At 42.0% G+C, this 67,891-nt stretch overlaps 1 protein-coding gene across 1 annotated transcript; it reads right to left on the minus strand.

The window, feature by feature from the left end:
- Positions 1–11,954: 11,954 nt before the first annotated feature.
- Positions 11,955–59,391, minus strand: PTN (pleiotrophin). Its single transcript, XM_075855856.1, has 5 exons — positions 59,084–59,391; positions 32,724–32,821; positions 32,115–32,288; positions 31,609–31,770; positions 11,955–13,250 (listed from the first exon to the last, which is right to left on the minus strand). Exons 2-5 carry the CDS (start codon positions 32,818–32,820, stop codon positions 13,198–13,200), a joined length of 486 nt encoding a protein of 161 aa, XP_075711971.1. The 5' UTR covers position 32,821; positions 59,084–59,391; the 3' UTR covers positions 11,955–13,197.
- Between the last annotated feature and the right edge of the window lie 8,500 nt (positions 59,392–67,891).

The following is a 67,891-nucleotide window of genomic DNA, read 5'->3' on the forward strand; positions in this document are numbered from 1 at the left end:
CACCAGCAGAATAGTGAGTGCAGCTCTGGAGTATAATACAGGATGTAACTCAGGATCAGTACAGGATAAGTAATGTAATGTATGTACACAGTGACTCCACCAGCAGAATAGTGAGTGCAGCTCTGGAGTATAATACAGGATGTAACTCAGGATCAGTACAGGATAAGTAATGTAATGTATGTATATAGTGACTCCATCAGCAGAATAGTGAGTACAGCTCTGGAGTATAATACAGGATGTAACTCAGGATCAGTACAGGATAAGTAATGTAATGTATGTACACAGTGACTCAACTCTCTATGCAAATTAATTCTATATATAAATCTTAAACATGGGGTTCATACGTTTTACATTGCTCTCTTTGCCAGTCATGCAGGAATAGCATCTGAAAATAATTAACGGTAGCAAGGCACAATTTTTGTATACATTACATTAACACGTGACCTATGTATAGTTTGTATCACAGTTATCTAGAGTGCACCTATGGATTTGATAATAGCCCTAATGCAGTGAAGAATCTAAAAAGCAATATGATGGTGAACTGGCAGCATCTGTAAAGTAGCTGAACTCAATCAATACCGTATTGATCAATTCAGCGAGATAAGAGCGCTGATCAATTAGAATTAAATAAGAGAATACTGAGCTGCCGCTTACATGGGGAAAGAAAGACATCTACGCAAGTCGGCATCTTATTACCATTCACTTTTAAGGCCCTATAGCCTCTGAAGTTTTCTTAGCATGGCAGAAGAGTCATTAGTTGCTTGCACTATAGGCTATTTGCGTGTTTTTCGGGTGTAATACATCAATATAACCTGCAGAGGGTGCTGCGTATGTGATGAAAACTCCCCTATGAAGTTCATCATGTTGTATAGCAAGTTAGCTTTTCCATTCAGGACTCTAGGAAAGCTGGGTGATAAAAAGAATCTCCATATCCGCCCTATACTCTTTTGTAAGGATTTATCATCTGCAAATCCGGGGTTGTTTGGAAGTCAGATTGCCCAAGCAAAGCGCAATCTCCAATTAAAATTACAAGCTGAGCTCCACAACACACCGCGGCCTGAGAAAGCGTTAGTGAAATCCCCTCGTCTTTATCCTCAGACAGCCCTGGCAGCAGGAGATCGTGTGAGATGGAAAGAGAAAATCCGCAGAGCAATAAAAAAAAAATGATGCACAGCCGCATTGACACCTCTCTTGGAGAGTACAGAATACATAAAAATAAGAAATGCGCAAAAATCCGACATAGCAATACCATACCATGCCAAAAAAACAGTGCTACGTAGTTCCAAAATAATAGCACCAATACAATGTCCAATGTGAACAATACAGTGCCCAAAAACAGAGCCATAAGGTACACAATAATAACAATACAATACAGTGCCCAAATAACAGTGCCATAAGGTGAACAATAATAATAATACGGTGCCCAATAACAGTGCCATAAGGTGCACAATAATAACAATACGATACAGTGCCCAAATAACAGAGCCATAAAATGGCCAATGCTAACAATACAATACAGTGCCCAAATAACAGAGCCATAAAATGCCCAATGCTAACAATACAATACAGTGCCCAAATAACAGAGCCATAAGGTACACAATAATAACAATACGATACAGTGCCCAAATAACAGTGTCATAAGGTGAACAATAATAACAATACGGTGCCCAATAACAGAGCCATAAGGTGCACAATAATAACAATACGATACAGTGCCCAAATAACAGAGCCATAAAATGGCCAATGCTAACAATACAATACAGTGCCCAAATAACAGAGCCATAAAATGCCCAATGCTAACAATACAATACAGTGCCCAAATAACAGAGCCATAAAATGCCCAATGCTAACAATACAATACAGTGCCCAAATAACAGAGCCATAAGGTACACAATAATAACAATACGATACAGTGCCCAAATAACAGTGCCATAAGGTGAACAATAATAACAATACGGTGCCCAATAACAGAGCCATAAGGTGAACAATAATAACAATACGATACAGTGCCCAAATAACAGAGCCATAAAATGGCCAATGCTAACAATACAATACAGTGCCCAAATAACAGAGCCATAAAATGCCCAATGCTAACAATACAATACAGTGCCCAAATAACAGAGCCATAAGGTACACAATAATAACAATACGATACAGTGCCCAAATAACAGTGCCATAAGGTGAACAATAATAATAATACGGTGCCCAATAACAGTGCCATAAGGTGGACAATAATAACAATACGATACAGTGCCCAAATAAGAGCCATAAAATGGCCAATGCTAACAATACAATACAGTGCCAAATAACAGAGCCATAAAATGCCCAAATGCTAACAATACAATACAGTGCCCAAATAACAGAGCCATAAGGTACACAATAATAACAATACGATACAGTGCCCAAATAACAGTGCCATAAGGTGAACAATAATAATAATACGGTGCCCAATAACAGTGCCATAAGGTGGACAATAATAACAATACGATACAGTGCCCAAATAACAGAGCCATAAAATGGCCAATGCTAACAATACAATACAGTGCCCAAATAACAGAGCCATAAAATGCCCAATGCTAACAATACAATACAGTGCCCAAATAACAGAGCCATAAGGTACACAATAATAACAATACGATACAGTGCCCAAATAACAGTGCCATAAGGTGAACAATAATAACAATACGGTGCCCAATAACAGTGCCATAAGGTGGACAATAATAACAATACGATACAGTGCCCAAATAACAGAGCCATAAGGTGAACAATAATGACAATACGGTGCCCAATAACCGTGCCATAAGGTGCACAATAATTACAATACAATACAGTGCCCAAATAACAGTGCCATAAGGTGCACAATAATTACAATACAATACAGTGCCCAAATAACAATGCCATATGGTGAAGAATAATAACAATACGGTGCCCAAATAACAGTGCCATAGGGTGGACAATAATAACAATATAGTACAGTGCCCAAATAACAGTGCCATATGGTGAAGAATAATAACAATACAATACAGTGCCCAAATAACAGTGCCATAGGGTGGACAATAATAACAATACAATACAGTGCCCAAATAACAGTGCCATATGGTGAAGAATAATAACAATACAGTGCCCAAATAACAATGCCATAAGGTGGACAATAATAACAATACAATACAGTGCCCAAATAACAACACCATAAAGTGTCCATTAATAACAATATAGTACAGTGCCCAAATAACAATGCCATAAGGTGGACAATAATAACAATACAATACAGTGCCCAAATAACAACACCATAAAGTGTCCATTAATAACAATGCTATACAGTGCCCAAACAACTATGCTATGAAATGCCTAATAACATAAGAATAATACAATGCTCAAATAACAGTGTCATAAAGTGGCCAAATAATAGTGTCATAAGGTGCGCAGTAACAACGTCATAATATAGTACCAAATAACAATTTAAAAAAATGACCAATGATAATACTACAATACAGTGCCCAAGTTACAGTGCCATAAAGTGCCAAATAATAACAGTACAGTACAGTCCCCAAATAACAATGCCATGAAGTGCCCAATAACAACAGTGAAAAATAAAAATGCCATAAAGTGCCCAAATAACAGTGTAAAAAAGTGCCCAGTAAAATACAGTGCCCAAATAACAGCGCCATACAGTTCTAAACAATAACAGTCCAATACAGTGCCCAAATGACAAATGCCATAAAGTGCCAATGTATAACAGTCCAATACAGTGCCCAAATAATAATGCCAAAAATGTGCCAAATATTAACAGTACAATATCGTGCCCAAATTAATTAATGAGGGGGAAGGGGGCAAAAAGGCTCCAAGAAAGTGAAGTCTCTAAGTCCCCCTCTCCAAGGGCCCCATAGCAATCTCATGCCCTGCCTCCTTAGTATGTATGCTCTTGGGTGGAGACCACTGAACTGCACCAACTCTAAATCCATGACCTATAATCTGGCCCTGACCTGGAGGACTAGAACAGCAGCAACATTTTGAGTGCAGCTTTGGATGTGAGTGGAGTATGCAGACTGGAGTCGTGATTCTTCATTGCAGTTGGAGCTTCTGTGTCTTTTGTGACCATATTATTTATGTTGTTCTATGGCATTTCTGCCAAGTATTTGATTGCCGTGCAGCATATTGCAGGCCCATCTGGTGCTATAGGGGTCACTGTGCACGGTATATGGGCAGCGTCGCGTAAGATACGGATTCGCTAGATTCTGCTGTTAGTGATACAGAAACGTATGTTGAAATGTTTCTTATTCTCGGCAGATAAAAACAAAAGGGGATATTTTGATTCTATTTTGAAGCCTGACATATTGTGTTGAAATTTGTAGATTCGACAGCACAGACTGTAAAATAAGAGAATTAAATCCACATGAGCCGCGTAGTAGTATTAAGAAAATCTTGCGCACTATGTTAAGTATAATAACTTAATTCTATAGGGTCCGCCGGTTCAGGTTGCCTAGCAGCCACATCACTTCCTGTCCGGGTGACCACCATTTGAGTGCTTGCAGCAACAGTACGGCCTAATCCACAAGACCGAGTGTGCCACACGAGTCCCGTCCGTGATCCGTGGAAAGATAGGACATGTTCTATCTTTCCACGGATCGGAGAGTCGGGTCCGTGAAAACAATCAGGTGCCTCTCTAATGACGTGAAAAACGGCCCGAGTTGCACTCGGACGTGCGCAACCGGCCTACAAGTGTGGAAGTGGTACTTGCTGTACAATACACTGCCTTTGAATTTTGCACAGACTTGTTAGTACAGATCTCAATAGTGAACCCTGTGGCATAGACGGATTGGCACAAGCTAGACAGAAGAGCAGAGCTTCCCATACACTTTAGATTTCGGCTACCTTACTCCAGGGTCAGACTGGCCCATCAGAATACCAGAGGATCTTTCAGTAGGCCCAGGCTCTGGGACAATAATAGACCCCAAATGTCCAGCAGAAGACAACCGCCCCATTCAGAGCTGACTTTAGGGCCAATCATGAAGGCATGAATCGACTGAGTGTGAATGTTTATAGGGAGAAGAGAGTAAGCGGCTCTCAGTCACCTCTGGCTCCACTTATCTTCTCAGGGATCTTCTCAAGATGTTTAAATCCATTATACCCGATCCTTGTTTTCCTTCATAGGACTACCACATATACATTAGATGGAGGTATGGATATTTTTTCAGAATATTCCCTCATAGGAGATGACTACCAGAACTCAGGAGCAGCAGAACCGAAAGTGTTGTGTTGAGGATGTTGCAAGGAACCAAAGTGGCAAGAACTTGGGAAGAACTAGACTTGAAACCAAGGCATGGGGGGGGGGGGACCCATTGAGATACCTAGAAGTAGACTGGAACATTGGGACGCATGTAGGGAATGTAGAGAAGACACGTCATTGACGAGCCACCTAATGACTTCAGGGGGCAACATCAGCTTCGAAGGACTCAACCTTGCCCACAAGGTGGTACCGACCAGAGCAGGTTTGGGGAAAGGTGAATGTGTTTTAGGCTCTTACCTCCTTAGGCAACAGGGAGAATAAGAAGATGACTCAAAAAACCCCAACATTTCAGTATGAAAACCAGCAAGACGAGAAGGGAAAGGGGCATTTTATACCAAGCTTTGACCTAAATGTGTATTATATTGCTAGTTTTATAGCTCATGCCAATTTATCTATTGGCAAATGGGATACTGGGCAACAGGGGCCGACTGAGGGTAATCTGGGCCCCCATGATCCACCATAGCCATCACACACTTCATCTAATAAAATGCATTTTAAGAGCACTGTGGTTGCGGGTCACCTCTGGCCATGGGACGAAAGGTCAGTCTGCCCATAAAAATGGGAAAAATGACTTTCCATTGGTGAGAGGTTACATCTATGGAGCGTTTTAAAGGGGTACTCCAAACTAGTCTTTAACCCCTTAAGGACACGGCCAACTTGAGTTTCTTCCTTTTTTTCCTCCCCGCATTCCAAAAGCCATAACTTTTTTATTTCTTCGTCGACATAGCCACACGAGGGCTTGTTTTTTGCGGGACAAGTTGTAGTTTTTCATGCCACCATTTATTGTACCGCATAATGTACTGCAAAGCTGAAAAAAAATTGTTTGTGGGGTGGTATGGGCAAAAAACAGCGATTACGCAATTTTTGGGGGGTTTTGTTTTTGCGGCGTCCATCAGGCGGTAAAAACTACATATTCACCTTATTCTACAGGTTGATACGATTACGGCGATACCAAAATTATACGTTTTGTTTTATGTTTTACCACTTTAAAAAAAACAAAAAAAAAAACGTTTGTGCCGCCATGTTCTGAGAGCCGTAACTTTTTTCTTTTTCCATCAATTTAGCAGTGTGAGGGCTTAAATTTTGTGGGGCGAGCTGTAGTTTTCATTGATACCATTTTGGGGTACATTTGACTTTTTGATCACTTTTTATTCCATTTTTTTGGAGCGCTAAGGTGACCAAGTTTTATAAATATTTTTTTACGGCCTTCACCGAGCGGGTTAAACAGCGCTATATGGTGATAGATCTGACTTTTACGGACGTGGCGATACCAGTTATGTTAACTTTTATTTTTTTTAACATTGTTTTAGGGGAAAAATAGGAAATGGTTTTTTTTTTTAACTTTTAATACTTCTTTTTTTTTTTGTAACATAAATTTTTTTTTATTTAACTGTTTTTTACTTTTTTTATTAGTCCCCACAGGGGACTTGAAGCAGCGATCGTTGGATAGTTTGCATGATATACTGCAATACTAACATCGGGATTCTGACAGTCTCCTGCCAGAGGCAGGGCTTCAAAGGAGTACAAAGATGGCAGATCTGGGGGGCCTTCATTCGGCCCCCAGGCATGCAATGACAACCATTTTCACCGGCAGATTGCATCAGGGGGGGGGGGCGCGATGGCGTGTTTGAGGGGGCGCCCCCCTGTTTCTAACAATTTAAATGATGCGGACGTGATTGACCGTGGCATTTAAGGTGTTAAACGGGCAGAATCAAAGTGATCTTTGATTCCGCCCATTGCAGAGAGGTGTTGGCTGTATAACATAGCCGTTCACCTCCAAGTCACCAGTACGTGACATGTCATTAAGGGGTTAAACAGTACCGGTCACCTCTCCTGACATGTCTATTTTAGTAAACACTTGTATTCCCCATGAAATAACAATTCTGAAACAAATTTTCTAAAAACTCTGCATTGTGCCATTCCTCTGTTATTCCTCCTGGAATTGTATGAATAAATTGTCAACTGGGTGTTACTATTCCCCTTGCCAAAGGGGCGCGTCCCTACACAGTCTCACTCTGTTAGCACTGATTGGACAATGTCAGTCTGTGTAGAGACACTCCCCTAACTGGTCACACCCAGTTGTTAATTTATTAAAAAATTTCTAAGAGGAATAACAGAGGGACGGCACAGCGTAGAGTTATAAGAAAAGATGTTCCAGAATTCTTATTTCATGGGGAATATAATTATTTACTAAAACAGACACGTCAGGGAGGAGACATGTCCTCCTTAATAATCTTTCAAACACATCATTAAAGTTACATTGGTGGGGGTCCTGGGGTCCTAAGACCCTCCACCAATGTTGAGAACTAATGGGATCCATATGTCAGTGTGGCCACCTCTTCATTGAGTAATGGTAGGTCTGATCTCAATGGAGGAATGGTCACATATGTAGAGTTATGGCTCTATTACGTTGGGCGCCCATAGGGTCTCAGCTTTCGCACCCCCATTAATGAGGCCCAATGCCATATCTGACTGAGAAGCCCCTTTAAATAGGTTTACTGCTGATGGTAACTTTGGCCTTTACTCTATAAATTCACCTTTAGCTGCAGTAACTCGGATAATTCTGCCAGTCTTCTCTTTCTGAGGTTGTCGACGCGCCGGCGCCGGATTATATTTACTTTGTAATTAATGACTCACTTGTGATACTGTTTAGGTTCAAGACTCATATTGAAAAGTACAAAAATAAATATAAATAATCAGGTGTCACCATGGAAACTGTGGTTGCTATGGTAATTGCTTGACTTCTTTTTTTTACAGCATTTTATTCCTGTCTTCTTTAAGGACAGGTTGAAGGCAGGTTGACATTTTCCGTGCCAACTTTATATGTAGGGTGTTTATGGTCGGCAATTTTTTGGGATTGTTTATACATTTGTAATGTTTTTTTTTATTTATTTAGTATATATTTTACCTGCTGTGTAAGTTCTGTATTCATGTGCTCTTTCCGGTCCAAGAGGTAGACTGTGAGACCACTTTAAGGCCCATGACCAAAGTGGCATGGTGGGGACCATCTTAATTTGGATCTATCTGGCTTCTATTTTCCTGTGGACTTTGGGGAGCGGGTGTATGTGGTATAGAGGTAGACACCGAGGTTATTTTATGGTCCACAAACATGGCGGCATGGTGGGCACCAGCTTAAGTTGGATCTATCTAGGTTCTATATTACTGTGGGCTTTGGGGCCCAGGTGTATGTGGTATAGAGGTCAACTCTGAGGCTACTATATGGGCCATGAACATGGCGGGCACTGTGAGCTTAGGGGTCCAGGTGTGTGTGGCATAGAGGTAGACTCAGGCTAATTTATCGTCCATGATCATGGTGGCATAGTGGCCACCAGCTCAAGTTGTGTCTAATCTAGGCTCGATATTCCTGTGGGCTTTGGGGTCCAGGTGTATGTGGTATAGAGGTAGACTCTGAGGCTACTATACGTACCAGGAACATGGCGGGCACTGTGAGCTTAGGGGTCCAGGTGCATGTGGTATAGAGGTAGAATCTAAAGCTACTTTATGGTTCATGATCATGTGGCATAGTGGGCACCAGCTGTAGTTGTATCTATCTCGGTTTGATATTACTGTGGGCTTTGGGGCCCAGGTGTATGTGGTATAGAGGTCAACTCTGAGGCTACTATATGGGCCATGAACATGGCGGGCACTGTGAGCTTAGGGGTCCAGGTGTGTGTGGCATAGAGGTAGACTCAGGCTAATTTATCGTCCATGATCATGGTGGCATAGTGGCCACCAGCTCAAGTTGTGTCTAATCTAGGCTCGATATTCCTGTGGGCTTTGGGGTCCAGGTGTATGTGGTATAGAGGTAGACTCTGAGGCTACTATACGTACCAGGAACATGGCGGGCACTGTGAGCTTAGGGGTCCAGGTGCATGTGGTATAGAGGTAGACTCTAAAGCTACTTTATGGTTCATGATCATGTGGCATAGTGGGCACCAGCTGTAGTTGTATCTATCTCGGTTTGATATTACTGTGGGCTTTGGGGCCCAGGTGTATTTGGTATAGAGGTAGACTCTGAGGCTACTATATGGACCATGAACATGATGGGCACCAGTTCAAGTTGGATCTATCTCGGTTTGATATTAATGTGGGCTTTGGGGCCCAGGTGTATGGGGTATAGAGGTCGACTCCGAGGCTACTATATGGATCATGAACATGGTGGGAACTGTGAGCTTATGGGTCTAGGTGTATGTGGTACAGAGGTAGACTCTGAGGCTACTATACAGCCCATGAACATGATGGGCATCAACTCAAGTTGGATCTATCTATGTTCTACATTTCGCGGGCTTTGGTGCCTATGTGTATGTGGTGTAGATGTAGATGTAGATGAGGTTACGTTATGGCCCATGAACATGATGGGCACCAGTTTACATTGGATCTGTCTCTATTCCTCATGGGAAAAGTGACCCTGCTGCAGCCTACCCTCACCAGTCCTTGTTGGCCTCCTAGTTCTGGTCACAACACTCTTCTGCCCCAGGTCACCCTAATACTCATCCTATGCTAGCAATGGCATATAGAGTGTCCCTATCCAAATGCATCCCTGACTTTGTCCCCAAAGATGTCCCATGTCTTTGGCAACAAGTCCAACACCCATTGTGGCATGAGATTATAGACTCGTTATTGATGGACCTTTCTTGGATGCCCCTACAAGACTCTGCCCGCTGTCTTGAGGATACGACACACATAGAGATCCCTTCTAACCTCCTCAAACATGGCCGAAACATTAATATGCATATGAATGGTCACCCATGTAATTCAGGGACGCCCGGGGATGTAGGATGCAACTACATTCCTTAGTTTATCATTTGGGCACTGTATGATTGTATTATTGGGGCACTATATGGCACTCCATGAAGGGGAAGTCAATGGGGGTAGTGCACAGGTCATCACCCAAGTTAAGGCTAGTCCTGATGTCAACCAAACTGTTCTTCGTGCTAAGCAGCCATGTTGTCTTTCGGATCCCATTCTAGGCTTTTCTCTATCTTGCAATAGAAAATGTTAAAATTGGGTAAATATTCCTGATTCTGCTATAATTAGAGCTTTACACATTGTAGGAAACCTCACCTGTACTCAAACTAGACCCCCGGTATGGCTACCAGTGCCCTGCAATGCACCATGGGAGTTGTAGTTGAACAAGCCGCTGGCAGGTCACAGGTTGCATACCCCTGATATAAATGGGAACTCTACATATTCATTGGATGGTGTATTGTGGGCTCCCCCTAGTGGAAAAGAGTCTGAACTACCAGATAAGAAATATCAGGATTCCTAGAATCTGATGCTACTCTACGTTGGAGATATAATTTTGGGTAAATCCTGTATACGTGCCAACTCTCACAGAATGTTCAGGAGGCTTCCAAAGGGCAGCAAATTTCCCAGGCGCCACGTCCTGAGTAAATACTCACCCCTGCCCCCACAACGTCCGTAAAGAGGATTACAGGCTGCAAGAACGAGAAGAGGTGAGTGTCTGCAGAATATTTTCTGGGGTCTGTATTAGTTTAGGAGGTCTCGTCTGGAGTCTGTATTGTTTTTAGGGGGTCTGGACTGGGGTCTGTATTTATTTTTATGGGGTCTTGTCTGGGGTCTGTATTAGTTTAGGGGGTCTGGTCTTCGGTTTGTGTTAGTTTAGCGGGTCTGGTCTGGGGTCTGTTAGTTTAGGGGGTCTGGTCTGGGTCTGTATTTTTTTAGGGGGTCGGGACTGGGTCTGTATTTATTTTTAGGGAGTCTGGTCTGGGGTCTATATTAGTTTAGAGGGTCTGGTCTGGCATCTGTATTTCTTTAAGGTTTCCAGACTAGGGTCTGTATTCATTTTGAGGTGCGATGATGCGTGCCATAGGCGCTACATGTGAATTAAATTTCAGGGTACCTGTACGTGTCCTATATAAATGGGCAGGGCAAAAGGTAAATAAAACTTTGACGGGGTTGTCCAGTCATAAGAAATTGATGGACTATTGATGGTCTATCCTGAGGATAGTCGGGAGTCTGACCCCGACCGATTGATGGTCTATCCTGAGAATAGCCGGGAGTCTGACCCGACCTATTGATGGTCTATCCTGAGGATAGTCGGGAGTCAGACTCCCGACCGATTGATGGTCTATCCTGAGGATAGTCGGGAGTCTGACCCCGACCGATTGATGGTCTATCCTGAGGATAGTCGGGAGTCTGACCCCGACCTATTGATGGTCTATCCTGAGGATAGTCGGGAGTCTGACCCCGACCGATTGATGGTCTATCCTGAGAATAGCCGGGAGTCTGACCCCGACCGATTGATGGTCTATCCTGAGAATAGCCGGGAGTCTGACCCCGACCTATTGGTGGTCTATCCTGAGGATAGTCGGGAGTCTGACCCCGACCTATCGATGGTCTATCCTGAGGATAGTCGGGAGTCTGACCCCGACCAATTGATGGTCTATCCTGAGGATAGTCGGGAGTCTGACCCCGACCTATCGATGGTCTATCCTGAGGATAGTCGGGAGTCTGACCCCGACCGATTGATGGTCTATCCTGAGGATAGTCGGGAGTCTGACCCCGAACGATTGATGGTCTATCCTGAGGATCGGTCATCAATTTCTTAGGACTGGACAACCCCTTTAAGCAGCAAGCCACCTAGTACGTCTCTTTTCAGAGAATATATATATATATTTTTTTTACATTAAGAAAGTTTCTTAAATGTAGTTTAAAACAGTTTATTTCCTTTCAAATTTCCCACTTGTAATAAAACACACATACATAGTGATTAGTTGATTAAATGCAGTCATGGCTCTAAACCATTGGATTATACATTGACCATTCGGACCCTTCATCGCTACAATGCTGCAGTTCATTGGCGTCTCATTATTTTCTGATTTTCATGATTTCATTATCTGCAAATATTCATTTCTCTTGTGTGTGGATGGGGAATACACAGAATGCATAGGACCCCATAGCAAAACTCAGAATGGGCCCATCCCCCAAAAATATGAGTGTGTAGGTATGTTTATATAAAAATTTTAATAGACCAGAATTGGCCAGGATAGGCCCAAGGATGCCGAATTAGATACAGTGAACTTTTAAGTACTGCTCCTTTCTTAAAAGTGAATGTCCACATTTAAAATAAATCCAAAATGTGGAACTCTATAGCGGTCGGAGCTCTGTTTTTCTGACACACTGCTCTAAATCCTTTGTTTCCCTGCAGCTACCACTAGGTGGAGCTCATTGTATATAGATTCATATTTATTACACTGATTGGGAAGTGTATCAATCTGCATGTGGTGAGCTCCCCCTAGTGGTAGCAGCAGATCACCAGAATTTTAAAAGCCTCCTCTCACAATGGGTGCCAAAGTAGTGGCATGGTCTGCCTGCCTCTGTGTATGTGAAATAAGTGGTAAAACTGAACAAAATGCTAGAAAAATAATCGATAGGGTGAGTCGTGGGAATTATAGGCCCACTAAGCAATATTCTAGACCCCAGGAACGTGCACCCATAGGGAATGCATTAGGTGTGACCCAATATGACAGCCAGTTGACTACTGTGAAAAAAGTTCTGGAGAACCCCAAGTTCTGGTGAACCCCCATTGGCCTGTCTGGTCTACAGTACATACGATGATAACAATATAGACATGATATAAACACCCCAAGTCTCAGTTATACGCCCCTAAGCCCGAGAAATATCACTACAAAATGCTAAGGCTCCTTTTTCTCCCGCTATGTACACGTCTAAGTAAAGGTAAAAACGTTATTCTTCAATGTCACCTAACACCGTGTTATGCTTTAAAAGAAATCTCGCCCCCCTCCACCAAAAACAAGACTACGTTCCCCCCTTCCCTTCCGCTACTACAGGTAGAAAGGTAGATCATTTGTTATGCCATCTTGAGTCCGGCACCGGTGCCCCCAGATGTCGTCTTCTTGATGGGCCTCCATATTTGTTGTCGTTTTTCAGTCCACCATTTTGTCCTGCTTCTTCCCTTCCTTTTTCTTCTTTTTGGACTCTGTGAGACAGAATAAAATCAGCGTATTATTATAAAATAATGTAAAGGAAAACAGGGGAGGGGGGTGCCTGAAATCTGGTGGAAAGGAAAAGTGTGGCATGGAGGCACCAAATGGCGGCACACGGCGTATCTAGTATGAAAGGGCTCTGATGTGGGCATAAGGCCTCAGACCCAAAAACATATGAGGGTCTTCAAGACATTGGGGGAGATGTATGGAAACTGGTGTGCAGGAAAAGTGGCGCAGTTGCCCATAGCAACCAATCAGATTTCAGCTCTCATTTTCCAGAGACCCTTTTGTAAAATGAAAGCAGCAACCTGATTGGCTGCTATAGGCATCTGCTCCACTTTTCCTTTACACCAGTTTTCATACATCTCCCGCAATGGCTTGAAGACACTAATTTGTTTGGGGGGTTTAGGCCTCATGACCATGGTGTAGGCCTTGCGAATTCGGACCTGTGGGCACGTATTATGGAGATATACGCGGCACCGTATCATGTAGATATTCTCCTTCTAGGTGAAATCAGCTCTGTATTATGGCATTTGATAGAACATTTTTTTCTGTTGTGTTCATACTTCTGTATGAATTCAGAAATCGGAGTAGGGCCCGATTTCTATGGGTGTCGAATGACGGTTCCACGCCGTAAAACCTAAAAACGACTCAAGAAGTGACATGCTACTTCTTTTTACGGAGCGTCTTTTTACGCTCCGTTTTTTAAAACAGCGGTGTAAAAAGACGCCCCGTATGAACTAAATGCTGTTTTTTCCATTGATTTCAATGGGCAGATGTTTGTAGGTGTTCAGCTTCCCTTTTTTCAGGCGTTTTTCGAGGCGTAAATGCCCCAAAATATGCCTGAAAACGCTGCGTGTGAACATACCCTTAAGAATGCAACCAAATGCGTATAAAAATAAGATTTCCACTGCCTGTGGCGGTAATCTGTGAGGCCTCCTGGAATAAATCTTTCTATAGGACACATAGAGAATTGCGTCTAGAGCCGTAAAATTCCATATCAGAAATTTCGCCTGTATAATGAAGGATTTCCAGCTGGGAGCCTCTGCCGCAGGTAAAAGCGTGGATTATACAGCCCAGTAACATCATTAATGCAGTTGGACATCTTTAGTCACGTTCTTTACCGTTGTGAGGAGAACATAATAAATATGTATTTCCTGACTTGCTGTGTGGCCCCCATAGTGTTAGATGACAGGTGGGCAATGGAGGGGACGCCATTAATTCCGCCTTTTTTCAGCGAGTCATCGACTGTGACCGAGTGAAGTGTACGAGAGCCCGGAGAGAGCGGGGGAGTCAGACCGCAAAGAGAAATCCAAGGTCTTTAACAGGATGGATCCACTTTGAATTCAGGATGTTGTGTCACTCATCATTGCCATGCTACGCGAGGAAGAAAGCAGCAGGCGGCCGCTGGAGGAAGCAGGTCACGGCTCAGGATGCCGGAGGAGGCTCCGCTCTGTTCTGCGCTTCCTTCCTTCACTGGTTTTATTTTATGCTCTTTTTTGGGGTTTTATTGGTTTTTATCTTTCTATAATTCTGCCCATGCTACAAGTACAATATACTCTGCACCGATCAGTAAGGGCAGGGCATGGAGAGAAGAGCCATAAACAACCAATGAAGTATGAGGAGGAAGAGTGGGAGGAAAGGGAGGAGAGGAAAGGGAAAGTAGAGAAGTGGAGAGGATGGGAAGGAAGGTACAGAAGTGAAGGGAATGGGAGGAAAGAAGAGTGGATGAGGGAAGAGGGAGGATCGGGATTAAGGATAGAGAAGTGTATGGAAGGAAAGGGTAAGGAAGGGGATGGAAGTAAATGCAGAGAAGAGTAGGGAAGGGGATAGAAAGTGAAGGGAACGGGAGGAAAGAGAAGTGGAGAAAGGAAGGGGATTAAGGATAGGGAAGCGTATGGATGGAAAGGGTAAGGAAGTAGATAAGAGTAAAGGTAGAGAAAAGTAGGGGATGGGAAGTGAAGGGAATGGGAGAAAGGAGGCATGGATGGGGGAGGAGGAGAGGATGGAGATTAAGGATAGAGAAGAGTATGGAAACAAAGGGTAAGGAAGTAGATAAGAGTAAAGGTAGAGAAGAGTAGGGAAGGAAATAGCAATGAATGGTACGGAAGAGGAGGTGAGTGTAGTGAAGGGAAGCAGATGGGGGGAGGTAACAGGAGTGGATGGAAGGGATGAGGAGGGATTGTAATTTAGGATAGAGAAGTGTATAAGAGGGAAGGTTACGGAAGGGGATAGGAGTAAAGGCAGAGAAGAGTAGGGAAGCGAAAGAGTGCAAGTGGATTGGAAGGAAAGGTAGGGAAGAGGAGGAAAGTGTAGTCAAGGGAAGTGGATGGGGAAGATAGAGGCGTGATGGAAGGGAAGAGGAGGGGTGGTAATTTAGTATAGAGTAGTGTACGGAAGGGGATGGGAGTAAAGGTGGAGAAGAGTAGGGAAGCGAAAGAGTGGAAGGGGATGTGAAGGAAAGCAAAGAAGTGTAGGGAAAGGAAGTGAAGGGAATGGGAGGAAAGAAGAGTGGATGAAGGAGGATGAAGGATGGGGAGGAGGAGGGGATGGGAATTAAGGATAGAGAAGAGTATTGAAGGAAAGGGTAAGGAAGGGGATGGGAGTAAAAGTAAAGAAGAGTAGGAAAGGGGGTGAGAAGTGAAGGGAATGGGAGGAAAGAGGAGTGGATGACGGAAGAGGAAGGAAGGGGATTAAGGATAGAGAAGCGTATGGAAGGAAAGGGTAAGGACGGGGATGGGAGTAAAGGTTGAGAAAAGTAGGGCGAGGGATGGGAAGTGAAGGGAATGGGAGGAAAGAGGAGTGGAAGGGGGAGGAGGAGGGGATGGGGATTAAGGATAGAGAAGTGTATGGAAGAGAAGTGTATGAGAGGGGATTGGAGTAAAGGGGGAGAAGAGTAGGGAAGAGGAGGAGAGTGTAGTGGAGGGAAGAAAAGTACATGGGATTGAATGTTAGGGAAGAGGAGGAGAGTGTAGTGGAGGGAAACAGATGGGGAAGAAAGAGGAGTTGATGGAAAGGGAGGGAAGGGGAGGGCAGAGAAGTTGCGGGAAGTATAAGAGAGGGGAGGAAAGGTAGAGAAGAGAAAGCAAACAAATTGTTGAGAAGGAAGGAAAGGTAATGGGAATATGCCATAAATGTCTAAGGTGGGAATACAGCTTTAAGGATAGAGAAGTGTATTGTAGACAAAGGTAACAGAGGAGATGGTAGCAGGGCTGTGGAGTCGGAGTCGTGGAGTCAGTTTTGGGTGGAGAAGGAGAGTGGAAAAATAGAATTGCAGTCGGAAATTTGGCTTACGCAGCCCTGGATGGGAGTAAAGATAGAGAAGAGCAGGGAAGCGGAGTGGATGGGAGGGAGGAAAAGGGGATGGAAATGAATGGTAAGAAAGAGGAGGCAAGTGTAGTGAAGAGAAGCAGATGGAGGGATGGAAAGAGAAGTGGACGAAAAAGGAAATAAGGGAAGGGAAGTGTAGGAGAAGGGATGGCAGGAAAGGTAGAGAAGAGGTGCGGAACGAATCGTAGATATGGGAAGCGGAAACGGGAGGAAAGAGGAGTGGGTGGGAAGATCTGAGGAGGGAGGTAAGGGACAGGTAGAAAAACCTAGGGGAAGGGACAGAAAGGAAAGGGCAATCGGAGGGAAGAATTATCCAATAGCCTAGCTACTTTTCAGTAATACTAGGCAACTGCTTAAACAGCAATTCCTCAATGTACCGTTCTTATCCACATCACTCACTTTAGTTGGTGGAGCGCTCTGACAAATTGCTGATGGTTTCCCTAACAATCCTTAACCTGCAAATGGGGGTTCGTTAGGAAACAGACAGTCTGAAGCCTGCTGACAATGAACCCACAACAAATCTGAACCCCCTACTTCCCCTTTCAACCACCCCTCCCCCGCATTGCACCCATGTTGTAGTCTCCTTTTATTTAGTATATTAGGGATTGCTTTTTAAGTTTCCTTTTTATGCTCTCAATGAAAACGTAAATCTATTGCTCCCCGCTCCTCACCCAACGCCATTTGTCAGGTTTTCTATTACAAAATGTACTTTAATTTGGTGAAATGTTGTGATAGCGTGCAGCAGTGCCTCCAGATCGGTGCCTAAAATAATCTCTTGTCATTATCAGGTGCATAGCTGAGCAGCAGAGATTTTTCACATTACAGCCGAGCGGCTGCCAACCTCGATTCAGCGACTTCTCCATCTTCTTCTCCCAACAATAAGCCATTGTTTTATTCCTGGACATATTACAGGGCATCCACACAAAACTTACCCCCCCCCCTCCGCTCCGCTTCTTGTCGTACCAGGGCACGAATAATGCATCTCATTTCCTGCTCACATCAAAGGTGACCCCCGTGGGGGTCCATGAATTCTTTACAGTCTCTAGCTTCATGTGGAAACAAGAAACCAGAATGGTTCTGGGTCAATGGCACCATATAACAGGTGGGCTCTGGGATAAGATGGGGGGGGGGGGAGTGCCAACGCTCCAATGCAAAAAAAATACATCAATATATATGACAAAAGGACTTTTCTCCACCATTGGGTGGAAGCCAAGTGTAGAATTTCATTATAGAAATGATTCAGGCCGCACATGAGCAGCGCAGATCTCTGGTAATTGTACACACTGTGCAGTATTGTTCACACTCTTCTATAGCAAATTTCCAGACTGGACCTTTGCTCTGGCCACAAGCACGGAGTCAAAACATGACAGTACTAGAACACCTTACCAGCTCGCGGCAGGGGAGTAGCTACAGGAGGTGCAGAGGTACATGATGCTTCCGACATGATGGAAATGTATGGGAATGAACGATGGTAGAAACGATGGTTTGTCCCCAAACATTACCGATCATTGCTCCTTGTGGAAGGAGCAAACGAGCGCTGATCAACGAGCTGTCTCGTCAATCGGCGCTCGTTTTCACAGCCCAAATTGGGCCCTGGTGCCCAAAGGCCCCTCCGCCATGACTGTGTTGGGGCTGTTTATAAGGCGGTACTCTGTTGGCACTATTGTTTATGTGGGCCACTTTACTGGCACTATTGGCACTCTACTGGCACTGTTTATTTTAGGTCACTCTGCTGGTAGTTTTTATGTGGGGCACTTTGCTGGCATAACTGTTTTTGGGGGCAGTTTTCTGGCACTGTTTATTGGGGGCAGTTTGTAGACATTGTATGTGATAGGCCAGGCAGCCTGCTGGCGCTGTTTATAAGAGGGCAGTGTGCTGGTGCTGTTTATTTAGGCAGTTGGCTGGCGCTGTTCATTGAGGCAATCTTCTGGCACTGTTTATTGGGGAAGTGGGTCTGGCACTGTATATAAGGGGACAGTCTGCCAACACTGACACAACCCTCTTAATAAGAGGGCAGTCTGCTGGCGCTGTTTATAAGAGGGCAGTCTGCTGGCACGGTATATAAGAGGGCAGTCTGCTGGCGCTGTTTATAAGAGGGCAGTCTGCTGGCACGGTATATAAGAGGGCAGTCTGCTGGGACATTTATACTAGGGCAGTCTGCTGGCACTGTTTCTGATGGGCAGTCTGCTGGAACTTTTTTTGGGGGGAAGTCGGCACTGTTTATAAGTGGGTGTAAAATGTGCCCGGGTAGAGACTGACCAGAATGTCCGCCATATTGGACATGTCGCATTATGTTGTGTAAACTGTTTTCTTTCAGGAGAGAAGAAGGGAACTTACCAACCTCATGTGCCATGTTACGCTGATAGAGGTAGGGCACTAGATCAGGAAACCCGGTAGTTCTTCAGACAGGAAACCTTTGGCTGCCACGTGAGGAGGAGGAGCTTGTGAGCCACTAAAATCAGGCAGGTTTGCCTCCCAGAATTGTTAATCTCTAGCGTGGCAGGATTGATGTCAGAGGTGCAGGTGAAAGCTGCCCTAGTTGGCATTCTAGACAGGCCATGACCGCAAGTAGGGCCCAACATGTTCCCACGGCAAGAGGGACTAGCCCAGAGGTCTGAGACTGCAAGTTAGGCAGTGACTGGAGTGCTGAGAGTGAGATTACCGCCGGACAAGAGGAGCGCAGAGGATGAGACAGAGACTGGGAAGTCTAGTGCGCTGACAGAGACCGCAACCGCCAGGATAACCCTGTCACTAAGCACTGTTACTAGTCAGTAGCACACCTCCCGGTATAAATAGGGAGATGTGCTTCCGACATGATGGAAATGTATGGGGATGAACAATCGTAGAAACAATGGTTCATCCCCAAGCATTACCAATCATTGCTCCTTGTGGAAGGAGCAAACGAGCGCCGATCAACGAGCTGTCTCGTCAATCGGCGCTCGTTTTCACAGCCCAAATTCGGCCGTGTAATGGGACCTGGCAAAGGGTCCGTGTCCCTTGTCCCCATGCTCCGTCCACTTCTTACAAGGGCACGTTGCTGGTAGTGTCTGTGAAGGGGCAATCCGCTGGCACTGTTGGTATGGGGCACTTTGCTGGCACTATTGTTTATGGAGTCACTGTGGTAGCGGCAATATTAGAGGTGGTTTGGCTGTTGTTATAGGGCGTGGCTTATGTGCATGGGCGGGGCTTACACCGAAAATGTATTTCCAAAATCTCAAGTCTGCCTGTAAATCATTCGTTTATGTAGATAATATGAATAGGAGGGAAATATTTTCTTATAAGATGGGATGTACAGTAGATATGAGATTTTGGTTGTATAATGACCACAGAACAAACCCTCTAAAAATAACTAAACATACAATAAGGCCACGTATAAGATTTCATCGACCCAATTCTTTTCCCGCCCTCCCCCCATGAAGAAGCCATCTGGCCTGACCGACGGAATAATAGCAGCCATTGTAGACAGCCTATGAAATGAACATTATGGAAATGCTGTCTGCTCCGCTCCCCTGGGCCTCCGTTGCTGCATCGGCTCTGCTGATCCGATCTGTACGCTAGGCCTCTGAGATAGGACAGTCGTCACACAGAGTCTTATCTCTTCGTCCATTCACGATTTACTTCCTACCCAAACAGTAGAAAAAGCAATGCAAGCAGAGATACTGACACTGGTGCTGGTTCAAGAACTGAAGGGGGGCCTTTTAATTTTGCTTGAATATACAGACGGATGTTGTGAAGCAAATATAAAATCTAGTGTCTCTGTGCTATATCTTTATTACCTTTTATGTGGTTTCATATATTTTAGTTCATTAGTGTGGCAAATTCCCTCTTACTACATGGAAACTGTCAACAAGTTGATGTTGATGGATTTGATACTCTTCTGATTGGCTCATGTACAGCTAATGTCCCTTGCAACCTGACACATGTGTTAGTCAGACCAGACATTTTACAAGGTACTCATGTGTAAGGGTGTCCGTGCGCGAAAAGACCGTGCAGCGATAGCGCGGACAAAACTCACATTGGAAAACCACGATAATCTGCCGTAAAACCATTCCAATGCATGTATTATTGAGCCGGGAAGCAGTGCTTATTCGGGTGATGAGCCAATGAGACCCGCAGGCCCACATACACCCATATGGGCAATAAAACTGAATTGAAACATATAAACCAAGTATCAGATCAGTCAACAGCCCCATGTTGATGGTTTCCAGGCAGCAAAAGGAGATTTCTTTGCTAGATTACACTAAAAGCAAGATATTTCTTAGGTTAGAGAAGCTTCAGGAAGAAAGTCCAACTTAGAAAGCTAATATCACTCCCTAAGGATGAAGCATTTTTTTTATTTTTGACTCATTTTCATTTGTTTTTTACCTTTTTGTTGACGTATTTTATTTATTGTGCAGGTTAAGATTTTAAATGTATCTGATTATTTTGCTTTTGCAACTTTTTTTTTTTTTAACGTTATCTTTATTAAGCTTTATTTAATTTCGTGGTTTTTGTTTTGTTTTATGTCCCCAAAAGACGACCTTTACTTTTGATTATAGCTTTTTCCTTAAAACGCATTGAAATAATACAATGCGTTATTGCCTGTGCATGTAAAGCTCTGTTCACACTACCGCCATGGCTTCTTTTCTTAATACAGCCATGGCCAGCATGACGGATCCATTTTCAAATGCTGACGGATCCTATTGACTATTTCTATAATGGTATTAATAATAAGAAAAGTTCTGCAGTCTATGCTATTCTTGTGGTCAAAAACATCTGAACGCAAGTGTGAACAGAGCCTAAAATGCACATGCATCTAAGAGACATTGTCATGGAACGTACTCCGCTTTATCGGGTCTCCTCAGTTTATATATATTTGGTGAGGATCATTTTAAAAAAATGGCGTGCCCTTGAGGGGTTAAGTTAGCATTGCATGCTGGGCTTTCTTCCTGGAGGTTGGAAATCATCATTATGGTGCTGTTGACTGATCTATTACTTGTTTTTTTGTGTATATTCAGTTTAATCGCACATGAGGTGTACGGCAGTAAATAGGGTATGTCTCCTTTTGGCTTATCACTCTAATAACCACTAAGCCCCGGCTTATTAACACATGCAGGTAACAGGTAGATTTTCTTCTACACTGCACTTCTCCTGGTACTACCTGCATTCTATCTGCTGTTGACTGATCTTATTATTTTGATTCTAATTATGGGAGTTAAAAGCCGGAACAGTAAGCACAGCGCAAACATATTCCACTCCTCTATGGGGTCTCCTCAGCTTATGTGCATTATTAATGGCCTCTGCTCCCCCACCCCGAAATTGGGGAGATGAACTGAGACACTGCACCGGCTCTCACGGTCTATTCCATATTCAGCCAGGGAAGACTGAAAACTGCGGCAGATTTCTCCATTTGACACAATGACAGGCGGGTGGCGGGTGACTGTGAAAACGGAGCAATTATCCGGAGCTTCTGCATTAAACATTGTGATTTGCTAATACGGCGCTAAGCCCCAGATAAGCTCCTCTCTCTCTCTCAAAATTTTTTTTCTAATTTTAAGGCGCAGGCTGTGCATTCCCCATCTCCAGATACATTTAAAATAAGGGGGTCTGAATTTTCAAGTTTTTTTTTTTCGGTTTCCATTTATAGGATGAAAATCTGTCCCGGTCATGTGATACCTGATTTGTGTATTAATTGATTTGTGTATTAATTCTTGCTAAATGAGAACCATTATTGATTACTTTTAGATCCTGATCACGTGATCATCGCATCAGATCTCGCCAGTTGTGTGAGCATCACATGATTAAGACCCGTTTTTAGCCTCAATCAATGAAGGTTCCCATTCAGTGACTACAAGCAGAGATCTTGAAATCTGTGAAAAACTGATATACAAAGTATATGATAAAATTGCAGAACTTTCATGGTTTAAGGATTGAGATTTATTTCTATAGTATATGGTTTGTACAGTATATAATGCTGGGGGCATCGTATAGCTTTGTTATTAAGGCAACTGTATGGATGTGTTATTTGGCCCATATACTAGTATAGCCCTGTTATTTGGGCACCATATGTAATATTTAGGCACTGTATGGTATGGTTCTCTCTACACTGTATGACAGTATGCCATAAGGGGCACCAACAGAAGGTACCGCAAGGGGCACCAACGTAAGGTCTGCCCTGACTCTACTATCTACAATATTGTATGTAATGGATTGAGCTATTGCTTCTCACTACTACTGGGGCATTGCTATCTACCCGAGAAAATGCGAGGTTGAGGGATTTGAAAGAGATCCATGAAGGAGGGGGTCTGCGATGGGTACCTCTCTATCTGTTAGAGAGCAAGAGGCCCATATACTTCTCTGTCTCCACCTTTCTCAATGCATCTGTATTGCTGGCATAAAGCCTTGGTATTTGGCATGAAGTCGTTGGCATTCCTATTGCTGGGTGCCAAGGCGATTTCTATTCAGTGTGATAAACACGGAGAGGAAAGAACGTCCTTAGGGGCAATCGGTGTCTAACATTCTTAACAGAGAACATTAAAAAGTGTGTAAAAGGTAAAGAAAGGAGCAGACCTAGTTATAGCCGAATTACGCAGCCTGGACTAAGGCACAAACACTCAAGGGAGTTTTCTTTTTGCAGGTTCCTATTTCTTTCCCAGATGTCTTGTAAGATATTTAAGGACTTGTCAATATATATATATATATACACACTAGTCCTTCTCAATCAATTCAACAAAAAGTAAATTTATTTCAGTAATTCAATGCAAAAAGTGAAACTCATATATTCTATAGATTCATTACACACAGAGGGATCTATTTCCAGCATTTATTTATTTTAATGTTGATGATTATGGGAACAGTTACTGAAAAGCCAAAATTTAGTGTCTCAGAAAATTTGAATATTATATAAGCCCAATTTTAAAAATGATTTTTAATACCGAAATGTTGTCCTACTGAAAAGTATGTCCAGTGTCTGCCCTCAATACTTGGTCGGGGCTCCTTCTGCATGAATTACTGCATCAGTGCAGCGTGGCATGGGGGTGATCAGCCTGTGGCACTGCTGAGGTGTTATCAATGCGGCGTGGCATGGAGGCGATCAGCCTGTGGCACTGCTGAGGTGTTATCAATGCGGCGTGGCATGGAGGCGATCAGCCTGTGGCACTGCTGAGGTGTTATCAATGCAGCGTGGCATGGAGGCGATCAGCCTGTGGCACTGCTGAGGTGTTATCAATGCGGCGTGGCATGGAGGCGATCAGCCTGTGGCACTGCTGAGGTGGTATGGAAGCCCAGGTTGCTTTGATATCGTCCTTCAGCTCATCTGCATTGTTGGGTCTGGTATCCCTCATCTTCCTTTTGATAATACCCTATAGATTATCTTTAGGGTTTAGGTCGGGCGAGTTTGCTGGCCAATCAAGCGCAGTGATACTGTGGTTATTACACCAGGTGTTGGTACTTTTGGCAGTGTGGGCAGGTGCCGAGTCCTGCCGGAAAATGAAATCAGAATCTCCATAAAGCTTGTCAGCAGAGGGAAGCATGAAGTGCCCGAAAATGTCCTTCTAGACGCTGCGCTGACTCTGGACTTGATATAACACAGTGACCAACACCAGCAGATGACACGGCCCCCAAACCATCACTGACTGTGGAAACTTCACACTGGACCACAAGACACTTGGATTGACGCCTCTCCACTCTTCCTCCAGACTCCGGGACCGAGATTTCCCAATGAAATGCAAAATTTACTTTCAACTGAAAACTGGACTGTGGACACTGAGCAGCAGACCCGTCATTGTAAAGACTTAGGAAACCTTTGCAGGTGTTTTGTGTTGATTCGCTGATTAGAGTGTCACCACGAGTCTACAATCTGCAACTTTTACTCAATATTCAAATTTTCTGAGAGACTAAATTTTGGGTTTTCATTAACTGTTACCAGAATCATCAACATTAAAAGTAAAAAAAAATGCTGGAAATAGATCCCTCTGTGTGTAATAAATCTATAGAATATGAGTTTCACTTTTTGAATTGGATTACTGAAATAAATTAACTTTTTGATGATATTCTAATTCATTGAGAAGGACTAGTATGTGTTTTTATGTATTTCACCTTTAATTTAAAAAAAAAAAAGATCAATCGCATGCAATGATAAAATTCAGTCTGCGTGCAGCCACCACTAGAGGGAGCTTATGAACTTACTGCATACTATCCTATACTCCCTCTAGTGGTGATTGCAGGCAGACAGAATTTTCATGTAACTATATCTAAACAGGGGATTTAGAGTTCTGTATCACTATTACCGCTAAAAAGATACACAGCACTATGACATTTATCAGAACAGATATATTTAGGTTACTGATATTCAAGAATGGATATTCAATTATTGGAGTCAGTGCCCCATAGCCAAGTTACCCTTCCACAGCAGATCAAATATTGATCCACCATTTTACTATTGTGCCTGCTTTTGCCACTAAAAACAATCACAGCTCTGCATTTCCCTTGTGGTTATCCCATTCAATACTTAGCTTCACCCCACAGCATATCCTCCAGCATTTGTAAACAAAAATATAAAAAGTACACATTTTCTTACAGGTCACAATGTGTTTGCAGAGAAAAATAAAAAAAAATCTGTTCTCAATAAACTTACAAGTGCAGTTACTGCTGTGGTGATACATAGTGACAATCTGCCCAGAATTTAATTCATTACTGTCTGTGAAGCAGCCCACAACTCAATGTAATCATGGGAAGAGACATTTTAATTCTGGTTCTTGGTGACCAAGTACAAAAACTGGGGGGCGAGAGAGGGTGGGGTGTAAGTTGGTGTTGGGGGGGTGAGGGAAATGCTCTGCTAAAACTAATCTAGGACATATACAATGTGCACTGAAAAGATGGTAAGGAAAGAAGCTGGAGTCACTAGCCCGATCTTGCATAGTATAGAGTATCTGTCAGTTCTCCTGCGTGGTGTAGTATAGAGAAGCTGTCAGCTCTCCTGTGTGGTGTGGTATAGAGGAGATGTCAGCTCTCCTGTGTAGTGTAGTATAGAGGAGCTGTCAGCTCTCCTGAGTGGTGTAGTATAGAGGAGCTGTCAGCTCTCCTGTGTGGTGTTGTATAGAGGATCTGTCAGCTCTCCTGTGTGGTGTTGTATAGAGGAGCTGTCAGCTCTCCTGTGTGGTGTGGTATAGAGGAGATGTCAGCTCTCCTGTGTAGTGTAGTATAGAGGAGCTGTCAGCTCTCCTGAGTGGTGTAGTATAGAGGAGCTGTCAGCTCTCCTGTGTGGTGTTGTATAGAGGATCTGTCAGCTCTCCTGTGTGGTGTTGTATAGAGGAGCTGTCAGCTCTCCTGTGTGATGTAGTATAGAGGATCTGTCAGCTCTCCTGTGTGGAGTAGTACAGAGGAGATGTCAGCTCTCCTGTGTGGTGTAGTATAGAGGAGCTGTCAGCTCTCCTGTGTGGTGTAGTATAGAGAAGCTGTCAGCTCTCCTGTGTGGTGTAGTATAGAGGATCTGTCAGCTCTCCTGTGTGGTGTAGTATAGAGGATCTGTCAGCTCTCCTGTGTGGTGTGGTGTAGTATAGAGGAGCTGTCAGCTCTCCTGTGTGGTGTAGTATAGAGGATCTGTCAGCTCTCCTGTGTAGTGTAGTATAAAGGATCTGTCAGCTCTCCTGTGTGCTGTAGTATAGAGGAGCTGTCAGTTCTTCTGTGTGGTGTAGTATAGAGGATCTGTGAGCTCTCCTGTGTGGTGTAGTATAGAGGATCTGTCAGCTCTCCTGTGTGGTGTAATATACAGGATCTGTCAGCTCTCCTGTGTGGTGTAGTATAGGAGGATCTGTCAGCTCTCCTGTGTGGTGTAGTATAGAGGATCTCTCAGCTCTCCTGTGTTGTGTAGTATAGAGGAGATGTCAGTTCTCCTGTGTGGTATAGTATAGAGGATCTGTCAGCTCTCCTGTGTAATGTAATATAGAGGAGTTGTCAGTTCTCAGGTGTGGTGTAGTTTAAAGGATCTGTCAGTTCTCCTGTGTGGTGTAGTATAGAGGAGCTGTCAGCTCTCCTGTGTGGTGTAGTATAGAGGATCTGTCAGCTCTCCTGTGTGGAGTAGTACAGAGGAGCTGTCAGTTCTCCTGTGTGGTGTAGTATAGAGGAGCTGTCAGTTCTCCTGTGTGGTGTAGTATAGGGGAGCTGTCAGCTCTCCTGTATGGTGTAGTATAGAGGAGCTGTCAGCTCTCCTGTGTGGTGTAGAATAGAGGATCTGTCAGTTCTCCTGTGTGGTGTAGTATAGAAGATCTGTCAGTTCTCCTGTGTGGTGTAGTATAGAGGATCTATCACCTCTTCTGTGTGGTGTAGTATATTGGAGCTGTCAGTTCTTCTGTGTGGTGTAGTATAGAGGATCTTTCAGCTCTCCTGTGTGGTGTAGTATAGAGGATCTGTCAGCTCTCCAGTGTGGTGCAGTATCGAGGATCTGTCACCTGTCCAGTGTGATGTAATATAGAGGAGCTGTCAGCTCTCCTGTGTCATGTAGTATAGAGGATCTGTCAGCTCTCCTGTGTGGTGTAGTATAGAGGATCTGTCAGCTCTCCTGTGTGGTGTAGTATAGAGGATCTGTCAGTTCTCCTGTGTGGTGTAGTATACAGGATCTGTCAGCTCTCCTGTGTGGTGTAGTTTAGAGGAGCTGTCAGCTCTCCTGTGTGGTGTAGTATAGAGGATCTATCAGCTCTCCTGTGTAGTGTAGTATAGAGGATCTGTCAGCTCTCCTGTGTAGTGTAGTATAGAGGAGCTGTCAGCTCTCCTGTGTGGTGTAGTATAGAGGATCTGTCAGCTCTCCTGTGTGGTGTAGTATAGAGGATCTGTCAGCTCTCCTGTGTGGTGTAGTATAGAGGATCTGTCAGCTCTCCTGTGTGGTGTAGTATAGAGGATCTTCAGCTCTCCTGAGTGGTGTAGTATAGAGGAGATGTCAGTTCTCCTGTGTGGTGTAGTATAGAGGATCTGTCAGCTCTCCTGTGTGGTGTAGTATAGAGGATCTCTCAGCTCTCCTGTGTTGTGTAGTATAGAGGAGATGTCAGTTCTCCTGTGTGGTATAGTATAGAGGATCTGTCAGCTCTCCTGTGTAATGTAATATAGAGGAGTTGTCAGTTCTCAGGTGTGGTGTAGTATAGAGGATCTGTCAGCTCTCCTGTGTGGAGTAGTACAGAGGATCTGTCAGCTCTCCTGTGTGGTGTAGTATAGAGGAGCTGTCACCTCTCCTGTGTGGTGTAGTATAGAGGATCTGTCAGCTCTCCTGTGTGGTGTAGTATAGAGGATCTGTCAGTTCTCCTGTGTGGTGTAGTATAGAGGATCTGTCAGCTCTCCTGCGTGGTGTAGTATAGAGGATCTGTCGGCTCTCCTGTGTGGTGTAGTATAGAGGACCTGTCCGCTCTCCTGTGTGGTGTAGTATAGAGGATCTGTCCGCTCTCCTGTGTGGTGTAGTATAGAGGAGCTGTCAGCTCTCCTGTGTGGTGTAGTATAGAGGAGCTGTCAGTTCTCCTGTGTGGTGTATTATAGAGGATCTGTCAGCTCTCCTGCGTGGTGTAGTATAGAGGATCTGTCGGCTCTCCTGTGTGGTGTAGTATAGAGGATCTGTCAGTTCTCCTGTGTGGTGTAGTATAGAGGAGCTGTCAGTTCTCCTGTGTGGTGTAATGTAGAGGAGCTGTCCGTTCTCCTGTGTGGTGTAGTATAGAGGAGCTGTCAGTTCTCCTGTGTGGTGTAATGTAGAGGAGCTGTCAGTTCTCCTGTGTGGTGTAATGTAGAGGAGCTGTCAGTTCTCCTGTGTGGTGTAATGTAGAGGAGCTGTCAGCTCTCCTGTGTGGTGTAGTATAGAGGAGCTGTCAGCTCTCCTGTGTGGTGTAGTATAGAGGATCTGTCGGCTCTCCTGTGTGGTGTAGTATAGAGGATCTGTCAGTTCTCCTGTGTGGTGTAGTATAGAGGAGCTGTCAGTTCTCCTGTGTGGTGTAGTATAGAGGATCTGTCCGCTCTCCTGTGTGGTGTAGTATAGAGGAGCTGTCAGCTCTCCTGTGTGGTGTAGTATAGAGGAGCTGTCAGTTCTCCTGTGTGGTGTATTATAGAGGATCTGTCAGCTCTCCTGCGTGGTGTAGTATAGAGGAGCTGTCAGCTCTCCTGTGTGGTGTAGTATAGAGGATCTGTCAGTTCTCCTGTGTGGTGTAGTATAGAGGAGATGTCAGCTCTCCTGTGTGGTGTAGTATAGAGGAGATGTCAGCTCTCCTGTGTGGTGTAGTATAGAGGAGCTGTCAGTTCTCCTGTGTGGTGTAATGTCGAGGAGCTGTCCGTTCTCCTGTGTGGTGTAGTATAGAGGAGCTGTCAGCTCTCCTGTGTGGTGTAGTATAGAGGATCTGTCAGTTCTCCTGTGTGGTGTAGTATAGAGGAGCTGTCAGTTCTCCTGTGTGGTGTAATGTAGAGGATCTGTCAGCTCTCCTGTGTGGTGTAGTATAGAGGATCTGTCAGTTCTCCTGTGTGGTGTAGTATAGAGGAGCTGTCAGTTCTCCTGTGTGGTGTAATGTAGAGGAGCTGTCAGTTCTCCTGTGTGGTGTAATGTAGAGGAGCTGTCAGTTCTCCTGTGTGGTGTAATGTAGAGGAGCGGTCACCTTTTCTGACTTGTCTGTTTTATTAATGTGTAGCTAAACGTTTGACATACTTCTGACATGTTATAGTGACATGTCAGAAGTTTGTATTGGTGGGGGTTTTAGCACTGAGACCCCCACCAATCGCTAGAACGAAGAAACTGAAGTGCTTGTGGGGGGGCGCTCAGCTGCTTCATGTCTTTTCGGCTTTTTCCGTAAATAAATGTATCGGAGTACGGACTCAGTAGAAAGTCTATCAGTACGTACTCCAATACATCGTCTTTCCGGAAAAAGTCGAACAGACGCGAAGCGGCTGAGCGATCACACGAAAGCTTCAGCTGCTTCGTTCTAGTGATTCGTGGGGGTCCCAGTGCTCGGACCCCCACCAATCCAAACTTCTGACATGTCTCTATAACATGTCAAAAGTTTGTCAAATGTTTAATTACACTTTAAATAATTGTATTTCTTATAAAATAACAATTTAGAAGCATTTTTCTTAGTACTCTGAGATGTTCCGTATCTCTTTTCCTCCTGTAATTGTATAAATATCTGACATACCCCATTGACAAGGGTAATGGTAATACCCAGATGTCAATGCATTCATACATTTCCTGGAGGAGTAACAGAGGAACAGTACAATTCAGAGGTGTAAGAAAAGATGCTCCAGAATTGTTATTTTGGGGGAATACAAGTATTTACTATACCGGACACGTCAGTATTGCTGAGCGTTCTCTTCAATGTTATTGATAATCCTGTCTGTGCAAGCTGTAAATGGGTTAATTTTTTCTCCCCTGGCCCTTGATGTCCCAGATAAACCCTACCAGGCCTCGGGGGCAGATACAGGAGATGCTCAGAGGAGTTCATTACACTGTGAAGTGAGATCGATGGGAGAGAAAATGAGTTTGTCTGCTCAGTGCGGCAGGAGCTGACGTGGGGAACTGACAGGGGTCACAGGACTGTAGTCAGTTCTGTCTACTGTGCTGCAGAGCGAACCGGGAGACCCCCACCAACCGCACCGGAAAATGTATGCAGGAATATATGCACATTAATATATTTTTTCAATTTGATTCCAATTGCGTTGTAAAAGAAACAAATTAGAGCAATTAGGGCCCTACAAAGATAGATAGATAGATAGATAGATAGATAGATAGATAGATAGATAGATAGATAGATAGATAGATAGATAGATAGATAGATAGATAGATAGATAGATAGATAGATAGATAGATAGTCAGTGACTATCCCTGCTGCTCACTGAAACATTTTTACTAAGATTTACTGACAACAATAATTTTACTGACACAACAGTTTGTTTCTTACCAATGACCTTACTGCAATAGCTGCTATAGGGTCTTTGAAATGGACGACTTTACCCCAAACTACGCTTCCCCCGACACTGATGCCATGACCTGAGACCCCGTCTGATCAGAGAGCTCCCTTTGCTTGTGTCAGCTTCATTAGATTTCCATATGTCCAGCTGTAGCATATGGCGCTGACATTGAAAGCAATGGGATTGTAATGCACACGGCAGCGGTGTCAGCTTATGGATACCTTGGAGTAAAGCCATTAAAAGATGAAGAAAGATGGATCACAAATTAGCTCTGGTGCCCATTGATTCTAGTGGTCCATAAGCCAGGGCTCCGGTAACGGGCGGTCAAATGAATCACAGATTGTTGCAGGTCAAATGTTTTACTGAACAGGTGGAAACATAAAGTTACAAATGTTCAGTGCAGTCCTTTAAATCTGGTTCCCACCAGGTCAGGATGTGCCAAGGTCCGTCTTACTTTCCCACTATGGGTCTCAGAGAGGCTACCCTCTGCCACAGGCTGCCCTGCTTTTGAAGTACACGCAGGGTTGCACCAGTCACCTAGCAAAAAATCACTTACTACTGTCCCTATGCACTTTCCCCAGTCCCCTTTACACTATTGGGCAGACCCACAGGCTTCTCACTAGGCGTCAGGGCAGCGGTCTCACCACACACACACTAGGCTCTGACTTTCATTACTCTAGCCCGTTTTCTAGGGCATGCATCTTTTTGTCTTATCTACACAGGGTCCCCAGGCACTTCATGTGGACTCAGCCACACACTGACTGCACTTCCTGCTATCAACTTCTCCTTTATCTCCACCTTCTCCTGGCCCTTTTCTGTATGGCAGCGACATCTAGTGGCGATAGCTAATATTACAATATAAACTCTAAGCATTAGACTACATACAAACAGTAACAATGGGGAAAACAGTGGTATCATTTACATTACCATAAGTCACATTAGTAAGGAGCGGTATGGCTTACACCTCTTACACTCCCAACAACATTTTCTGATGCGTCCCTTTAAGTCCTGTCTGTATACTATATATATCACAATCTAAGAAAAGTGCCAATAGGGGAAAGAAAAACCAAGGACAAAATCCAGTCACAATAAATCAGTTCATGAGCACATTATTCTGACCTTGAGGTTTGGGTTTGGTGATCTTTCCACACGGTTTGGAGAGAGTCACAGTTTTCAGACACTCTGCGTTGTGCAGGGCTCTCTTGAGACTACCGTTACGGGTCTTCACTCCAGTTACCGGGTCGCATTCTCCCCAGTCTTGGAACTGGTATTTGCACTCAGCTGGTGGGTGACACAGAATAAGTGTGACTTAATACAAAGGAGCACAAGATGGAAGAACAAAACAAAATTGTGTCCACCAGATGATGCTGTATTAAAATAATGCAACGCCACCTAGAAACATTATAGGGGGTGTTTCTGATAGAGGTACAGATAGAGCATTTATTCAATGGTCACTGAAAAAGTGTCGTTTATAACATCAATACAGTTCTTCAAGTAATGAGGATGTAAAAACTATTGATATGTTTTACTTGTAATACCATAAGTGACCAGATGGTGTGCTGTTAAGAACAATAGAGAGCTGCATGAACAATCATGATGTGGTCTGTTCGGTGCAACGCTCTCACCTCCAAACTGCTTCTTCCAGTTACAGGGGATCTTACACTTCTGAGTCTTCATGGTCTGTTTGCATTCCTTTCCCGATCTGGTGCCTTCCCGAGTTCCAATCCCACAGTCCCCACTTGTGGCGACACATACGCTCCACTGCCACTCACCACAGTCCGACTTCTTAGCCTTCTTCTCTGTAGGGTCAAATGTCAATGGTCAATAATAACTATTAAGATGATACATTATCCTAATTAGTGCTCTTGGTCACCATTACAATAGTGTCTGGACTAAAAGGGTCAATTGAGCTGTGGTGTACATATAGGTTGGGGGACCCATAGAAAAGACAAAAATTAGGCCCGTTTTAGGAGCTGCTTGATATTAGCGCATGTCCTGTCCAGTATGTGTTCCCCTAGGTACGTAGAAACATCTCAGAGGAGCATTTATTGAGCTGGACCCAAGAAAGCGAGTAACACAGCTCCCCTCTACCAACAGACCCTGCTCCCGAACCCCCTCAGATCTCTGCACAGAAAGAGCATTCACATGGGGTGCATATTGGAAAAGTGCACCCCAATAAGTTACCTGATAATTCATAAATAAGCCCCAAGACACTCCAGACGTGACCGTATTACCTTGCTTGTCTTTCTTTACTGTGTCTGTCGCAAGAACCGTTAGCACCAAGAGGAACGCCAGCAGCGCCAGCGTGAATATTCCATGGTGATGATGCATCCTGGGGAAAGAAAGATTCTGCTATAATAATTGATGATATCTGCAGGTTAATGAACCTTTACTTTTGAATTCTGAAGATTATTTTACTGGAGACAGGAAATTACAACCGTAGTCAGCCATTTTGGAAGCTATGGAGAGCTGTCTGTGGCCACCTGGTCACCCACCTGTATTCAAGTAAATTCAGACACTTGCCAATCCCGGCTTTTCCTCCTCCCACTTGACGTTTGTCATTCTTATAGAGGTTGCCCCCTAGTTGTGTCAGATTCCTCCTCTTAGGATTACCACATCCCAGGCAAAAAAAATCAGAAAATAATGCATGTCCTGGTAAGAGTACACACATTTTATGGGAGTGAGAGAAGGACTCGCAAGAAAGAAGGTGCAGAGGGCGCTAGATGTTATGAGAAGTGTACGCAATGATTTAAGGTGTGGCCTACTAGATGGGTGGAGTCTAAAATGCCGGACCGGCTCCTGAGCTGTAAATCCGATATTGTCTGTTATACACATTGGAATACAGCACCCAACCTCATACAGCCCAATCCCATAGCCACCGAGACCCATAGCCACATAATAGGAGTTATCTCTGCCGAGTGAATGGAGCCTTACAATCATGATCATACGGTAGCTACGCAGAGGCAGCATTCGCACCCGGGCCCTATTGCCTGGGGGGACCAAAGGCCCCTAGGCCCATTAAAAGACATTCGTATTAGAAATGGCACATGGTAGGTCAGGTCCCTGTTACAGATTTTGCATTGGGGTCCAGGAGCTTCAGGTTACAAACAGTGATGTGGCAGAGATATCAGAGGGCTTTCATCTCCTGATTCCCACCATACTTGGCTACAAATTCAGAGCGCGCAGGCCTAGCTTGCCTGGTCTGCATTGTAGAAAGAGCAACGGGAGGGAGGTTTCTCCTGCAGCAAGCTGCCTCCAACCCAGAGGCAAAGAAACCTAAGCTCCCTCCAGGGCAAGTTCCAGGTACGGGCAAGTTCCGGGTATATGTGGACCCTTGGGCACCATATATACCTAAGCCTTGGCTTGGCAAGCATGATTATCCAGATTTCCAACTCCAACCCTCAACGGGAAAGAAAATCTGAAGACATTGTGGACTAGACAATCTTTCGAGCTGGTATGAGAAGTCGTTTCCTGACTTTATGTAAATAAATCTTAATCGTTGCATAATGAATCTAAAAACTTTCTAATATACTTTGTGTATCAATTCCTCATCATTTTCAAGATCTCTGCTTGCTTCAGTCAATAGAAAGTAAAACCTTCCCTAATCTCGTTCCATTGACACGACTGCTGGGCTCGATACAGTGCATCAAAGCTCTCCCTTGTAACAAACCCTTCATCTGTGTTAGTTGAACAAGATCAGGGAGGGAGATGAAGTTTGAAGCTCCTGGGCCCTAATACAAAGTCTGTAACAGGGCCCCCACCTACCATGGGCCATTTAAAATACTCCTATGTGGCAGAGGGACCTTTGCGCCCCCTAAGTAACGCGTCCAGAGGTCCGAGCTCCCCCTAAGTAACGCAACCTGCTTCAGTCTCTGGTGGTAAACAAGATCACTGAAATCAAGCAGAGTTCTTGAAATTGGTGAAAAAATTAAATCACCAGCTACTGTTGCAATTCACCACAATTTGGGATCACCCCACTGCCTCTGCGCCCTTTATAGCTACGTCCCAGCTTCAGGTTTTGGTGGTAAACAAGATGATTTCCACTCACTGACAGCAAACGGAGTTCTTTAAATTGGTGAAAAATTTTAACAGCAGATACTGTTGCAATTCGCCACATTTAGGGATCACTCCACCTATGGGTACAAGGTGGCATCAATGTTATTTCCACAGAGCATTTATTTTCTTGGCAGGGGGAGGGGGACGGAGACTCATCTATTTATTACGCACAGCTGATAATTATCGTCGTCCCGGGGCGCATATTACAGGTATTTTTGTCGATTATTAGAGGGTGTTAGACGGTTTAAGATGGCAGATATCCGTCGTGAAGAATTACTGGAATACATGATGAGAAAATTTGGCACAAACCTATTAACGCAGATGAGCCCGACGTGAGGCCGATGCTTTTACATTCCATTTAGCAGCATTACACTCATTTCTGCGCAATTATAATTGCTCGTTATTTGTAGTTAAAATCTGAAAATAAAAACGGCTTTGAGGGTAGGAAACCGACTGAACGGAAAGAAAGTGAATCCGGATTTTTCTGACATTTTATTCCAATTTCTACATAGAGGATTGATCGGCCTTATTCGGGGTGTCGGGATCCTCTGTCATTGGGGCTCATTGGGTAGATAGATAGATAGATAGATAGATAGATAGATAGATAGATAGATAGATAGATAGATAGATAGATAGATAGATAGATAGATAGATAGATAGATAGATATGAGGTAGATAGATAGATAGATAGATAGATAGATAGATAGATAGATAGATAGATAGATAGATAGATAGATAGATAGATAGATAGATAGATAGATAGATAGATAGATAGATATGAGATAGATAGATATGAGATAGATAGATAGATAGATAGATAGATAGATAGATAGATAGATAGATAGATAGATAGATAGATAGATAGATAGATAGATAGATAGATAGATAGATAGATAGATAGATAGATAGATAGATAGATATGAGATAGATAGATATGAGATAGATAGATAGATAGATAGATAGATAGATAGATAGATAGATAGATAGATAGATAGATAGATAGATAGATAGATAGATAGATAGATAGATATGAGGTAGATAGATAGATAGATAGATAGATAGATAGATAGATAGATAGATAGATAGATAGATAGATAGATAGATAGATAGATAGATAGATAGATAGATAGATATGAGATAGATAGATATGAGATAGATAGATAGATAGATAGATAGATAGATAGATAGATAGATAGATAGATAGATAGATAGATAGATAGATAGATAGATAGATAGATAGATAGATAGATAGATAGATAGATATGAGATAGATAGATATGAGATAGATAGATAGATAGATAGATAGATAGATAGATAGATAGATAGATAGATAGATAGATAGATAGATAGATAGATAGATAGATAGATAGATAGATAGATATGAGATAGATAGATAGATATTAGATAGATAGATATGAGATAGATAGATAGATAGATAGATAGATAGATAGATAGATAGATAGATAGATAGATAGATAGATAGATAGATAGATAGATAGATAGATAGATAGATAGATAGATAGATAGATATCAGCACTATGGAGGCCTCTGTTACTATAACATCCTCCTGCTCATCATAGTCATTACCCACTTAACAATCTAATCAGTTTATCTTAATGAGTGCAGTCATCCAGGGTTCCTCGGGCAGACCTGGTGCAGTGGGTGAGGGTGATGCTTCTCTTTAGCGGGCTCCCTAGACTCTCCCCGGGGTCAGCTCGGTGCCAGTCTTGCGTGGTAGTCCCTCTTTCCCCAAGGACACTTGTTTCTTTGCTCTGTACAAGCGCAGGCTCCTATTTTTAGAGCAGCTCCATTAATGAGCCCGCTAGCGCCTCCTCTCCGCCTGGGGTCACAGCTGATTTTTAATGAGCCCCAAACAAATTAATGATTCAACAACAAACCCTATAGAAAGAGGAGCGAGCACCCTGAGGGATCCAGAAGCAGGGCACACACACCCAGGGAACTGGCGGATATTAATATGGAAATATCTGAGCCTTAATTTGGCTACTTGTCCATTATCCCCATACAGAAACTCTGCGTTATTATCCACGGTCATATTTCTTATCACCAGGACAGACCCTTTTACTAACACAATCATTTCCGACCAATGGAAATTTGTTTTACTGGTCGTAGTAGACTCAGGACATCCGCCTTTTATCACCATGCACTTTCTATTGCAAAGGGTGAAATTAATTACTGTGTAGAGGAGAGGGAGGGGGTAGGAGCTGCAAGTGAGAGCAGTAGCAGAATCAGTCTGTGACTGCGATCTCCCCCCCCTGTACAGCCTTCCAGTGCCCCCAGGGGGAGATACATGGACTTTTATTCTTGTAATCAACACCCCCGCCACCACCACCACCACCACCACCCCCTTCACCAATAAGAGAGGATTTGCAGTTTATTTTTCCAACTACAGGGGTGCGAATCAGGACATGAGCCCTGTAATAGAGATCAATGCAGCAGGACTTGTGCAAATGTGTCCCAAAGTAGAAGTTTCAGATCGCAGAGTCAAGTACAGTAAGTTGCACCAGGCGCTCCTTAAAAAGGTTTTCATACACCCTATTAGGGAATTCTGAGTTACTAGAGGGGGGATCGGGTCCTCTGTTCGGGATCCTGATCTCTCGGTCAGAGTGGAGAGTGGTTACAAAGAGCGTGTAATGGCAGGAAGGAGGTGAAGGGAAAGTGAGCCCTAATCTACCCACCGCCCTGTCCCTGCCTACTTGCAACGACCCGCCCTAGGCGACGAGGTACAACTGGGCGGCGGTCCCTACGCTGTCTAAGTGCACAGGAAAACAAACAGGGAACACGCAGGGGAAGGGGCAGTAGCCACGGAACGCCACGAGGAAACGGAGCGGCGAACGAACAGTCAGGACCAGGACGAAGTGAGTACACCCGAGCGGGCACGGAGACAGAAGCAAGCCAGGGGCAAAGCAAAGCAGGTCAAGCAGAACTGCAGCAAGGCAGAAGCACGGCAGAAGCAGGCTGGAGCAAGCAGCAGTGGGGCCAGGAATCCAAAAGAATTACAAGCACTGAAGGAGAGAACAGGGCAGGTAACAAAGGACAGGGGGCGGAGCTAACTCCGACAGACCAGGCCGCGATAGGCTCTCCCACTCCTGAGCCTGCCACCCTGGTTGGTGGGAGATGGTGTCAGTCGAACAGGTCTGGCCTCAGGTGTGGACTGATTAATCCCAGGAGTATACCTAGATGAAGTACCTGGCAGATCCCTAACAGAGCGTCTCTCTGTCTGGAGGACCTGTCCAGTCCTGTATTACATAGACAACACATTGATAAGAATGAACACTGTGTAATACTTCATTTTCCCTGTGGTGGCACTGCAGGGGAATTAAACACTTACTGCCAGGTTTCCTCACAGATCACAGCTGATCGCTAGGATCTCAGCACGGGGAAACTTTGTGATCTGATAATTTTCAAGGGAACCTTCTAACAAGTAGAGATTGTTGAAAGCGGAGAACCCCTTTAAGCTCCTAAGACCGTTTCTTTAGCGTTCCCATACCCGTTACATGCTAAATTCATAATGTTATTGATTATCACTAGGAAAGAATATACGAGTTAATGTAATTTATTGGTGGTTACAGAGTAGAGATAGGGATTAATGATTAGGGTTAGAGGTCATATGGGGAGGGGGAAATTGTATATATTTTGAAAAAATATATTTTTGGAAAATTGCGCCAAATTAATATATTTTTGGTTAAAAATATTGGTGTAAATGCGTGTCCGCCACGACGAGCCGTAAGGAAGTGAAAGTGTCTGTTTTCCATAAAATTGCCGAGCTTTGCACCATTTTCGCCTACTCCTAAATGCATGCATCCTAGTACAGTACTGATGAATCTTCGGCACTGTTGCTGCGTACTCATGTGAAACCCCCGTCCCTGTGACAACTCTGATACCTGAGGCAAACACACCTCCCCGTAATAGCAGCGATGTTTATCATCAGTTGCTTCCCTATAATTATAAAGTAGCAATGTCGCGACACTTTCCAGCAATGATTCCGCTGTCGGTAAACACTTTTCTAATTGCTGCTGTCACCGTTTTTCTCCTGAGATTTTGCCATTCGCAAATAAAGGTGCGCGTTTATCTGTTATCATAGATCAGATCACCTGTCATCACATCCCGCCATGTGTCAGTACATTTTACGAGATCGGTATCTCCTGTATTTATAGGTTTAGGTATTTGGACATTGTATTGCGCTATTAGATTAATTTATGTGGTATTATTGGAGCACTGTATGGTAGTATTATTAGAGCACTGTATGGTGGTGTTATTGGAGCACTGTATGGTGGTATTATTGGAGCACTGTATGGTGGTGTTATTGGAGCACTGTATGGTGGTATTATTGAAGCACTGTATGGTGGTATTATTGGAGCACTGTATGGTGGTGTTATTGGAGCACTGTATTGTGGTATTATTGGAGCACTGTATGGTGGTATTATTGGAGCACTGTATGGTGGTATTATTGGAGCACTGTATGGTGGTGTTATTGGAGCACTGTATGGTGGTGTTATTGGAGCACTGTATGGTGGTATTATTGGAGCACTGTATGGTGGTATTATTGGAGCAGTCTATGGTGGTATTATTGGAGCACTGTATGGTGGTGTTATTGGAGCACTGTATGGTGGTGTTATTGGAGCACTGTATGGTGGTGTTATTGGAGCACTGTATGGTGGTATTATTGGAGCACTGTATGGTGGTGTTATTGGAGCACTGTATGGTGGTGTTATTGGAGCACTGTATGGTGATATTATTGGAGCACTGTATGGTGGTATTATTGGAGCACTGTATGGTGGTGTTGGAGCACTGTATGGTGATATTATTGGAGCACTGTATGGTGGTATTATTGGAGCACTGTATGGTGGTATTATTGGAGCACTGTATGGTGGTATTATTGGAGCACTGTATGGTGGTGTTATTGGAGCACTGTATGGTGGTATTATTGGAGCACTGTATGGTGGTGTTATTGGAGCACTGTATGGTGGTGTTATTGGAGCACTGTATGGTGATATTATTGGAGCACTGTATGGTGGTATTATTGGAGCACTGTATGGTGGTATTATTGGAGCACTGTATGGTGGTGTTATTGGAGCACTGTATGGTGGTGTTATTGGAGCACTGTATGGTGGTGTTATTGGAGCACTGTATGGTGGTATTATTGGAGCACTGTATGGTGGTGTTATTGGAGCACTGTATGGTGGTGTTATTGGAGCACTGTATGGTGGTGTTATTGGAGCACTGTATGATGGTGTTATTGGAGCACTGTATGGTGGTATTGTTGGAGCACTGTATGGTGGTATTTGAGCACTATATGGTGGTGTTATTGGAGCACTGTATGGTGGTATTATTGGAGCACTGTATGGTGGTGTTATTGGAGCACTGTATGGTGGTGTTATTGGAGCACTGTATGGTGATGTTATTGGAGCACTGTATGGTGGTGTTATTGGAGCACTGTATGGTGGTGTTATTGGAGCACTGTATGGTGGTGTTATTGGAGCACTGTATGGTGGTAATATTGGAGCACTGTATGGTAGTATTATTGGAGCACTGTATGGTGGTGTTATTGGAGCACTATATGGTGGTATTATTGCAGCACTGTATGGTGGTATTATTGGAGCACTATATGGTGGTATTATTGGAGCACTGTATGGTGGTATTATTGGAGCACTGTATGGTGGTGTTATTGGAGCACTGTATGGTGGTGTTATTGGAGCACTGTATGGTGGTGTTATTGGAGCACTGTATGGTGGTATTATTGGAGCATTGTATGGTGGTGTTATTGGAGCACTGTATGATGGTATTATTGGAGCACTGTATGGTGGTGTTATTGGAGCATTGTATGGTGGTGTTATTGGAGCACTGTATGATGGTATTATTGGAGCACTGTATGGTGGTATTATTGGAGCACTGTATGGTGGTGTTATTAGAGCACTGTATGGTGGTATTATTGAAGCACTGTATGGTGGTGTTATTGGAGCACTGTATGGTGGTATTATTGGAGCACTGTATTGTGGTATTATTGGAGCACTGTATGGTGGTATTATTGGAGCACTGTATGGTGGTATTATTGGAGCACTGTATGGTGGTGTTATTGGAGCACTGTATGGTGGTATTATTAGAGCACTGTATGGTGGTATTATTGGAGCACTGTATGGTGGTGTTATTGGAGCATTGTATGGTGGTGTTATTGGAGCACTGTATGGTGATATTATTGGAGCACTGTATGGTGGTGTTATTGGAGCACTGTATGGTGGTGTTATTATTAGAGCACTGTATGGTGGTGTTATTGGAGCACTGTATGGTGGTGTTATTGGAGCACTGTATGGTGGTATTATTTGAGCACTGTATGGTGGTATTATTGAAGCACTGTATGGTGGTATTATTGAAGCACTGTATTGTGGTAGTTATTGTGGAACTTCCAGCATGGCACTATACAATACGGTGGTCGGGGCACTGTTTTTTAGGCAACTGTATAGAAATGTTTGGTCAATGTATGGCACTGTTATTCAAGCACCATACTGTATGGCACTTATAATGATGCCCGATATGGTACGATTATTTGTACACTGTATGAGCATAAATCATCAACCAAATAAAGATCAATCTGATTGGCTGCTCGTCAGTGACTACACTGTACAGCAGCCGACAATCTTTAGAGAGGGGATAGAAGAGCTCATGTACTGCTGCAGTAGGTAGAAAGGATGTGCTGCTGTGGGGGGAGTATATCATGTGCTGCTGTGGGGGGGCAGTATATCATGTGCCGCTGTGGGGGGGCAGTATATCATGTGCTGCTGTGGAGAAAAAGATAACATGTGCTGTAGGCCCATGCCAAAGGTATGGTGCGCCCCCTATAAGGCTCCATAGCGGTTGATGTCAGCGTGGGCCCAACGTTACAGAGGCCGGCGTCACTGACGTAGTTTATTCAGCAAGGGGGTTGTCAGAGACCTGTCCATGTGAGTCCCCTGCATTGCACCAGTACATGTGATGATGTCACAGGGGTGAGGTCACAGGGGAAGTCTAAAACTGCATTACCTGATGTGTCCCCCATTAAGGTCCACACGTCCCAAAAGCACTATAAATTGCAGTTACCAGACAGGGTGGTCTTTACAGGTGGCTCGGTGCGTTCTCTTTATTGCTCCATAGCAGGTGATGACGTCATCTGGGGGATCGTCAGGGACATTCCTATATTTACACTGTATGGGCATTGTATAAGCGTGGTTAATCGATTCAGAAAAGAATGAAAACAAGCTATAGGGGGTGCAGAGGTAGCAGTCGCTCTCGGGCTCTGGTGCCTTAGGGGGCCCATAAACCCGTCTGCTACATAAGAAGACATCAGTATTATTAATGGTACGTGGTAAAAGGGGGGCTACAGAGAGACGTACAATTAGAGGGTTTATAAAAGCTTTACTTTTTCCCTTCATTTTGCAGGTTAACATGCTGCAGTCAAGACCTACCAGAAGAAAACGCCCCCTAGTGGGCAATAAAAACATGAAATACATTTTAAAATATCTCACTTCTAAACTAGAGATATAATCGCTTGAAGTTACAGGCCCAAAGCCTGAGCCAGCACTACTGGAGATTCTGATGACAACACTTCCTGTCCTGATTTCTGTAAGGTGCTGCGAGGTAACGTAAGGTGTTGTCATGGAGACCTTGCGTAAAACCAGATCACCGAATACATCAATATCCCCACATATACACACACGTAACTACCGCAGGTAAGCCAATATAACTATTGAGATCTGATTATCCAGAATATCTGATAATCCGGCACTTATTAAATCCTAGTGATGATGGATGAAAGGAATTTCCATGTGGTAGTAATATAAATAACAATAAGTATAACAACGCCATTGTCTGACATCTTACAAGAGGTCGGTCATTTGTTTAAAGCAAAAGTTAATGTCCACCATGACGGTTCCTCTTTAAATTAGCCTTAAAGGGGTATTCCCGTTTTTAATAATCATAGTATATCTGCAGGTGCAGGTCTGAATCCCTCACCTATAGGGAGAACAGGGGTCTTGGGACCCCTGTTTGGCAAATCACGCTGGTCGCTTCCGATAGAAGTCAATGGTGAGGGGGCCTCACCTTGTATGCGGCCCTCTACATTGACGTCTATGGGGGGGGGGGTTACGAAAGAGCTGAGCAAGCAGAAAGACTTCAATAGAGAAGGGGCCGTCGTGAATCGGGGGTCATGGGCATTTTGATGGGAATACTCCTTTAAAGTGCTTCAATCTGCTCAGGTCAAATTTCTGCTCCTTCTGAAATTTGCAATATCCTACATCAAATGGCCTTTTGAGCTGACACAATGTAACATTCACCAGCATAATTAAGGCCTATCTTGTGTAACCCGCAGGACAATTCCTGGCCTTGTCTCATTCATTATGATCCCCGTAAGATCTATCCTTTCCAGTGGCGTTACATTGTGTCACTGGCGGCCGCGCCTCGTACGGGGTTCTCAGGGAGGTTCTGGACGTCCACTTAGACAATCATCATCCGGCTTATTATGTGGGATCGGTAGCCCCTATTAGCGGTATCTTTTACAGGCACAGATTGGAGGCCTGTGTTTCCCGAGCTCACCATCTGTTCCTGCAGACTATCCTGGCTCCCGACCATCTTTTTTACCTCTACAACCTGCTCCATCTGTTGCACTAAGCGTCTGCCAGGTTCCACTACATCAGCGTTGGCGCCGCTGACATCTACTCGCTGCTTTGTACTCACAATAGGGAACTTGTCATTTCCAGCGAGAAGAAGAAAGAGTCAGGCAGGACTTCTAGCGGTGATTAACCACGGAGACTCTCAGCACAGGGACCATATCATAAGGACCACTTTATAAAGTCCTGTAATCACTGCTGTCTATCATTGTATCGAGGCGGATTTGTACTTTTTTTGTATTGTCATTTTGTAGTTCAGTTACAGCTTCTTGTGCTGTTTGTTGTGGCTTTTGTATGTTACTTTGTTGCTCCTTCGGAAGCCCCTGGGCATTTGCCCCTTTTGCCCCCATATAATCCGGACCTGGGTGCTACATTGGTGAAGCTCCCTGAGTGTCTGAAAGGGAGATTATTACACATGGGTGAGATCAAGGACATACATAATGTAGACGCATCCCCTTGAGTGTTATGTGGCCCATAAAGCCCCATTGGGGGCACTAATTAGGATGGACCCTATCACCCATCCCAACTGGTGATATGAGCCCCTTCCTAATGTTATCAAACAGGGATTGTAATGTGGGAGAAGGAGGTGATGGGTGTAATGGCATAAACAGGGGAGTACTGAACATTTGGACAGTACCGAAGGGTCCAAGGCCAGAATATGTCCACAGCCCACCAGTCAATCCTTAAAGGAATTGTCCAGTTGTGAAAACCCATTTAGAGAATTCAGAGTTATTAGAGGGGGGTCCTCTGTTCAGGATCCTCGTCTCTTGATCAGAGTGGAGAGCGGTTACATAGATCGTCTCTGGAGGACCTGTCCTCTCCTGCATTACACAGACAACACATTGATAAGAATGAACACTGTGTAATACTTCATTTCCCCTCTGGTGGCGCTGCAGGGAAATTGAACACTTACTGCAGGTTCCCCACAGATCACAGATGATCGCTGGAGATCCCAACACGGGGACACTTTGTGATCAGCTTATTGTCAAGGGAACCTCCTAACAAGTAAGAATTGTCCAAAGCGGAGAACCCCTTTAAAAATTAAGTGCAGTGATGAGCGTCTCTATCCCGTCTATAGTAGTTGGTAATGTCTCCATGACCTTTAATACCCAGGGGCCAATCTCATCCCCCCTGAATCAGACCGGCTGCAGTCCGTAAATTGGGCCCTAATACAACGTTGCACTGATTTGAGCATAATAAGACAAAATTATGTTTTTGCTACACAAAAATTCCCATATTCAAATAAAAACGAGGGGCCTGGCGGTAATTTTTCTCGTTTCATGTGGGAGGGGCAAACATTTGGACTTCCATCCTATTATTCACATTATATACAGCAGCTCCAATCAGCGAGACCCCATGGGGGTAAAATAAATGGGACGCTCTCGGCCCCACAACCCACATTCATGGAATCCTATGGACTTTGTCTACCGTGTGCGAGCGTTGGAGATGGGGGAGGGGTTCATCTCGAAAAGTCGATTAAAATCTATACCGATTGACAGATCTGGTTATTTACCCATAAAACCATCAGGTTTTTAATCGCCTCCATTTTTCGAATGCAGACGTCTCGAATCCCCGCAGCTTTACTCTAAATTCATTCTTGTTGCTCGTCTCCAGGGACAACGCGTAACGGAGCCGCAAAAATGGGAGCAGGTTCAGTGTAAACCTCTTCTCCGGCCCCCAACAGAGGGACTGAATGGGGCTCATTCATCACAGGACGAATGGAGGCGCTCGGAGAATGTGGAAAGGAAATGAGCTCCGGAGAAACCAGCACTCCGACCTACAAGACAATAACTGCTGCTAGCTGTCCAGTAATATGTACCCCCCCCCATACATTATGCGGGGGGTACTTGGACCACTGGAGTTGTTAGGGGGGGCAATAACTCTATCCATGTCACCTATAGAGTCGCTTTCAGTAATATACAGTATAATTCCTTTAATACAATATGTATGAACATTTCTGCAACTTTCCAATATTCTTTGTGTTTAAATTCCTCACCATTTTCAAGATCTCTGCTTGCTGTCAGTGAATGGGGACATTTCCAATCTGTACAGCCCTAATACTTCTCACAGCTAAGGGCTTGATACAATTATATCCAGTCCAGACAATCCTCTGTGCGGTGAACACTCTCGACTTTAGCCTGATACATTTTACCTGCACTGATACATTGTAACAAACTATCAGATTTGTGATGCTGATAGGTTGAGTACAAAGAGGATTACTGCGGGGACCCATGGGAAGGGGTCCTAGTCCAGGTTTTCCCCCAATAGGTGAAGGGACATTGAACAATCTTCTCTCCTACAAGGGATAGGTAGTCAGGTGGGTAAACAAGTATTGGGCGCCATAAAGTAAATGTTACGATAAGACCCCTCGTTCTGGCCCCGATATGATTAGGAAACTATGAGGTCATTCTAAGGAGCTTTTCATTGTCTGAGGTCGGAGTGTGACCAGGTGTCTGAAATGGGAATAGATAGGAGACAACTTGTACAAGGTTCCAGCCAAACGGCAGGGCAGGGGTAGAGGTCAAAGACTCTAAGGTCATACGTCCAGCCGCTCAGGAGAACAAACACAGGTACAAGATGTCTATTAATATCACCACAATCCTATTAAAGCAAACGCAGACTAATGCACCTCATCACCGCACGTGGAGGAAATCTTCACTTTACCTACAGATAAATACAATCATTCCAGACAATACATACAGTTATATCAGAAAATCAGAGGAAAATATATAATTATACACCAGTAGATGCCCAGGTTATACCAGCATGCTCCATATCACTATATACAAGCAGATGTATAACTTATACCAGCTGTACATATATAATTATATACAGAAGATACCCAGGTTATACCAGCATGCTGCATATCACTATATACAAGCAGATGTATAACTTATACCAGCTGTACATATATAATTATATACAGAAGATACCCAGGTTATACCAGCATGCTCCATATCACTATATACAAGAAGATGTATAACTTATACCAGCTGTACATATACAATTATATACAGAAGATACCCAGGTTATACCAGCATGCACCATATCACTATATACAAGAAGATGTATAACTTCTACCAGCTGTACATATATAATTATATACAGAAGATACCCAGGTTATACCAGCATGCTCCATATCACTATATACAAGCAGATGTATAACTTATACCAGCTGTACATATATAATTATATACAGAAGATACCCAGGTTATACCAGCATGCTCCATATCACTATATACAAGAAGATGTATAACTTATACCAGCTGTACATATATAATTATATACAGAAGATACCCAGGTTATACCAGTATGCTCCATATCACTATATACAAGAAGATGTATAACTTATACCAGCTGTACATATATAATTATATACAGAAGATACCCAGGTTATACCAGCATGCTCCATATCACTATATACAAGAAGATATATAACTTATACCAGCTGTACATATATAATTATATACAGAAGATAACCAGGTTATACCAGCATGCTCCATATCACTATATACAAGAAGATGTATAACTTATACCAGCTGTACATATATAATTATATACAGAAGACACCCAGGTTATACCAACATGCTCCATATCACTATATACAAGATGTATAACTTATACCAGCTGTACATATATAATTATATACAGGAGATACCCAGGTTATACCAGCATGCTCCATATCACTATATACAAGAAGATATATAACTTATACCAGCTGTACATATATAATTATATACAGAAGATACCCAGGTTATACCAGCATGCTCCATATCACTATATACAAGAAGATGTATAACTTATACTAGCTGTACATATATAATTATATACAGGAGATACCCAGGTTATACCAGCATGCTCCATATCACTATATACAAGAAGATGTATAACTTATACCAGCTGTACATATATAATTATATACAGAAGATACCCAGGTTATACCAGCATGCTGCATATCACTATATACAGGAAGATGTATAACTTATACCAGCTGTACATATATAATTATATACAGAAGATACCCAGGTTATACCAGCATGCTCCATATCACTATATACAAGAAGATGTATAACTTATACCAGCTGTACATATATAATTATATACAGAAGATACCCAGGTTATACCAGCATGCTCCATATCACTATATACAAGAAGATGTATAACTTATACCAGCTGTACATATATAATTATATACAGGATATACCCAGGTTATACCAGCATGCTCCATATCACTATATACAAGAAGATGTATAACTTATACCAGCTGTACATATATAATAATATACAGAAGATGCCCAGGATATACCAGCATGCTCCATATCACTATGTACAAGAAGATGTATAACTTATACCAGCTGTACATATATAATTATATACAGAAGATACCCAGGTTATACCAGCATGCTCCATATCACTATATACAGGAAGATGTATAACTTATACCAGCTGTACATATATAATTATATACAGAAGATGCCCAGGTTATACCAGCATGCTCCATATCACTATATACAAGCAGATGTATAACTTATACCAGCTGTACATATATAATTATATACAGAAGATACCCAGGTTATACCAGCATGCTCCATATCACTATATACAAGAAGATGTATAACTTATACCAGCTGTACATATATAATTATATACAGAATATACCCAGGTTATACCAGCATGCTCCATATCACTATATACAAGCAGATGTATAACTTATACCAGCTGTACATATATAATTATATACAGAAGATACCCAGGTTATACCAGCATGCTCCATATCACTATATACAAGCAGATGTATAACTTATACCAGCTGTACATATATAATTATATACAGAAGATACCCAGGTTATACCAGCATGCTCCATATCACTATATACAAGAAGATGTATAACTTATACCAGCTGTACATATATAATTATATACAGAAGATACCCAGGTTATACCAGCATGCTCCATATCACTATATACAGGAAGATGTATAACTTATACCAGCTGTACATATATAATTATATACAGAAGATACCCAGGTTATACCAGCATGCTCCATATCACTATATACAGGAAGATGTATAACTTATACCAGCTGTACATATATAATTATATACAGAAGATACCCAGGTTATACCAGCATCCTCCATATCACTATATACAAGAAGATGTATAACTTATACCAGCTGTACATGTATAATTATATACAGAAGATACCCAGGTTATACCAGTATGCTCCATATCACTATATACAGGAAGATGTATAACTTATACCAGCTGTACATATATAATTATATACAGAAGATACCCAGGTTATACCAGCATGCTCTATATCACTATATACAAGAAGATGTATAACTTATACCAGCTGTACATATATAATTATATACAGAAGATACCCAGGTTAGACCAGCATGCTCCATATCACTATATACAAGAAGATATATAACTTATACCAGCTGTACATATATAATTATATACAGAAGATACCCAGGTTATACCAGCATGCTCCATATCACTATATACAAGCAGATGTATAACTTATACCAGCTGTACATATATAATTATATACAGAAGATACCCAGGTTATACCAGCATGCTCCATATCACTATATACAAGCAGATGTATAACTTATACCAGCTGTACATATATAATTATATACAGAAGATACCCAGGTTATACCAGCATGCTCCATATCACTATATACAAGCAGATGTATAACTTATACCAGCTGTACATATATAATTATATACAGAATATACCCAGGTTATACCAGCATGCTCCATATCACTATATACAAGAAGATATATAACTTATACCAGCTGTACAGATATAATTATATACAGAAGATACCCAGGTTATACCAGCATGCTCCATATCACTATATACAAGAAGATGTATAACTTATACCAGCTATACATATATAATTATATACAGAAGATACCCAGGTTATACCAGCATGCTCCATATCACTATATACAAGAAGATGTATAACTTATACCAGCTGTACATATATAATTATATACAGAAGATACCCAGGTTATACCAGCATGCTCCATATCACTATATACAAGATATATAACTTATACCAGCTGTACATATATAATTATATACAGGAGATACCCAGGTTATACCAGCATGCTCCATATCACTATATACAAGAAGATGTATAACTTATACCAGCTGCACATATATAATTATATACAGGAGATACCCAGGTTATACCAGCATGCTCCATATCACTATATACAAGAAGATGTATAACTTATACCAGCTGTACATATATAATTATATACAGAAGATACCCAGGTTATACCAGCATGCTCCATATCACTATATACAAGAAGATGTATAACTTATACCAGCTGTACATATATAATTATATACAGAAGATACCCAGGTTATACCAGCATGCTCCATATCACTATATACAAGAAGATGTATAACTTATACCAGCTGTACATATATAATTATATACAGAAGATACCCAGGTTATACCAGCATGCTCCATATCACTATATACAAGAAGATGTGTAACTTATACCAGCTGTACATATATAATTATATACAGGAGATACCCAGGTTATACCAGCATGCTCCATATCACTATATACAAGCAGATGTATAACTTATACCAGCTGTACATATATAATTATATACAGAAGATACCCAGGTTATACCAGCAAGGTCATATCACTATATACAAGAAGATGTATAACTTATACCAGCTGTACATATATAATTATATACAGAAGATACCCAGGTTACACCAGCATGCTCCATATCACTATACACAAGAAGATGTATAACTTATACCAGCTGTACATATATAATTATATACAGAAGATGCCCATGTAATACCAGCATGCTCCATATCACTATATACAAGAAGATATATAACTTATACCAGCTGTACATATATAATTATATACAGAAGATACCCGGGTTATACCAGCATGCTCTATATCACTATATACAAGAAGATGTATAACTTATACCAGCTGTACATATATCATTATATACAGGAGATACCCAAGTTATACCAGTATGCTCCATATCACTATATACAAGAAGATGTATAACTTATACAAGCTGTACATATATAATTATATACAGAAGATACCCAGGTTATACCAGCATGCTCCATATCACTATATACAAGAAGATGTATAACTTATACCAGCTGTACATATATAATTATATACAGGAGATACCCAGGTAATACCAGCGTGCTCCATATCACTATATACAAGAAGATGTATAACTTATACCAGCTGTACATATATAATTATATACAGAAGATGCCCAGGATATACCAGCATGCTACATATCACTATATACAAGAAGATGTATAACTTTTACCAGCTGTACATATATAATTATAAACAGAAGATACCCAGGTTATACCAGCATGCTCCATATCACTATATACAAGAAAATGTATAACTTATACCAGCTGTACATATACAATTATATACAGAAATGCCCAGGATATACCAGCATGCTCCATATCACTACATACAAGAAGATGTATAACTTATACCAGCTGTACATATATAATTATATACAGGAGATATCCAGGTTATACCGTCATGCTCCATATCACTATATACAAGAAGATGTATAACTTATACCAGCTGTAGATATATAATTATATACAGAAGATGCCCAGGTTATACCAGCATACTCCACATTACTATCTACAAGAAGATGTATAACTTATACCAGCTGTACATATAAAATTGTATACAGAAGATACCCAGGTTATACCAGCTGTACATATATAATTATATACAGAAGGTACCCAGGTTATACCAGCATGCTCCATATCACTATATACAAGAAGATGTATAACCGTATACCAGCTGTACATATATAATTATATACAGTAGATACCCATGTTATACCAGCATGCTCCATATCACTATATACAAGAACATGTATAACTTATAATAGCTACACATATATAATTATATACAGAAGATGCCCAGGTTATACCAGCATGCGTCATATCACTATACACAAGAACATGTATAACATATACCAGCTGTACATATATAATTATATACAGGAGATACGCAGGTTATTCCAGCATGCTCCATATCACTATATACAAGAACATGTATAACTTATACCAGCTGTACATATATAATTATATACAGAAGATACCCAGGTTATACCAGCATGCTCCATATCACTATATATAAGAATATGTATAACTTATACCAGCTGTACATATATAATTATATACAGAAGACATCCAGGTTATACCAGCATCCTCCATATCACTATATACAAGAAGATGTATAACTTATACCAGCTGTACATATATAATTATATACAGAAGATACCCAGGTTATACCAGCATGCTCCGTATCACTATATACAGGAAGATGTATAACTTATACCAGCTATACATATATAATTATATACAGAAGATACCCAGGTTATACCAGCTGTACATATATAATTCTATACAGAAGATACCCAGGTTATACCAGCTGTACATATATAATTATATACAGAATATACCCAGGTTATACCAGCATGCTCCATATCACTATATACAGGAAGATGTATAACTTATACCAGCTGTACATATATAATGATATACAGAAGATACCCAGGTTATACCAGCATGCTCCATATCACTATATACAAGAAGATGTATAACTTATACCAGCTGTACATATATAATTATATACAGAAGATACCCAGGTTATACCAGCATGCTCCATATCACTATATACAGGAAGATGTATAACTTATACCAGCTGTACATATATAATTATATACAGAATATACCCAGGTTATACCAGCATGCTCCATATCACTATATACAAGAAGATGTATCACTTATACCAGCTGTGCATATATAATTATATACAGAAGATACCCAGGTTATACCAGCATGCTCCATATCACTATATACAAGAAGATGTATCACTTATACCAGCTGTGCATATATAATTATATACAGAAGATACCCAGGTTATACCAGCGTGCTCCATATCACTATATACAAGAAGATGTATAACTTATACCAGCTGTACACATATAATTATATACAGAAGATACCCAGGTTATACCAGCATGCTCCGTATCACTATATACAGGAAGATGTATAACTTATACCAGCTGTACATATATAATTATATACAGAAGATACCCAGGTTATACCAGCATGCTCTATATCACTATATACAAGAAGATGTATAACTTATACCAGCTGTACATATATAATTATATACAGAAGATACCCAGGTTATACCAGCATGCTCCATATCACTATATACAAGAAGATATATAACTTATACCAGCTGTACATATATAATTATATACAGAAGATTCCCAGGTTATACCAGCATGCTCCATATCACTATATACAAGCAGATGTATAACTTATACCAGCTGTACATATATAATTATATACAGAAGATACCCAGGTTATACCAGCATGCTCCATATCACTATATACAAGCAGATGTATAACTTATACCAGCTGTACATATATAATTATATACAGAAGATACCCAGGTTATACCAGCATGCTCAATATCACTATATACAAGAAGATGTATAACTTATACCAGCTGTACAGATATAATTATATACAGAAGATACCCAGGTTATACCAGAATGCTCCATATCACTATATACAAGAAGATGTGTAACTTATACCAGCTATACATATATAATTATATAGAGAATATACCCAGGTTATACCAGCATGCTCCATATCACTATATACAAGAAGATGTATAACTTATACCAGCTGTACATATATAATTATATACAGAAGATACCCAGGTTATACCAGCATGCTCCATATCACTATATACAAGAAGATGTATAACTTATACCAGCTGTACATATATAATTATATACAGAAGATACCCAGGTTATACCAGCATGCTCCATATCACTATATACAAGAAGATGTGTAACTTATACCAGCTGTACATATATAATTATATACAGGAGATACCCAGGTTATACCAGCATGCTCCATATCACTATATACAAGCAGATGTATAACTTATACCAGCTGTACATATATAATTATATACAGAAGATACCCAGGTTATACCAGCAAGGTCATATCACTATATACAAGAAGATGTATAACTTATACCAGCTGTACATATATAATTATATACAGAAGATACCCAGGTTACACCAGCATGCTCCATATCACTATACACAAGAAGATGTATAACTTATACCAGCTGTACATATATAATTATATACAGAAGATGCCCATGTAATACCAGCATGCTCCATATCACTATATACAAGAAGATGTATAACTTATACCAGCTGTACATATATAATTATATACAGAAGATACCCAGGTTATACCAGCATGCTCCATATCACTATATACAAGAAGATGTATAACTTATACCAGCTGTACATATATAATTATATACAGGAGATACCCAGGTAATACCAGCGTGCTCCATATCACTATATACAAGAAGATGTATAACTTATACCAGCTGTACATATATAATTATATACAGAAGATGCCCAGGATATACCAGCATGCTACATATCACTATATACAAGAAGATGTATAACTTATACCAGCTGTACATATATAATTATAAACAGAAGATACCCAGGTTATACCAGCATGCTCCATATCACTATATACAAGAAAATTTATAACTTATACCAGCTGTACATATATAATTATATACAGAAGACACCCAGGTTATACCAGCATGCTCCATATCACTATATACAAGAAGATGTATAACTTATACCAGCTGTACATATACAATTATATACAGAAATGCCCAGGATATACCAGCATGCTCCATATCACTACATACAAGAAGATGTATAACTTATACCAGCTGTACATATATAATTATATACAGGAGATATCCAGGTTATACCGTCATGCTCCATATCACTATATACAAGAAGATGTATAACTTATACCAGCTGTAGATATATAATTATATACAGAAGATGCCCAGGTTATACCAGCATACTCCACATTACTATCTACAAGAAGATGTATAACTTATACCAGCTGTACATATAAAATTGTATACAGAAGATACCCAGGTTATACCAGCTGTACATATATAATTATATACAGAAGGTACCCAGGTTATACCAGCATGCTCCATATCACTATATACAAGAAGATGTATAACCGTATACCAGCTGTACATATATAATTATATACAGTAGATACCCATGTTATACCAGCATGCTCCATATCACTATATACAAGAACATGTATAACTTATAATAGCTACACATATATAATTATATACAGAAGATGCCCAGGTTATACCAGCATGCTTCATATCACTATATACAAGAACATGTATAACATATACCAGCTGTACATATATAATTATATACAGGAGATACCCAGGTTATTCCAACATGCTCCATATCACTATATACAAGAACATGTATAACTTATACCAGCTGTACATATATAATTATATACAGAAGATACCCAGGTTATACCAGCATGCTCCATATCACTATATATAAGAATATGTATAACTTATACCAGCTGTACATATATAATTATATACAGAAGACATCCAGGTTATACCAGCATCCTCCATATCACTATATACAAGAAGATGTATAACTTATACCAGCTGTACATATATAATTATATACAGAAGATACCCAGGTTATACCAGCATGCTCCATATCACTATATACAGGAAGATGTATAACTTATACCAGCTGTGCATATATAATTATATACAGAAGATACCTAGGTTATACCAGCATGCTCCGTATCACTATATACAGGAAGATGTATAACTTATACCAGCTATACATATATAATTATATACAGAAGATACCAAGGTTATACCAGCTGTACATATATAATTCTATACAGAAGATACCCAGGTTATACCAGCTGTACATATATAATTATATACAGAATATACCCAGGTTATACCAGCATGCTCCATATCACTATATACAGGAAGATGTATAACTTATACCAGCTGTACATATATAATGATATACAGAAGATACCCAGGTTATACCAGCATGCTCCATATCACTATATACAAGAAGATGTATAACTTATACCAGCTGTACATATATAATTATATACAGAAGATACCCAGGTTATACCAGCATGCTCCATATCACTATATACAGGAAGATGTATAACTTATACCAGCTGTACATATATAATTATATACAGAATATACCCAGGTTATACCAGCATGCTCCATATCACTATATACAAGAAGATGTATCACTTATACCAGCTGTGCATATATAATTATATACAGAAGATACCCAGGTTATACCAGCATGCTCCATATCACTATATACAAGAAGATGTATCACTTATACCAGCTGTGCATATATAATTATATACAGAAGATACCCAGGTTATACCAGCGTGCTCCATATCACTATATACAAGAAGATGTATAACTTATACCAGCTGTACACATATAATTATATACAGAAGATACCCAGGTTATACCAGCATGCTCCGTATCACTATATACAGGAAGATGTATAACTTATACCAGCTGTACATATATAATTATATACAGAAGATACCCAGGTCATACCAGCATGCTCCATATCAGTATATACAAGAAGATGTATAACTTATACCAGCTGTACATATATAATTATATACAGAAGATACCCAGGTTATACCAGCTGTACATATATAATTCTATACAGAAAATACCCAGGTTATACCAGCTGTACATATATAATTATATACAGAAGATACCCAGGTTATACCAGCATGCTCCATATCACTATATACAAGAAGATGTATAACTTATACCAGCTGTACATATATAATTATATACAGCAGATACCCAAGTTATACCAGCATGCTCCATATCACTATATACAAGAATATATATAACTTATACCAGCTGTACATATATAATTATATGCAGGAGATACCCAGGTTATACCAGCATGCTCCATATCACTACATACAAGAAGATGTATAACTTATACCAGCGGTACATATATAATTATATACAGGAGATACCCAGGTTATACCAGCATGCTCCATATCACTATATACAAGAAGATGTATAACTTATACCAGCTGTACATATATAATTATATACAGAAGATACCCAGGTTATACCAGCATGCTCCATATCACTATATACAAGAAGATGTATAACTTATACCAGCTGTACATATATAATTATATACAGAAGATACCCAGGTTATACCAGCATGCTCCATATCACTATATACAAGAAGATGTATAACTTATACCAGCTGCACATATATAATTATATACAGAAGATACCCAGGTTATACCAGCATGCTGCATATCACTATATACAAGATGTATAACTTATACCAGCTGTACATATATAATTATATACAGAAGATGCCCAGGATATACCAGCATGCTCCATATCACTATATACAGGAAGATGTATAACTTATACCAGCTGTACATATATAATTATATACAGAATATACCCAGGTTATACCAGCATGCTCCATATCACTATATACAGGAAGATGTATAACTTATACCAGCTGTACATATATAATTATATACAGAAGATACCCAGGTTATACCAGCATGCTCCATATCACTATATACAGGAAGATGTATAACTTATACCAGCTGTACATATATAATTATATACAGAAGATACCCAGGTTATACCAGCATGGTCCATATCACTATATACAAGAAGATGCATAACTTATACCAGCTGTATATATATATATCATTACAAGAAACAGTAGACGTTGCGCCATTTGGACAGGATCCCAGTGCAGTAAAGAGCGCTAACTACTAATCCACTTCATAAAGCATTGTGGGTGAACCAATTAAAGGGGCTGCAAACAGCGTCTCTCTCTGGAGGACCCAGAATGTCTGTGCATTACATTACAGCCCATTGATTTCAATGAGAACTGTGTAATACTTCATTTTCCCTGTGGTGGCGCTGCATGGAAATTAAACATTTGCTGCCAGGTTTCTCCACAGATTACAGCTGATTGCTGGGGGGGGGGGTGGTCCCAATTGTGGGATCAGCAGGCCATCAGGGAACACTTCGAACAAAAAGGAAATGTCCAAATTGAGGAACCCGTTTAAACAACTCAATTGATGTTCGGTACTATTTTAAATAATAACTCCAGCATGGAGACATAATCTCCGGCCCCCTCCTCTAAATCATGCATATTAATTAGCCCTTCACTTTTAATGTTGTTACCGGCACAAACATATCCGGGCCGATCAATGACAGGAAAAACGTAGGAGTCTAAAGAAAAGCAACGAATGAGAATCGCTCATCCCTAATACTTGATAAAACATTTCTTTGCTTTTAGGTTTTGTTTCAACATTTTTTTAGTACATTATTTGATATATTACATAAAGAGCGATCATATTTTTTTATGAAAATTAAAGGGGCATCCCAAGACTTTTATATTGATTTCCTTTTTTATAGGAGAGGCCATTAATATTAGTCCAACTCTCGGCATTCCCAACTAGTGAAGGGTCTGCAGTCCCCTTAATTGTTTTTCTGGCACAGCTCTGTACTTAATGTGGCTACTGTGTCGGTACTTCAGCTCTCTATGGGACTGAGCTGCAATACCGGGTACAGCCACTACCAAATGTACGGCGCTGTGCCTGGTAGACAATAAAGCAGACACAGTGCTCGTCAGTCGAACCCCCACCAATCTGATATTAATGGCCTATCCTAAAGGAAAACCCCTAAAGGACCCTATACTAAGGCCCGGAAAACCCGTTTAATTCTTCTTAATTATGAAAACATAAAAATCTGGTCGGTGAAATAATAATAAATGCAATAAATAATACTAATAATATTAATAACAATCAATAATAATGAAACAATAATAATAAATAAAGATAATAAATAATACTAAATACAATAATAATATAAAATAATAAATACATGAAATAATAATCTATAATAATAATAATAATAATAATAATAATAAATGAGTCTATTTTCTAAGAGAAACTCAGAAAAAAAAGAACTTTCATCCATCGCTCAAATTCTATGTCTTATGAATCAAACGTTTTATTATTATTAGTCTTCCCAGATCTCTGGGGACTTGGGGTGGGGTCTGCAGGACACCTGAACAGGTTAATACCAGCAGGACTACAGCAGAACATAAAGCAAAAACACCGTCCCCCAAAATAATCCGTCTATTAGAGTTTGGAGACGTTGGTTCCAGCAAAACATTTTAAGATGCTCCTCCTGTTATTTGCTGCTCCCCTCCTGATAAGAAAATGTTTGTATATGAAGAATAGATATTAGTGCAGAAGGTCTGTGGACTGGCAGCAGAGGGACATTGGTGCAGGGGGTCATTAGTGCAGAGGGTCATTAGTGTAGAGGGACATAAGTGCAGAGGGTCTGTAGGTTGGAATAGCAGAGGTACATTAGTGTAGAGGGTCTGTAGGTTGGAATAGCGGAGGGACATTAGTGTAGAGGGTCTGTAGGTTGGAATAGCGGAGGGACATTAGTGTAGAGGGTCTGTAGGTTGGAATAGCGGAGGGACATTAGTGCAGAGGGTCTGTAGGTTGGAATAGCAGAGGGACATTAGTGTAGAGGGTCTGTAGGTTGGAATAGCGGAGGGACATTAGTGCAGAGGGTCTGTAGGTTTGAATAGCGGAGGGACATTAGTGCAGGGGGTCTGTAGGTTGGAATAGAAGAGGGACATTAGTGCAGAGGGTCTGTAGGTTGGAATAGCGGAGGGACATTAGTGCAGAGGGTCTGTAGGTTGGAATAGCGGAGGGACATTAGTGCAGAGGGTCTGTAGGTTGGAATAGCGGAGGGACATTAGTGCAGTCTATGGCTTGGTGCTTTGTCTTTGCTGCTGTAGACATGGAGGACAGTAGAGAGTCACTTACTTTAATGCCTCTGTCACCCCAGCTCCTGTCCTCCTGCCTCCGTCTCTCCTGTCTCTTTTCTTCTTCTTATTCCCCTGCTTAGGTAGGAATCCTGCACACAGTCCCAGCTCCTTCTCTTAATGTCCTCTATGTTGTTCTTTCCTGCAGACAGGGATTTGTCGGGATTTCTCCAGGATCTGTGCTTGTCCCTGAGATTCAAAGTTCTTGTGCTGTGAAGTTCATCCTGTCTCCCCCTGTCGGTGTGTGTGCACTGATGTGTCTGCTGAGGACCAGGGAGACTATGTGTGAGTGTGTGACACAGCCTGGGGAGCTCTGCATCATAAACAGGGACCTCATTCTAGGACAGTTCTCCACCCAGGACCTGGGGGTTGTGTTCTCTGGAGGAGTCTTACATTCCGAATATACAGAAACTTGTATTCATATACAAATAACCCTAAGAATTCACTTTAGTCATATACATATAAATAGGTTTATTAATGTTACTTGTATTTATTAAGGCTGATACAGATATGGGGTGTAAAGGAAAAAGGGCATCAGGAGACACAAACCAAAGATAAAAACACAGGGAGGAAAAGGGAAGGGAGAAGACACAAGTAGAAATTAATGAAACAAACACAGAGAAGGGAAAATAGAAACATAGAAAAAGGTAAGGTATTAATACTGAAATATAAAGGAAAGGTAAAGGGAGTAACATGGAGAGCAAGGGAGAGAAAGGTCAAGGTGACAGACATAAAGAGGAAAGTGGAAACAGACAAAGGTACACCATCAGGTCAGTACAAACAGAGAAAATGTTAAGGAATTAACATAGAGAGAAGGGGGACAGGAAAGGTAAAGAGAGAACCAAAGACATAGGATAGAAAGGTAAAGGGAATAACACAGATATAGAAGAAAGGTAAAGGGAGGCAAAGACTTAGAGATGAAGGATAAAGGGAGTAACAGATATAGAGATGAGGGGTAAATCGAAGAACAGACATAGAAATGAAGGGTAAAGGGAGAGGTGAGACATAAATAGTTGACAAGGGAGAAAACGCAGTCATAGGTGAAATATCAGGATAGTACTGACATGGAGAGGAATGGTAAAGGGAGTAATATAAAGAGGAAGGAGAAAGGGAATAATATGGAGAGGAAAGGTAAAGGGAGTACTATAGAGAGGAAAGGTAAAGGGAGTAATAAAGGGAGGAAAGGTAAAGTGAGGAACTGACATAGAGAGGAAAGGTAAAGGGAGTAACAGACATAAAGGTGAAGGGATGAACAGACATAGTGAGGAAAGGTAAAGGGAGTAATAGATATAGAGATGAGGGTTAAAGGGAGGAACTGACAGGAAAGGTAAAGGGAGTAACAGACATAAGGGTGAAGGGAGGAACTGACATAGAGAGGAAAGGTAAATGGAGCAACAGGCATAGAGAGGAAAGGTAAAGTCAGTAACATAGAGAAAAAGGGGGCAGGAAGGGTAAAGAGAGAAACAAAGACATAGGATAGAAAGTTAAAGGGAATAACACAGATATAGAAGAAAAGTAAAGGGAGGAAAAGACTTACAGTTGAAGGATAAAGGGAGTAACAGATATAGAGATGAGGGGTAAATTGAAGAACAAACATAGAGGTGAAGGGTAAAGGGAGAGGTGAGAGACATAGTTGACAGGAGAGAAAAGACAGTTAAAATATCAGGATAGTACTGACATGGAGAGGAAAGGTAAAGGGAGTAATATAAAGAGGAAGGAGAAAGGGAGTAATATAGAGAGGAAAGGTAAAGGGAGTAATATATAGAGAAAAGGTAAAGGGAGTAATAGAGATGAGGGGTAAAGGGAGTAATATAGAGAGGAAAGGTAAAGGGAGTAGTATACAGAGATAAGGTAAAGGGAGTAATATAGAGAGGAAAGGTAAAGGGAGTAATATAGAGAGGAAAGGTAAAGGGAGTAATATAGAGAGGAAATGTAAAGGGAGTAATATAGAGAGGAAAGGTAAAGGGAGTAATATACAGCAAAAAGGTAAAGGGAGTAATATAGAGAGGAAAGGTAAAGGGAGTAGTATACAGAGATAAGGTAAAGGGAGTAATATAGAGAGGAAAGGTAAAGGGAGTAATATAGAGAGGAAAGGTAAAGGGAGTAATATAGAGAGGAAATGTAAAGGGAGTAATATAGAGAGGAAAGGTAAAGGGAGTAATATACAGCAAAAAGGTAAAGGGAGTAATATAGAGAGGAAAGGTAAAGGGAGTAACAGATATAGAGATGAGGGGTAAAGGTAGTAATATAGAGAGGAAAGGTAAAGGGAGTAACAGATATAGAGATGAGGGGTAAAGGTAGTAATATAGAGAGGAAAGGTAAAGGGAGTAATATACAGCGAAAATGTAAAGGGAGTAATATAGAGAGGAAAGGTAAAGGGAGTAACAGATATAGAGATGAGGGGTAAAGGGAAGAACAGACATAGAGATGAAAGGTAAAGGGAGAGGTGAGAGACATAAATAGTTGACAAGGGAGAAAACTCAGACATAGGCGAAATATCAGGAGAGTACTGACAGAGAGGAGAGGTAAAGGGAATAATATATAGAGAAAAGGTAAAGGCAAACTTATTAAGAGGAATGGTAAAGAGAGTAATATAGAGAGGAATGGGTAAGGGAGACACTATGAAAGATAAAGAGAGAAGCACAAAGAAAGGTAAGGGTATGTGCACACACACTAATTACGTCCGTAATTGACGGACGTATTTCGGCCGCAAGTCCCGGACCGAACACACTGCAGGGAGCCGGGCTCCTAGCATCATAGTTATGTACGACGCTAGGAGTCCCTGCCTCTCCGTGGAACTACTGTCCCGTACTGAAAACATGATTACAGTACGGGACAGTTGTCCTGCAGAGAGGCAGGGACTCCTAGCATCGTACATAAGTATGATGCTAGGAGCCCGGCTCCCTGCACTGAGTTCGGTCCGGGACTTCCGGCCGAAATACGTCCGTCCATTACGGACGTTAATGTGCTCGTGTGAACCCAGCCTAACAGAGAAAAACGGGGAGGGAGAGTGAAGGGAAGAACACATATAGAAAAGGTAAAAGTGACAGACAATAAAGGGGTGTCTGGTTTAGAAAACCCATTTTCCTATATCCTAGTAGAGAATTCTGAGGTAATAAAGGGGATCCCCCATTCAGGACCCTCATCTATTAGATAGTGGAGATCATCTCTCACTCCGGAGGAGTCCGCACATCTGTACATTACACAGACATCCCACTGACGTGGACCCCTTTAAGACGAAAGACAAGGGGTAAATCAGACACAGAGGGAAGAGATTGGATATTTGTTGGCACATGCAAAATGTAGTGTATACATGCACAATATAAAGTCTATATGTACAGTATAAGACCCACGTGTACAGTATATCATTTATATGCACAGTATGAAATCCAAAAGCATAGTATAAGATCTATGTGAACAGTAAAGGACTCATAAGCACAATATAGGATCCACTTGCACAGTATAGGATTCATGAGCACAGCATAGGACCCATAAACAAATGTAGGACCTATAAGCACAGTATAGGATTTAAATGCACAGTGTAGGAATTCCACATGCATTATATCAGACCCATATCTACAGTCTACGACCCATAAGCCCAATATAGGATCCACATGCTAAGAATAGGCACAGTATAGGGCCTATAAATACAATGTAGGAGCCACATTCCAAGTATAAGACCTATATATACGGACAGTATAGGCCTCATAAACACAATATATGACACGCATGCACTGTGTAAAACCTATATACAGTGAAGGAAATAAGTATTTGATCCCTTGCTGATTTTGTAAGTTTGCCCACTGTCAAAGACATGAACAGTCTAGAATTTTTAGAATTATATATATTTATTTGCATTGTGCACAGAGAAATAAGTATTTGACCCCTTTGGCAAACAAGACTTAATACTTGGTGGCAAAACCCTTGTTGGCAAGCACAGCAGTCAGACGTTTTTTGTAGTTGATGATGAGGTTTGCACACGTTAGATGGAATTTTGGCCCACTCCTCTTTGCAGATCATCTGTAAATCATTAAGATTTCGAGGCTGTCGCTTGGCAACTCGGATCTTCAGCTCCCTCCATAAGTTTTCGATGGGATTAAGGTCTGGAGACTGGCTAGGCCACTCCATGACCTTAATGTGCTTCTTTTTGAGCCACTCCTTTGTTGCCTTGGCTGTATGTTTCGGGTCATTGTCGTGCTGGAAGACCCAGCCACGAGCCATTTTTAATGTCCTGGTGGAGGGAAGGAGGTTGTCACTCAGGATTTGACGGTACATGGCTCCATCCATTCTCCCATTGATGCGGTGAAGTAGTCCTGTGCCCTTAGCAGAGAAACACCCCCAAAACATAATGTTTCCACCTCCATGCTTGACAGTGGGGACGGTGTTCTTTGGGTCATAGGCAGCATTTCTCTTCCTCCAAACACGGCGAGTTGAGTTAATGCCAAAGAGCTCAATTTTAGTCTCCTCTGACCACAGCACCTTCTCCCAATCACTCTCAGAATCATCCAGATGTTCATTTGCAAACTTCAGACGGGCCTGTACATGTGCCTTCTTGAGCAGGGGGACCTTGCGGGCACTGCAGGATTTTAATCCATTACGGCGTAATGTGTTACCAATGGTTTTCTTGGTGACTGTGGTCCCAGCTGCCTTGAGATCATTAACAAGTTCCCCCTGTGTAGTTTTCAGCTGAGCTCTCACCTTCCTCAGGATCAAGGATACCCCACGAGGTGAGATTTTGCATGGAGCCCCAGATCGATGTCGATTGACAGTCATTTTGTATGTCTTCCATTTTCTTACTATTGCACCAACAGTTGTCTCCCTCTCACCCAGCGTCTTACTTATGGTTTTGTAGCCCATTCCAGCCTTGTGCAGGTCTATGATCTTGTCCCTGACATCCTTAGAAAGCTCTTTGGTCTTGCCCATGTTGTAGAGGTTAGAGTCAGACTGATTCATTGAGTCTGTGGACAGGAGTCTTTTATACAGGTGACCATGTAAGAGCTGTCTATAATGCAGGCACCAAGTTGATTTGGAGCGTGTAACTGGTCTGGAGGAGGCTGAACTCTTAATGGTTGGTAGGGGGTCAAATACTTATTTCTCTGTGCACAATGCAAATAAATAGATATCATTTTGACAATGTGATTTTCTTTTTTTTTTTTTATATAATCTATCTCTCACTGGTAAAATTAACCTAGCCTAAAAATTCTAGACTGTTCATGTCTTTGACAGTGGGCAAACTTACAAAATCAGCAAGGGATCAAATACTTATTTCCTTCACAGTATACAGTATAGGATTCATAAGCTCAGTGTAGGACCTATACACACGCACACACACGTTATAAGCCATATATGCACAGTGAAGAATCTATATGTCCGGTATAGGAACTTCTTGTCCAGTATGAAACCTATTATCTCCTGCAAAGGTCCTGGTTATATACGGAGAGGGTTTTTCCCTATGAAAACTTTAATATTCTGATCCTATAAGTCGCGTCCCCCCCTCCCTCCATATAGTACGTTTTCTAATCTCACCCTGAAATGTCATTGCCTATTCCCGACATGTTTTGAGTTGTCCCCATTGTTATGGGTAAAGTGGGTCTCTGGGGAGCTGAGGAGGGTGACTTAAGCTGCATCACAACGCCCAGGACAGCTCCGAGAGCCGGACTTACAGCAGCCCCTGACATCTAGCCCGCCCTCTCCATGCATTATACATAAGCAAGAGATTTATCACAATTCTGCAACACTTCCCAGCATGAAATATAAAGGTGCCCCCGGGGAGCCGCCTGCTGCAATCACACAGTGGATGTTTCCATGCCGCATGTCATGCCCAGCGCACAGGGACCTCAAGACTCCCAGGAGCCGCAGGATCACATCTCCTTAACTAGTGTAGAGCCGGAACGGAGGGTGAGCTCCAGCCGGACATGAATTAACCTCTCATTGCCTGGCATGGATATACAAAGCAAAGTATGAGTCTATACATACAGACATGAGCAGACTTCTATAGGGAGCAGATGTCTAACGAACAGCGACCAAATGCGTATTGGACATCCGTGGCCTGAGTTTTCTCGATAGGCTACAAAAGGGGCATATCTAGGGGGGGGTGCTGAGTTTTAGGGGGTGCCAACAAGCCACTTTGCCTTTGCCAGGGTATTTAGATACAGGGTAAGGGCAGAAAACTGAACCTTGGCTCAGCCCTGGATGAAAGAAAGCCCTGGGTTACACCATGAAATAATACACCAGTGATCAGGGACAGCCTAAGGGGTGTGTGACGCACAGGGGCATTGCCTATCACCACTGAACTGGCCACGACTGGCCCTGATCCTAATCCCCTGATCCCACATTGTGTACCGTTATGGAAGGCCGTGCGCGCTACATTCCCGAATTTATCATATTGATGTTATTTAGAAACTATATAATAAGCCATAAGGGGATCAATAGAAGGTACTGGAACAGGGCACAGTCCAACCTAAGACCGGCCCTGCCATGGATGCACAGAATTCTTGCAATGACCCCCACAACTGGAGCATTTTTGGCCTAGTCTTATTAGCAGGCTTCCCCCATTGCTAAAGCCACCATAGTGGAAGACCATTCAAGTGAACAGTGGTTATCCGATCCAGACAACACCTTCAATTGCCCATGTCTATAGCCAGTCACTACGTTGTCCTGAAGGTCATTGGCCATTGGTCTATATCCAGCCCCATTCTTGTGTAGATTTCCTCCAAAAACAGGTTATTTGGCTTCCAATGGTGGTGCAGGGACTGGGGAGGGGGACTTTTAAGGGGAAGATAGGACTTCATGTCAATCATGGATTGACTGATATTAAACTCTTCTCCTGTCAAAGGGATTCTGCAGCAGCTGAGGCTTGTATTATGAGGTTCTTACGTCAACCAGTCATCAATCCTTATAGAGAAATATATTGTGGTACTCAGCCCAAGCCACTGCAGAACTTCTTTTAATAGAAGTGGGAACTCTATGTCAATGTTTGTTCATTTATATGAAGGGTGGAGCATGGTTTGTAGTAGTTGCAGGAGGGTGCAGGTTGGAGCAGCAGATGCTTGTAACCCTCCACAATATAACTGTGTGATATCCCACCGCAATTAAACTATAATATTTTTCTATAAATTCTCTAGAAAAAGTAATTGCAATAATGTAAGAAAACTAGAAAAACAAAGCCATGGGTCTGGTAAATGTTGCAGGAGGGTGTAAGAATTGCAAATTCTCTGAATGGATGCAATGTTTCAGATTTCCCCCCGGCATTTTCTATTATCCAGGATCAGTAATGGGGGAGTAAATACTGGAATGTGTTTTATTAACCATCATAAATGGATCATTTAGCCGGAGAAGAAACCACTCTGACGTCCCAAAGGTTTGCGTCTTCTCCATGTACTGGCTGAGCCAAATGCATTAGAGTAATGGATGTAATTTCACGAGTCCTTTGCTAGTCAGTGTACGATCAGTATCTTCATAAGTTCAGACTACACAACCATCGGCCACTGCACAGAACCATTGACACTAGTTCAGTACTTGTCCATAGTAACATTAGTCACACAGCCGACTCATAATGATTTGGGGTCTAAAAAATTTGATTATTTCTAAATCGAACTCTTCTTTCTGTAGATCATATCCATTATTGAGATTTTTAGAATTAAAGGAACATTCTAAACCAAAATAATGTTATAAGGAAGATCATGACACAGGAATCCTCTATACTACACCACACAGGAGAACTGACAGCTCCTCTATACTGCACCACACAGGAGAACTGACAGCTCCTCTATACTAGACCATACCGGAGAGCTGACAGCTCCTCTATACTACACCACACAGGAGAGCTGACAGCTCCTTTATACTACACCACACAGGAGAACTGACAGCTCCTATATACTACACCACACAGGAGAACTGACAGATCCTATATACTACACCACACAGGAGAACTGACAGATCCTCTATACTAGACCATACCGGAGAGCTGACAGCTCCTATATACTACACCACACAGGAGAGCTGACAGCTCCTTTATACTACACCACACAGGAGAACTGACAGCTCCTATATACTACACCACACAGGAGAGCTGACAGCTCCTTTATACTACACCACACAGGAGAGCTGACAGCTCCTCTATTCTACACCACACAGGGGAGCTGACACATCCTCTATACTACACCACACAGGAGAACTGACAGCTCCTCTATACTGCACCACACAGGAGAGTTGACAGCTCCTATATACTACACCACACAGGAGAGCTGACAGCTCCTCTATACTACACCACACAGGAGAGCTGACACCTCCTCTATACTACACCACACAGGAGTGCTGACAGCTCCTCTATACTACACCACACAGGAGAGCTGACAGATCCTCTATACTACACCACACAGGAAAGCTGACAGCTCCTCTATACTGCACCACACAAGAAAACTGACAGCTCCTCTATACTGCACCACACTGGAGAGCTGACAGCTCCTCTATACTACCCCACACCACACAGGAGAGCTGACAGCTCCTCTATACTACACCACACAGGAGAGCTGACAGCTCCTCTATACTACACCACACAGGAGAGCTGACATATCCTCTATACTACACCACACAGGAAAACTGACAGCTCCTCTATACCACACCACACAGGAGAGCTGACAGCTCCTCTATACTACACCATACAGGAGAGCTGACAGATCCTCTATACTACACCACACAGGAGAACTGACAGATCCTCTATACTACACCATACAGGAGAGCTGACAGCTCCTCTATACTACACCACACAGGAGAGCTGACAGCTCCTCTATACTACACCACACAGGAG

The sequence above is a fragment of the Rhinoderma darwinii genome, chromosome 3, assembly GCF_050947455.1.
Source record: "Rhinoderma darwinii isolate aRhiDar2 chromosome 3, aRhiDar2.hap1, whole genome shotgun sequence".
Classification (NCBI taxonomy): Eukaryota; Metazoa; Chordata; class Amphibia; order Anura; family Rhinodermatidae; genus Rhinoderma; species Rhinoderma darwinii.

Excerpts from the sequence above, each read along its gene's own strand:
- PTN (XM_075855856.1), bottom strand. The coding sequence starts at position 32,820 with ATGCATCATCACCATGGAATATTCACGCTGGCGCTGCTGGCGTTCCTC. Across the intron at positions 31,771-32,114 it reads CTGGAAGAAGCAGTTTGGAG|CTGAGTGCAAATACCAGTTC; the intron begins GTGAGAGCGTTG and ends GTCACCCACCAG. Across the intron at positions 13,251-31,608 it reads CACCAAACCCAAACCTCAAG|AGTCCAAAAAGAAGAAAAAG; the intron begins GTCAGAATAATG and ends TCTGTCTCACAG.